This window comes from Adiantum capillus-veneris, chromosome 16 (assembly GCF_014529385.1).
Source record: "Adiantum capillus-veneris isolate H3 chromosome 16, ASM1452938v2, whole genome shotgun sequence".
Lineage (NCBI taxonomy): Eukaryota > Viridiplantae > Streptophyta > Polypodiopsida > Polypodiales > Pteridaceae > Adiantum > Adiantum capillus-veneris.
The window spans coordinates 44,513,620-44,585,708 of record NC_140946.1 but is presented as its reverse complement, the minus strand read 5'-3'; the positions used below and the strand labels follow the sequence as shown (position 1 = coordinate 44,585,708).

General features: G+C 41.3%; 2 protein-coding genes across 2 annotated transcripts; both read left to right on the top strand.

The window, feature by feature from the left end:
- The first annotated feature begins 27,259 nt into the window (after positions 1 to 27,259).
- On the top strand, positions 27,260 to 32,229 carry LOC147438948 (uncharacterized). The gene is made up of 7 exons (XM_086483947.1): positions 27,260 to 29,494; positions 29,775 to 29,797; positions 29,876 to 30,015; positions 30,096 to 30,197; positions 30,274 to 30,390; positions 31,974 to 32,075; positions 32,152 to 32,229. The coding sequence occupies exons 1-7, from the start codon at positions 29,361 to 29,363 to the stop codon at positions 32,227 to 32,229; spliced, it is 696 nt and encodes a 231-aa protein (XP_086340073.1). The 5' UTR covers positions 27,260 to 29,360.
- Positions 32,230 to 45,048: 12,819 nt separating this feature from the next.
- Positions 45,049 to 59,320, top strand: LOC147438947 (GDSL esterase/lipase WDL1-like). Its single transcript, XM_086484907.1, has 6 exons — positions 45,049 to 45,215; positions 45,341 to 45,418; positions 55,911 to 56,051; positions 56,536 to 56,612; positions 57,807 to 57,971; positions 58,971 to 59,320. The coding sequence occupies exons 1-6, from the start codon at positions 45,099 to 45,101 to the stop codon at positions 59,158 to 59,160; spliced, it is 768 nt and encodes a 255-aa protein (XP_086341033.1). The 5' UTR covers positions 45,049 to 45,098; the 3' UTR covers positions 59,161 to 59,320.
- The last annotated feature ends 12,769 nt before the right edge of the window (positions 59,321 to 72,089 follow it).

The window sequence follows — 72,089 nt, the reverse complement described above, 5'->3', positions numbered from 1 at the left end:
ACTCAATTTGGAAAGATTGGTCAACAAATTAATCAAGAAGCAACCGGGTCACAACAATCTTGAGCTCTAATCATGGCAAATAAGGGTAAATCCATGCTAGTTGATCTAGAATTAGAAGAGGATCCAGACTATTCTACTCTTGACGTCTTAGTGACTTAGTCTACAAGGGGAAAAGGCCCTTGAGATTCAAGATTTTCTCCATGATTATGTGCATACTCAAATCTCTAAGAGATTTCAAATGTTGTATGTTGGGGATAAAGGATGATTGATCAATGGAAGCTGATTAGCTACCATGAACAAGCCATCTGCAAGCTTCCCCCGCACCCCAATACCATCCAATTGTTAGCACGAATTCCAAAATATGTGCTCATTTTAGATTATGTACTTGTAAACCCTCAAGCAAAACAGTTCAAATTCAAAGTTTAGGATTGGAATTGGAAATGCTTCTTGGGAGTCATCCTTCATACCAATGTATGAAAGACATCTGAATGGAAAACACAAATTTCCAAAAAAATATTGCATCAAAAGGTAAGGATGTTGTTAGAGAACAATTCATCTAGTAGCAAAGGACCAAAAATAAGGATGAGCCTTCAAGAATAGAAGATGGTTTTAAAAAAATTGCTTCACCTGGTTCAAGTATTGCAAAATATGATGATGCTGGGAATCAAATAGTGTTGAACTTCATAGATCTAGTTTTTGATTTGCTAATCCTCATGTATGCCTTACCTATGAAAGATGATGAATTGTGTTGAGCATACCAACAAAGGTACCAAATACAATGAGCCAACATACCAACAAAGGTACCTTAAAATTGTAGATCATTTCAAGGAATGGTATGAACAAAGTAAGATGTTGGGTTGCTTGGAAGAATGTTCTTAATGAGACTAAATAGAAGAACATTTCAAGGAATGGTATGAACAAAGTAAGCTGTTTGGGTTGCTTGGAAGAATGTTCTTAATGAGACTAAATAGAAGAACATTTCAAGGAATGGTATGAACAAAGTAAGTTGTTTGGGTTGCTTGGAAGAATGTTCTTAATGAGACTAAATAGAAGACAACAATTTCAAAGCTGAAGGATGACTTGACAATCTTCAGAGGTATAATGACACAGTGGAGGAACCAAATCTGCACATGGATTCGGTGCACCAATGAGCTACTTCAATTTCCTATTGAAGCATCTAGATTATGTAAAATGAGTCGAACAACAAAGCAGCATATGAACCTCAATTCAGACAAACAAATGAAATTTTATTTCACTCTCGGATCAAGTCTAACCAACCACATTTAGATGGCTGGATTCACAGCACATTAATCTGTCATAAGCTAGAGAGAGCAAGACTCACCAGGGGAAAGAGGACTCTCTATGACACTACAAAAAATATTGGGAATTCTTTGACATCATTCAAAGTTGATATGATGACTGATTGTAGGGAGCGGCTAGAGTAGGAATCCATCTATCGGCTCATCTAGAAGGAGAGCTTGAACCATTGCTCAAGGAACAAGTCAACTTGAGACACTTCATGCCCCACCTTGTACAATTCAAACGACAACACAGAAGAAGGCTCTAGGTAAGAGGAAGTAGTGACATTTTAGAGAAGCCTAGGATGAGTTGTAGAAGAGCAAGATCGTAGGAAAGTGGGTGGATGAAGGGCCATCTCCATGGATATCAGTTACTATCACATGCATATTTGTAATTTTGGAATATGCCAAAATTCAAAGAAAGGGAAGGAGGAATGTAGATAGTGGGAATAAGTCTAAGTTGGGCGCTAGTGCATAGACAGATCACTTAGTCAAATTTGGCAATTATCGGATGTAATTACCACCATAATTGTATAGTGCACAATCAATCAGAGTCTAGTCTAGGTACCTATAAATAGGACACACGACTCCATTTTGTGGGTTGTCATTCCATGGTCTAGAGTCAACCATTGTAATTTCTAAGCAGTTATTTTAGCAATCATTGCGCTCTCTTGTAGCTTCATTTGATACTAGTAGTTAAACTACTTCCAACATATGAATATATTAGTTCCATTATCTTTTTTAGTCTCTATCTTTGCATTTATCAAATTCTTGTGCTATCTAAAGCCTAATCTAAACTGATAATTAACTCAAGTATTCAACATGGAATGGTTGTCAAAAGTGACCAATTGCAATGGCTCAACTTTGAGGGTTTTCGAAGAGTGCTTTAGAAGAAAGAAGAAGGGAAAAGGTCCTTCTATGATCACAGAACCAATAGTACTAAACAAACAAAGAGGGGGTTCTATTCTTAGCATATCACGATTGATGGAACTTTTTAGTAAAAGGTCCTATTATTAATGCTTAGGATATCATCCATGTATTGGTAGGTATATGAAAAGAGGTTTAACTTGTGAAGAGATTCTTTGTCATCCATGGTTTTTAAGAACTTTTTGTATTCAAAATATGCAAGGTATATTTTGTACATTATAGGTGAGCAAGCAGAGCCCATTAGGATGCCTTGACATTGTTTAGGTCTTTTATAGATCTTTTGACCAGTTTGGGACTATGAGGCAATGAGATTTTTGAGAACCCTTGTAACATAGCATTTTCAAAAGCCATTTTGACTATTTCAAGTAAGATATCAATAAGGCTTCCTTGATAAGAAGAATTTTTTTGTAGCATTGATTGATATCCACACAAAAAATCTAGTGTGGAAGGTTTAGAGTTACTTTTGTGAAGTACTTGCTAAGCCAAAACGGGTTTTAGTTAATTTTTAGGAAGTCTTTGCAGACTTTTTGTTTTTTTCCACAAATGAGTTCAAACTCTAAGAGAACAAGACCAAGACAAGAAGTGGTCTTTTGGGATATTAGTGTATATGCCATTAGAAGCATCAATAATCCATCTAAACTTATGTTTGTGAATTTTACAAGTAGGAAACAAAACATGCAGTTTACTTAAATACCTAGCGTAGTCAATATTGTTGTAATGGTCAAGGATAAAAGAAAAGGTAGCATTGGGGGTTAATATATGCCAGAGACAAACTCAACCACTATAATTCTATTGTGGTCTGCAGCCCAAGAAATCCTTTTACACATAGTCGTACAACTATTGGAAGCTTTATCCAATCCAACAATCAACCATTTTTGTGAGAAAGTTTGAAAATAGCAACTTATTTTTGGGGTAATGCAAGAGTTCTTGTGACAAAAATCCATTTGTGATGGTAGAAGAGAATTTTTTTGTAAAAAGCACTTCTTTACAAGATTTTCTAAGTCCATTTGGAATTTCAACTCCAGTCGGTTTGTATTTGGAATGTCAACTCCAAGTGTGTTGACAATTTCAGTCAAGTAGTCAAGCAAGGCTAAAAGGGCTATGATGGATTATTTGGAAACAAAGGAATGTGATTTTACCAATTAGAACTAATCTTCCTAGTCTTGAGATTGTCTATAATCTTTAAATCACAAGTGCAAACATGTTTACCAAGCCCTTGAAAGTTCCTACATAAGACTTATCATACTATGAGCAACAACATTCTAAACATAACTCATTTTGTAGGAAATCAGTGTTGTAAATCAGATTTTTCATAGAATGATGATAAGTGCATCCAATTGTGACATTGCTTAACATATCATGGTGATATAAAATCATCAAAAAATTCACAAAATATGTATTTAAAAGAAAACAAATGGAAGTTGGGTAGATAGTCTGTGAGGATTTGCATTTTGTTTCATGATTGGCTATGAGCATTAGTGTTCCTTGGCTTAATAAAGTCCCTTGCTTGGAGGTATTACACCTATTCTTGACTAAGGATTACTAGAGGATGAAGCGATATTCTCATTGTGATATGGCTCCATAACCACTGGTGGGTTAGGATCGTATGCATGGGAATACCCATAGATTTCCTCTTTGTAATACGTGTGTATGGGCACTATGGAATTCTTTTCTGGGTATTGGTCTGGATAAACATACCTCACAATTTTCTGGTCTTCACCTAGCACTGGTGGTTGGTGTCCAACCACTTGTCTCAGTCTTTCAACTCCTAGTCGTTGATTCATTGGTCCAAAAGCATATATTGGTTGTGGTGGTGCTGACCCATTATGTTGATATTGAGAATTCACTGGTGGGCTAGGATGGTACTGTAGGTTAGTCTAATAAGGCCTTTCCTTCACTTGGCCTCTATTGTAGTAACATTCCTCAGTGGCAAGGTTAGTCCACTTATGATCAATGGCACACCACTTCTGTCTAGGATATTATTGTGGAAACATGGGACACTGATGGATCGTTGGATGATCTCCTCCACATGTCAAGAAACATTTCAACAGTGGTATTCTCTGGTGTTTGATTCTCAAGGTCTGATCCATTCTTTTCATAATTTCATTTGCAAGATGATCCATGTTCATTGGTGTCTACTTTAGTGGTGTTGTTTTTGTCGTATTTGATCCGCTAGCTGTAGATCGAGAATTTGTTGAGAGAGCATCCACATCCTATGATACTTTTCCATGGATCTGGTAGTTGTCTACTAAATAGATAGCTTCTCTTGTGACCTCATATAAAGTCACTATTTGCCTATCTTCTTGGGGTTTCTCACGTGGAGGACATCTTTCAATATACTGCTTGAATTGCAATGCACCCTTTTGTACTCTCTCATTGTCTTTATGCTTGAAAGAATGGATTCGCGACACTGTGTTCTCAGGGGGTGCATCTTTAAGAAACTATTTATATAACGTGCGTTCAAAGGGTACCTTTACTTACATGCTTAAGGTAATAAAGTGAATGCTTGATCCCTTTTTTCTTAAAAAACTTATGGTTTTTTCCTTTAAATCAATTAAATAACCCCTTCTGTTAATATAATCCTATTTAAAATTTCAAAGTTTGGTAATTAAAAGACCCATTCATTTAAACTCACGTGGTAACTTACATGTCTAAAAGGTGAACCCCCGAGAGTGTGTTGTGCTTAGTCCCTTGCATGGAAAACTCCTCCACAAAGTCTTACAATAGCGCTTCTATGTTTTCATAGTCTTCCTTTTTCAAAGGCTAGAACCATGTAAGGGTGGTGCCTTCCAAAGTCAATCCAAAACAGGTCCAAAACCTTCAAACTAAATGTGGAAATTTGTGATTTGTCAACTCTCAAAACCTGCTTAAACAGTGCAAAATGTGCATGGGGATCCCTCAATCCGATATACTTTGATGCCATGCATTTTGCGACCTGAGACGGATGCATATGCCTTGGCTCAATGACATATCTCTTCACTCTCGGAGCTCTTGAAAAATATTCCTCATACACTATAGATGTTGGTGCTCTAGGTACTATTCTCGATACTTCTCTTGTAGTTACATCTAACACTCCTCGCTTGATATGTGAGGCATAGATGGCCTTGGAATTCCCATAAATCCACCTCTATCTGTTGTTCTCTCTTGATGAGTATCCTCCACTACGGTTGTTCTTGTGGTAGAATATTCTCTTCTAATGCTTGGTTCTTCTCTCAGTCTTGTTAGTGTTTCAACAATTCCAAGTATGGCTATTAATGTTCCTGGCTCTAGGCTTACACTCGGAACACTAGGCATGGTCAATTGGTCAATCACTGGAATCCCACGATAAGTGAAGTGAACAAAGATCTAATTGGTTTTTGATGAGAAAATTGCAATCACTTTCTATTTACAAGGGTTTAAAAGATCTCTCTAGCATCTCCTTCCAAGCTAACATATTCTGAAGCTCCACACATCCACAAATGAGCTTTATAGTTCAACCATGCAAGTACTTTAGACTTTATAGCAGCTACCACATCAAAATCCTCTACAGGAGTCCTCTGTATGTCTCTATAGCCATGGTCTCTTAAATTGATGCAAGTAGTGGTTTCCACATGGCACAAGTGGATGTAATCATAGCCCAGTCTTAAACCACCTTTAGCTGGCGCATGAATAGTCTTCCTAGAATAACATCATAGTTATTCTTAGATCAAAATCTACGACTACAAATGTATGCTCATACTCAATTCCACAAGAATTCATCACCACCTGCTCCAAAACTCTAATAGGATTTGTGGTGTAGCAATCAACTAACTGTAATTTCATTCATGTTTGTCTAAGGACATGTTTTCACCATTTCTCCCAAATCACTTCAGTGGCAATGACAACTCCTACACCATTGTCTAGAATAATATTTGTTTCTATTCTTGGATCCTCTATGGGCAATGTGGTGTCCCCTTCTTCCCCTTCGCACTAATCACCAACTTTGTTTATAGGAACTAGATTTGCATCCATTTTGGGATGGCTCCAATCCTCCATTTCTTGACCTATTGTCTCAATAGGATCTTTGATTCCCATTTTCTCAATACATCTACTGACATCCCTCCACATTTGAGGTCTAAATTTTAGTAGCTCAGCTACTGTTACTGTGCATGTTGTTAGTGTTTATATAAATTCTTACAATCCTTGAGAATCTATGATTGGATTATGAGATCTTCTCTAAGATGGAAAAACCATAACATCGTATCTTTCCTCATATGGTCCTAAGTAGGATGGAAGCTCCTTAAGGGTTTCCTCTCTATTATCCTCTGATATCTCTGTTCCTTGCTCACCATACATGGATTGCATATCAACATCCCTCATGCCGCCCTTGTGAATATCAACTTCTACAGTAGGTGTTGATTGCCACTGATGACTGCCATCTCTAGCCTTACTAACTATGTCCCAAAGTTCTTCTAATGCTTGTTTATGTGTGGCCACTCCATGGATGTACGTTGAGTGCGGATTTCCATTGTATGTGAGATTGTGGAGCCATTTTGGCATTTCTATTCATTGGCATTGAGTTGTGTTCTGGTTCATGGTTTGGAGTCCTCTTTCAGAGACTATAGAGGTTGAGGTTTACTCCCACTTTGCCATAACTTTTGTTGACAGATTTTGGTCAGTTTGTAGTGGTTGAGAGCTTCTCCCACTTTGGCATCTTGGATTCAGTTTTGATATTTGAGATTTGCAATGAGATTTTGCTCCAGTTGAAGAGGAGACTCTGCCGGTTTTTCACCAGGTTTTACATTTTGTGATAGGTGTTAGAAAGCTAGTTTAGCTAGGTTTTGGCTTGTGCCTATGCGGATGGTCATTTTGCTTGCGCTCTCATTGTGTATGGTCACTATTTATGTGTGATTGGTCCTTGGTTTTGGTAGAGGGGTATGTGATGTTTTCCATAGTTTCGGTGGCAGGTGTTTAATCAATTGGTTTTCTTTTGCATTGTGTTGAGCGGTTATGCTCTTGTAGACAGTGTATTTACATATTGTGTGGGTTGATCTATAGGCTTGTTTTGTGCTCAGTTATGGCATCTTGCAATGATAGTTAGTCAATAGATACCTAGATTGGTGTATTAGGTAGACCTCAGAGGCACAGACATGTGGTTTGTTGGCATTGTGGTAGACAAGGACACATGAGGAAACTTTGTTTCAAGCATTGGAGACAAAAAAGACTCCATTGGTTGCTACTGAGAGTATGAATGTGGTACACACTCCTACTTCTGTAGGTTCACCTAGACATACATGGACTTTGTCTCATGATTAGAAATTGGACATCAGTGCTTTACGCCATGTTACTCCTTGCAGGGAGTGGTTTATCACGTTTTCTTCTTTGAGAGGTGTTCATGGTGTGGGTGACATTCAATTGCATTTTTCCAGTGGGAGTATGGTTGTACTCCATGATGTTCATTATGTGTCTGATGCTCATAGGAGTTTGATCTCCATCTCGCAACTTAGAGATCATGGGTGTCATGTTCAGTTGATTAATGAGTGTTACTTTATGAGGAGAGGTTCTCTTGTGATAGGGCAAGGCCATCGTGGTGCTATCTCTTGGGCCTATCATCCACAAACGGATGACCAAAGTGAAATAACTAATCTAACGATTTTTGAATCTACTAAAAGCCTATGTCATGGAAGTAGATCAACGTTCTCAATGAGAGAAGTACCTACCTCTTATAGAGTATGCATACAATGACATTGTACATACTTCTGTGGGAAAAGCACCTTTCGAGGTTAAAGAGGGAAGATCCAAAAGTCCCTTACTACTTAAATTATATGGGAAGATATTCACCTACTGATGAAGATAACCGAGACTTACAAGAATCTTTTCCAAAGATTAAAAAGGTTATATCCATCTCACAGCAAAGGCAAAAAGGGATGCTGCTAATAAGCACAGAATAGCCTTAGCCTTTAAGAAAAATTATTGGGTCTTGCTAAAGTTTCTCAGGGTTCATCTAAGGCATACTACGGTCAAGAATCCTACGAGCCACCAAGAGTATTATGCTAAACTAGAAAAAAGATACTATGGTCCTTTCTTTTAAAATTATTAAGCCAATCAATGATATGGCTTATTAGTTAAAGTTGCCCAACCATTGGCTCATTCACAATGCTAACCATGTGAGCTTACTCAAGCCTTACAAAGGAGAGCCACCAAAAGAACCAAAAATGGAGGACCCGCCAGAGATTGAAGATCAAGAAGAGGTGTTGCAGCCCAAATCGATTCTTCGACACGAAGACAAGGTACTAAGAAACGGTAAAGTTATCCAAATGATATCTTGTTAAGTTTAAGAATTATACTTTTAAAGATGCTAGATGGATGCAAGGAACCTAGCTTAAGTATAATATGAACCTTCTCAATGCTTCCAATGCTAGACTAGAGTAAGCAAATGAAAATGCATTTTAAATGAACAATGTTTTTGTCTTATAAGACTCATTCTCTTTCTCTTATTGTGCACAAAATTTAAGAAGTATTCATGCTTAGGATCATGTTTGTGCTGACAACGTCTCCCAAACACCAAGTAGAACTTGTCACTCTACTTTGGAAGTATAATATGGACTAAAGAGCACACATGCTTGCGGCAGCTAAGTCTCTTGAGCAGCAAATGGATTAGTCATCCATTCTAGAATGATGTCGTAGGGTAAAAAGGGATCCTCTACCCGCTAAGAAACATGGACTAATGACTAGGCTTTATCTTCTCTACCTCATAGTCGAGGACAACTATGATTTCAAAAGAGAGGTAATGTCATAAAATATAACATCTAATTTTATTAAATGATTTTCTCATATTAAATTGATCATTTAATGTGTGAAGATAAAAGGGGAACAAGAGTTAGGATATAGATATGTGCTTTTAGACCTATCTCAACAGAGGACAAAAAGGAGAAATGGTTTCATCTTAATAGGGGTCCAAAAGGAGACGGTCTATCAAAGAGCAATGTGCAATAAGTGCTTCTAGATTTACCTCAGCAAGGGACCAAGAGGAGAGATGGTTACATCTCAATAGGGGTCCAAAAGGAGGTAGTCTATTAAAGAGCAACGTGCATCTAATGGATCTTAAAAGACCTTAGGCTTAGCTTCATTAAAGACCTCCAAAATTTAGTGTTAAAAAGTTATTTGACCTTAGTTAAGCTAGGGCTAACCTTGAGGTGGGAATCCTACCCAAGCATGAGGTGCTTGTTGGCTTGTTAACTAAAGTTTTTAAAGTGTTTGTGGGAACCTTGCCCAAGCTTGAGGTGATTCTCGTGCTTAAATGACTAAGATTCTTGAAGTGTTCAATTCAAAGATAAACTCTCAAGAGGCATAAAGGGTTTCCATGCTTAATTGACTAAGTGCTTGAAGTGTTCAATTCAAACCAAATGAATTAAGAAGCATAATAGACACATGTCAAAATCTTCCACATGTGGCCCTCATGATGTTCTTGAATCCTATTGGTTAGACTTTAAAGGGGTCCAATGAGAATTTAGATGCATAAAAATAAATAATTAAGTTCCTTCTCTCAAAGAAGAAAAAGAGGACACATGTCCAAATGATATAATTAAATAATGATAGAGAGAGGGGGGGGGGGACCAAGCTTGAGAGGAGGTATACTCTCCCACACACGTTCTCTCATTGTGTGGAGTGCAAAGTGCATGAGCTCCATCTCCTTCTCCAAGCTTGTTAAGAAGTGGAGAGCCTACACCAACACTCTTGGCTATGGAACGCAAATCCAACCAAGAGCCATGCTTCAACGCTTAAGCTTGCCATCTTCTTCATCTTCATTACTATGCTATTATGCTATGCTAAGCAAGAAGAGTGATGATAAGTGAGGAACTATTTCTTTCTCCTATGAGTGATTCTTCTTCCTCTTTCCTACCCTCATTCCCCGCTAGCTCTCTCCACCTTCGAAGGTGTTTGAGGCCTTGGGACTGAGGCATGGGATAGTTAATGCTTTTTGAAAACTTTATGTTATGCTCGTGATGCATGAATCTTTCCATCTTCATAGCATCACCAAGGTCACAAGGAACACAAAGATTGTATTGTACCAAGTCTCTCTTGATGGGAGAATCTATAATACAAACACCTTTTGGAGGGGGGACCGCCGGCTCCAAGTAAATCCGGTCCTCAACTATTGCCATCTTCTCTAATACTCTCTCTCTTGCAAAAGTATTGTTCATGCCAAGTTAATTAAGTACTATGTTCATGTTGCTACCATAAGTTCACCCTCTATGTTCTCAAAGTAATCTCAAAAAAATGCTACTTTAATTCTCTTAATTCTGCTATTCTCAAAGTTCATAGGCCATTTCCATTACATTTTCCACTTGCTATCCCCAAAGGTAGTGTGATAGCCATCAACATCTAGCTGTCCAGTGCTTATCATGCTCTTCTTGAGCTCGGGTACATGCCTTACATGATGCAATGTAAAATATGATCCATGCTGAAATTTCACTTCACACTGCTGATTCCCTCAATATCACATGCATGGTTGTCCCCCAATTGAACAACACCCTGTCTGCCATCATTGTAGATAGAGAGCCATTCATGATGTGGTGTCACATGGAATGAAGCACTTGAATCCAAAATCGAGGTGCGCATGTCATCATTAGAACCAAAACCCAAATATTGTGCACTAAAAGAAGAAGCAAAGAAAATATCATTGCCACTGTCCACATGACTGACTACATTGATTTCCTCTATCTTAACCATGTTCTTCTTTTCAGGTTGACCATCCTTCTTCTCATCCCTGCTATCATCAAAAATTTACCTTGCCTTTCTCTTTCTTCCACTTAAAGCAATCATGCTAAAGTGTTCTTTCTTGCCACAATGATGGCACTCAACATCTTTCTCACGAGATTTGTTGTTGCCTCTATTTTCCAATTTTTCCTTTTGCTGAAATCTACCTATGGTATGCAATGCATTGGAAGACTTATTATTTGCAATATTATGTGTGTTTAGCTCTTCCATTAGCAAAGATCTCCACATCAGAATACATCAGTATTGCATTGGAGTTGCTCATGGTTGTCATGAATGTATCCCAACTTTTAGGTAAAGTGCATAGTAGGAAAGTAGCTTTGAATTCATCAAGTGTTGAATTTTAGAGTAACCAACTGGTTGAAAATTGAGTTGAACTCATGAAGAAGTATAGTCATGGTTGTACCTTACTTCATCCAAAGGTCCATCAACTTCTTCAACTAGTAAACCTTTCTAAAAGCATTTTTCTGAGCATACAACTAGTCAAGTCTAGTCCACATAACATAGGCAGAATTCAACTTCTCTATGTTGAATAGCAAAGAGTTAGAAACTGAAAGCTCTATCGTAGATCATGCAAGCTCACCCAAATCTTCCCAATCTGATTGCTCTATATCTATTGGTCACACGCCCTTTCTCTTTATAGGCTTCACCTGTTTCTTCTGCACCAAGACATTGTAGCATTGTTTGTGCCATATGGGAAAATTGTGTGCACCCTCAAGCTTCTTGATGTGCAAAAGATTGCTGCTATCCCTGTTGCTTGCCATGACTTCAACCCAAAAAAGTAAATTGAAGCGTTTTTTTATTGGAATCTTAAACTCTGTCTATAGCACTAATAGATACTGACAAAGAAGCATTAGATTACTTGCACAAACTATTCTGAGCCAGTCTCAAAAATCTACAAAATTTAGATTATCCAGCAATCTGATTCAGCTGTAGCAATCTAATACACCTTCAAAATTTTGGATTAAGCTTTAGCAATTTGGATTTCAATCTTTTGCACTTTTGGTATAAAACTTTTGAGCAATTCTGAATATTTCAAAAATCAGGTCCAGCCAGCATTGAAAGAAGGTTCTAGCACACTCTAGGAAACCCTTGCTTGAAACACTTGCTACTTGCCTAACTCAAAATTGAGTTACCAAGCTTACATATTTGAGAGCTCGAAGCTCATAAGCACCTCGAGCTTGTGTACACCTTACACAGAACTGATGCTCCACCTGCAAGACCAAGATGACCTTGCTTTGAATTTCGCACACTATTGTAGTGACAAAGATTGCCTGCACACTCTGATGTTGAGCCAGATTTTTGATGATCAATCAAAACTCTGCTCCCAAAACACAGCTTTGATGATGATCCACCCTCACCGCACCAACTTGTGAAACCACAACTCTGATACCAGTTTGTAAGGATCGAGTGAAGCTCAAACTGTAGATTCAAACTCAGTAATTTGTTCAATGTGTGGATCCAGACTCAGAAGTCTATAGAATTTAGACACATTAGTGTGATTGTACTACACAATCAAACGTAGCAGTAAAGTGATGGAGATGCACGCACATTACATGAGCATAAGTTAGAGATGGAGAGGATAGCTTCGATACAATGTTTGTGGGTACAAAAGAGTTGTACCTCTTTAGGTTTTTTTTTAAAGATATAGTGTAGGATTATACAACCACTCGATAAGGGTGCAAATATAAAACCGTCAAATAAGGGTCTGGATGGGCACATGGCCCTTTATCCCAACAGTACTTTTGCAATATTGCTTTGCTGGCTTCATTTTAGACTACAACCAACTTTCAAAGAACATCTTCAAGTGGACATGAATAAGAGTAAAGAAGGGACAACCATGGCTATAAATAAGAGTGGATTGGACTAAGGCCACTTACAAATTGTTTAATTACAAAAACATTGTGAAGGCACACTAGTTTTGTGAGTCAAGTCTTGATCTCAAGTTCCCTACTCAACAAATAGCAAGAGGTCAATTCACATAGTAGAAACAAGAACATGGTAATTAAAAAAGGAAAAGATATGGACATACCTCTCTCTCTCTCTCTCTCTCTCTCTCTCTCTCTCTCTCTCTCTCTCTCTCTCTCTCTCTCTCTCTCTCTCTCTCTCTCTCTCTCTCTCGTCCTAACCATGATATCCTATCAAGAGCTTTGGATACCCCACTATGGTGCATTTTTTAGGGTACCACATGCTACACATTCACCAATGTGCTCTCGGACAAGCTCATTGGAAATTTTGTGTGCTTTTGTAACCACAACACTTTTGAAATGCATTTTGAACAAAGCATTTCCAAGCTCAACATGTGTCTACAATAGCCTTTGACTAGTGATCTCATCATGAATTCTCTCACCCATGTGAAGCTCTTGAATAAGGCCAAAAGCCCTCAAGGTTTAAGCATAGATGATAGCATTTGAAAAAAACAATTCCCTTTGCATTGATTGGGCAACCCAGAGCTTGCCTCCCATAGTCATGCTAGGCATATATCCAACCAATGCGCTCCACAACATCCTAGAGAGGATGCCCATCAAGAATTTCTTGTGGTGTCGTGAAGGCACCACATGTGGTTCACATTTTGATCAAAGCACCACCAAGAACAACATATTTCTCCAACATCCCATGATTAGGAATCTCATTAGGAATTTTTTTGGTCATGTGAAGGTCTTCCATAAGGCCACATGCCTTCAAGGTGCAAGAAAAGGTGAATTCATTTAACGAAAGGACTTCCCTTTGCATTTCATTAACTTCCTTGCAAAAACCATGTTGGTCATATCTTGTAGGCAACATATTCCAAGTGATGTCATTCCAAAGAGGGTGCCCAATAAGAATGTTTTGTGCTTCCATGATGGCACCACATTCGGCATACATATCAACCAAAGCCGATTCCCTCAATATCACATGCATGGTTGTCCCCCAAATAAACAACACCCTGTCTGCCAACACTATAGCTAGAGAACCATTCCCGATGTGGTGTCACATGGAATGAAGCATCTGAATCCAAAATCAGCAATTAAAGATTATCCACTAGAAGAAGAAGCAAAGAGAATATCATTGTCATTGTCCACATGACTGACTACATTGATTTCCTCTATCTTAATTGTGCTCTTCTTTTTGGGTTGACCATCCTTTTTATCATCCCTGCTATCATCAGACTTTTTACCCTTGCCTTTCTCTTTCTTCACTTAAATCAATCACACTTAAAGCGTCCTTTCTTACCACAATGATGGCACTCAACATCTTTCCCGTGAGATTTGTTAATGCCTCTTTTTTACAATTTCCCCCTTTGTTGAGATCTACCTCTGATATGCAATGCACTGGAAGACTTATTGGCTGCAATATTCTATGTATTCAGCTCTTCCATTAGCAAAGAGCTCTCGACATCAAAATACATCAATATTGGAGTTGCTCATGGCTGTCCTGGATGTATCCCAACTTTTAGGTAAAGTGCATAGTAGGAAAGTAGATTGGAATTCATCATCAATGTTGAATTTCAGAGTAACCTGGTGGCTGAAAACTAAGTTGAACTCATTAACATGTATAGTCATGGCTGTACCTTCCTTCATTCAAAGGTCCATCAACTTCTTCAACCAGTAAACCTTTCTAGCAACATTTTTTGAGCATACAACTCCTCAAGTCTAGTCCACATAGCACAGGTAGAATTCAAATTCTCTATGTTGAAAAGAAAACAGTCGAAAAGTGAAAGCTCTATCGTAGATCGTGCAAGCTCATCCACATCTTCCCAATCTGATTGCTCTATGTTTGTTGGTCGTACCCCTTTTGTCTTGATAGGCTTCACCTGTTTCTTTTGCACCAAGACATTGTAGCACTATTTTTGCCATATGGCAAAATTGTGTGCACCCTCAAGTTTCTTGATGTGCAAAAGATCGTTTCTGTCACTATTGCTTGCCATGACTTCAACCCAGAAGAAAAATAAATTGAAGCCTTTGTTGACCAAAATCTTACACTCGATTTATAGCATTGATAATCGCTCACAAAGAAGCACAAGATCACCTGTACAGACTGTTTAGAGACAGTCTCAAAACTTGAACTACAGATTCAGACTCAACAGTTTGTCCAATTTGCAGATTCAGACTCGGTAGATTGTAAAATTCAGATGATCCAGCAATCTAATTCAACTACAAAAATCCAATTCAGCTTTAGCAATTTGGATTTAGAACTTGTGCACTTTTGGAATCAAATCTTTGGAGCAATTCCAAATATTTCAAAAATTAGATCCAGCCAGCACCAAAAAAAGGTTTTGGCACACTTTCAAAAACCCTTGTTGGAAACCCTTGCTACTTGCCTAACTCAAAACTAAGTTATGAAGCTTACAGATCTGAGAGATTGAAGCTCATAAGCACCTCAAGCATGTGTACACTCTCCGTAGGTCTGCTGCTCCACCTAAATCTTGCGCACTATTGCATTGATAAAAACTGCTTGCACACTCTCATGCTGAACTAGAATTTTGCTATTGAAACACAACTACGATGTGTACACTCTCCGTAGATCTGCTGCTCCACCTAAATCTTGCGCACTATTGCATTGATAAAAACTGCTTGCACACTCTCATGCTGAACTAGAATTTTGCTATTGAAACACAACTACGATGTTAATCCACGCTCACTGTGCCAACTTGTGAAACCAACGCTCTGATACCAGTTTGTAAGGATAACGTGAAGCTCAAACTGCAGATTCAAACTTAGCAATCTAATCAATCTGCAAATTCAGACTCAATAGTCTGCAGATTTCAGACACAGTAGTCTGACTATAATGTAGAATCAAACTCAATAGTATAGTGATGGAGATGCAAACACAAAAGTTAGAGATGGAGAGGATAGATTCGACACAATTTTTGTGGTTACAAAAGAGTTGTACCTCTTTAGTTTTTTCATAGATATAGTGTAGGATTATACAACCACCCGATAAGGGTGCGAATATACAACCTCCCAATAAGGGTACGGATGGGCACGTGGCCCTTAATCCCAATAGAGGCAAATTTTACCCTACCCTCCCCATCTCAACCCCTCTAAAATCGATAAGAGTTATAACGTCAGATGCAAAGTTCATAGTTTGTAAGACGGGCCAATGCATGTGAATGCTCAACCAAGATAAGAGGTGTTAATCGTGCCTTTGAAGAGGGGGTTTGAGTTTACAGTAAGCCCTCGCTTGTGCGAAAGGCTTCTTACAAGATAACAATGATCTCTTCATTCACATAATTAAGGGAGGGCTTGTGAGTGGTCAACACATGTTCTATTTCAAATTTAGTTTGGACAAGAATCCTCCAAGATTCTACTACATACGAGATCTTTCTTAGGCCTACCTACACCAACCCACTGTGTGGGTGACCTAACTTTAGAACAAGTAGGGGTACTAGTAACAAGATTCTAGAGATTTGAGGTGGAACGCTTAAACTAGTTGAATCCTCCGAGGGTGGAGATTACTAATACTAGGATCTTTGCATGCAAGGAGAGAAGAGGTGAAAGATGCAATTTCTAGAGGAATCCCAAGCTCCGAACGAATTTTTTTGAGCGATGATAAAATCGAGCAAGTTGATGAGAGGGACTTTATCAAAACACACATAGTCAAGAGTGAGGGAGAAGTGAGACCTACATCAAGAGAGAGAAAGAGACAGAAAAATTTGAATTGTAGAAAATGGTGTCGCGTGTGTAGCTCTAGTAAAGAGAGCCCCCCCCCCCCCCCCCCCCCCCCCCCCCCACAACCTACCTTGCTCCTCCTCGCTCTCCCCGTCGTCTTTCCTAGCGTGATCCCTAGCCGGCTCCTTGTGTCCCTTCGATGGGCTAGCATGCCGGGCATGTGCCTCCTTTTGCCCCCCCTTTTCCTTTTCATTCCCCTTTTCACTAGCAAACCTTCCAAAGGACCTTTCTTGATTCCACTTGAACAATTGCTTTCAAAATTAAGCTCACATACGAAATTCCATCAAGAGTGCTTCGCCGCTTTCAATTCTGGAGTAAAAGTATCACTTGTTTGCTTGCCATCAAACTCACGTAGAGAGATTCTGCAATCAATCATTTCAGCTAACCACTCCACCCTCGTTACATCTGCGACAGCTGGGTGATCTCCTTTTTTTATAAAAATGTATGTCATCGCAAGTCCTTTTCCACCTATGGGCCTCAATGCCACCTGTTCCTTTGCCTCTAGTCTCTCTTTGTAAGACTCTATCATGTGCCTCCATGTCACTTCTAGCCTCATGACACACTACTCCTAGTTTTGCAAAAAGTTTCTCCTTATCATTCCAATTCATTCGCTTCCCAAGGAAGCCTTTTCTTTTTCATTTCATTTCCAAGGTATCTTGTGGTGATTCCCATTAAATCGAAATGGGTTCATCCCTAATTACTCGCTCAATTCCACTTGAATTAATAGGAATCTTTTGAGATTCTTTGGCTCTCCCTCCTTTTCCATTTGGAATAATGTTTTCGCTCATGGTGGTTCTCGTGCACCCCGCCCTCCGTTGGTCGAGACGCTACCGCCAAAGTGTGCCCCCATCCCTCCCTTCCACGGGAGTCATCTCTTCCCCTGCTACCATGATGGTGATGATTGCACCTCCGTTGGTCGAGACGCTACCGCCAAAGTGTGTCCCCCATCCTTCCATCCCTCCCACAGGGGTCATCTCTTCCCTACTGCTGTGATGGCGACGATTGCACCCCCCACAACTACTGATAAAGATCTATCACATGAGAGGGGGAGAAATAGATATTAAATTTTCCACTCGGGGATTTCTTGTAGCGAGAGAAGAAGAAGATGCAAGAAGCCTGAAACATCCTTGCATCGAGAGAGAGAGAGAGAGAGAGAGAGAGAGAGAGAGAGATACGCCGCTCGAGATCTGCAAGCACGCATGCGTGCACACACACACACATCGTCTCTCCATAGCCATCGTAACCGCCTCAGAAGCTTTGAGGGACAAAGACTGAATTTGAAGCATTCAATTGAGTTTCAACCCTCATCGGGCAACACAATGGGCCGTACACTGCTCATCAAGACATGCACAATGCACCCCCCTCATATTCGAGTCGACCTGAGAAAAATCTATCTCTCTCTCTCTCTCTCTCTCTCTCTCTCTCTCTCTCTCTCTCTCCATTGCATGCCCTATGGAGTTTTCTCACTCCACTGGCTTTTGCTTTTTTTTTAAAGGCATCCCCTTTGATTCACTTGAAAGAAAACCATCCAAAATCCTTTTAAAAAGAAAGCTAGACTGAGGTCTCCCCCCTTTTTCGCAGTAGTACGTATTTCATTTAAGAAAGAAAGCTAAACTGAAGTCTCCCAACTTTTTGCAGTAGTACGTGTTTCTTCGATCAGGTCGATCTTGCACGGAGGACATGGTGGATGGAGTGAATGGCTATCCAGCATGGTGGGATTCCCCTGGTAGGTTCTGCTCTTTGACTTTTTTTTTTCTATGTTTAGCTTTGTATAAGTGTTTAGCTGTGTGTATGGGTTTAAGGGCTCCCTATAAAAGCCAATCGCTAGTGTTGTTTGATGGTGATCTCTCTTATGCCCTGGCTTGGTCTGAGCAAGCTTGGTCTTGTAAATGATTTGGTTTACAATTTATTTCTCACTGTTTGTGTTTTTTGCAAAAAGAAAAAGAAAAAAAAAGCTCTTCAATGTGTTTTTAGAAAAATTCCTCCCTCAAAGGGTGTGCGCTGTCGCACATCCTTTGAGGGAGATTTCTTTTACTACATACACACACACACACACACACACACACAGAGAGAGAGAGAGAGAGGGGGGGGGGGGGGGGGGGGGGGGGGGGGGGGGGGGGGGGGGAGAGCACAACTAGGAAAACACATTTTTCCTACCCAATGAAAATAAGGGAAAACTTGAATTTCTCTCGATTTTTAAGTCAAAAATTGAAGCTTTTGCCGGTAATTACATTAAACTCGTATAAATTTCCAAGTTTTCTTAAAAGCAAGTTCAAAATCTAGCCCAAATTTTGCAATTTCAGTCGGTTAAAACACACTTGAGAGTTTCAAAAAAGAAGGTCCATTCACTTTCATATTTTAGAATGGCTTCTAAGTCTCTTGACACACCAAGGCGCCTACCCCACCCTTCTTTTGCAGATGGATGTTAACGTTGTTGCCACACTAGACTTGAAACAAAAGCTACATATTTTTCTCAATGAATGGGAGTAGCTCAGGTGGTTAAACCTCTGGCTTAAACGCTATCTGTCAGGGTTCGACGCCTTTAAAATGAACTCCCGCATGCACTTTTTGTAGCTGGTGGGTGCTTGGAGAATTTGGCTGAGGGTACGAGGCCATCCCTTTGACAAGGGGTGGAGGCCAACTTTTTCCTTTTCATTTGCAAATGACTGGCTCTTCCACCTCTGCATGGAAGAAAACTATAGACATGGTCCCTAGGTGGCCTACCCCCCTCTGCTTCATCCTTGATGTTGAGGATGGGTCTCAAAACCTCACCGCATAGGACAACATGGGCCTATACCATATAAATATTTGCTCGAATTTTGATTCGCTCGAAAAATGTCACTTGGTGTATGGTAAGACTCCAATTTCTACACGAGAGGAGAGAACAAGGAGAAGGGAAATTCTCTCTCTCTCTCTCTCTCTCTCTCTCTCTCTCTCTCTCTCTCTCTCTCTCTCTCTCTCTCTCTCTCTCTCTCTCTCTCTCTCTCTCTCTCTCGCGCGCGCGAGCCCTAGCCCTACTTTCTTCGTGTCTTCCCCCAGGCGTAAGGGCGGCCCTTTGGGGGGCGTTAGCTCCTAGAGATTTGTCCACCTCTCCCATCCAACCCGTCAGCATCCTCACATCCTTGCTTGATAGTCGTCTAGCTTGTCTCGCGGCGGCCTTTGCCCTACAATCAAAAGAGCATGCTCCGGCTCGCTTGCAACAGAGCCTAGCGAGTCGCCATTAAGAGGCTGCTTCGATTCGCTTGTAGCAAAGCCTGCCTCGACTCGTACTAAGAGACTGCTCCCACTCTCCAGTGCACTAGTGCTTCTTTCTACATGTCTGAGGTGCAGTCACGCGCTAACACTTGTTGTGTGTAGCTCTTGGGAAAACAGATCTCGTGCCTCCTATACGATGCGACGCTCATGCAACCAATTACACTCGACAAAGATTCCGAGCATTGGGTGGAGGACACTACAATGTTTTCACTTGGTACCCCAGCCCCATGCACAAGAGCTTCCTTGAGATGGCAGTTGCACCAAGAAAGGACCCCCTTGCCCGCCAAGCTGCAAGAGTTATAGCCCTAGAGGATACGCAAGAAGTAGAGAGCCAAGCTCTCCTTGCAAGATCACATGAAGTAGAAGTCTCCCCCAAGTCTCCATCACACAAAGGCGGCTCAGGAGAAAGTCCATGAGACAACACACCAAAAAATTGACACCAAGATCCAAGCGGGCTGACAAGAATGCCGAGCACAAGAATCTCTTGGCCTCAAGGTTAGGATTGGGGGGCTCCACTAGAGCTTTCGTGTGATGATTTTGTAAACTATCTCCAAAAAGTTTACGTTCCATTCTCATGTGGCCCAAAAGTAGGTAAACAAGGTGAAGTCTTCACAGTGGCCTTCCAAAGGCAAAGGGTGAGCATTGAAGGGTCAGAAAGACTTAGAGAGAGAGAGAGAGAGAGAGAGAGAGAGAGAGAGAGAGAGAGAGGGAGAGACGCTAATTAAGCGTGTGAGAGAGAGGGTTAAAAATCTATTACAAAAATGTGAAAACTCGCGTGACAAACAAGAGAGAGAGAGAGAGAGGGAGGGAGACACTAATCAAGCATATGAGAGAGGGTTAAAAATCTATTTCAAACAGGTGAAAGCTCTCGTGATGCATGAAAAGAGAGAGAGAGAGAGAGAGAGAGAGATGGTACTTCTATATAATAAAAAAAAGCTTTTCCTTAACCCCTTACTCTAAATGATAGATTTACAAAATTTAAGCTGGTAGGTATTAATTGCTATTTATGATTAAAATCACGCAAATTTGAGACTTACGAATTAATTAAGGTACAACAAAAAAAAGCCAAAACAACAATGGGTATCTATTATATTTTATTGAAAAAATTATGTACAAAGCTTTGAAATTCACATGTTAAAAAACATTAAGCTATTAATTGCTTGCCTATGCACTCTGGAAACCTCGATCGAAGGGTTCTAAAAGCATCCCCTCCTTACAATACATCTTGCTCTATCTTATATAAGATGCAAAGAGCCTTAAAGACTATGCATGTTACTAGATAACAATACTCTTTCAAAATGTAGGCATCCCGGACTTATATATTGCATTAAGACCTTGAGAATTGAGAAGATATAATTATGCAAGACAACTTTTCTCACCTTTTGTAACCAATGCACTATGTGAGTGATGTTGGCCATAGCCATCTCTCATGACCCATATGACATTAATTTTTGCTGTGTATGTCACCTACTGACTTTGCCTTTTTTGTACGATGTACAACCAACTCACTATGACACTCATCTTGGCCATGACCATGCCACTTTATAGTTAATGTATTTCAGGAGATAACTTGAGAGAGAGAGAGAGAGAGAGAGAGAGAGAGGGGTCAATAAAGTGAGAGAGATATATATATGTAAAATCTATTTCAAAAAGATACTTTTTCAAACAAAAAATTAATATTTGCAACATGAGATGAGAAGTTGACAATAACCCATTGTTTTTCACCCACTCTACTTTCCCTAAATAATATTTTAATGTCTTCATAATCAAAGATAGGTTTAATAAGTGTAAGAAATAAAAAAACAATTTCATGAAATGCTTTTTAGGAGGTACTTAATTAAAAAGATTTTTTTCACGAATGAAACTATTGCAACATTTCACATCATGGTATCAAACTTCCATGAATGCACTTCTTTTTTAAGCTATCCAAATAAACAAAGACAAAAAAAAAAAAAGATGTAAAGAGAGCTTTAAATGAAAGACCAAATTGCAATGATGAAAAGACCCACTTATAATTTAGAAAGAATATAGAATCTATAAAAATGGTTCCTTTTCAACCCAAATGGACACATCTCCATCACCAACAACCTCTGCATCAATGACTCAAAATTGCACCATTTCTCCACCACCCCCCTATGGCCTTCTTTAGACCAAAAAGAAAGTAAAACAAGGTAAAGATTTACGACGGCCTACAGAAGAGAGAGAGAGAGAGAGAGAGAGAGAGAGAGAGAACTACCTCGACTCCAACGAAGTGAGAGAATGGGGAAGCACTCCCATATCAAAATCCAAAAACATTCAAATGCCACTTGGAGAACATCCTACAATTCAATTCAATGGTAAAGGAATTGCATCAAAAATCTTCGTTTTTCCTTACGTCCTTACGTATGAGTGTTATATTAATTGACCTCATGAAAACATAAAGCATATAAAATATTAGTGAGAGTTTAGAAATTGATCTAATTCTTATCTAAATAAATAAATAAAACAAATTACACAATAAAATGATGCATGCTATTAAATGAAAGAAATCCATAATGTCTTTACGATAGAAATGAATACTGAAAATGTGTAAACCTAATCCCTAATAATAATACATGCACTAAAGTAAGTAACAAGGTGACATTTACGTATCAAAACAAAAAAAAAATTTAAAAAAATCTTAATTGTGGAAAAATTCTAAAGTTAATCCGTAATATTAATAAATACACTAAAGTAATAAGGAGACATTTGCATATCAAAACCAAAAGCTAAAAAAAATTCTTAGTGGTGAAAAAATTCTTTTATTTAAGGATAATTTATAATTTTTTAGTGAATGGCCATCCAGCATGGTGGGATTCCCCTGGTAGGTTCTGCTCTTCGACTTTATGTTTTTGTTTTTGCTATGTTTAGCTTTGTATAAGTGTTTAGCTGTGTGTATGGGTTCGAGGGCTCTCTATAAAACCCAATGGACTAGTGTCGTTTGATGGTGATCTCTCTGATGCCCTGGCTTAGTCTGAGCAAACATGGTCTTGTAAATGATTCAGTTTAAAATTTCTTACTCATTGTTTGTGTTTTTTGCAAAAAGAAAAAAAAAAGCTCTTCAATGTGTTTTAAAAAAAGATTCTCCCTCAAAGTGTGTGCACTGTCGTACATCCTTTGAGGGAGATTTTTTTTACTACAAAGAGAAAGAGAGAGAGAGAGAGAGAGAGAGAGAGAGAGAGAGAGCACAACTAGAAAAATACATTTTTCCTAACCAATGAAAATAAGGGCAAACTTGAATTTCTCTCTATTTTTAAGTCAAAATTGAAGCTTTTGCCGATAATTACATTAAACGCGTATGAATTTCCAAGTTTTCTTAAAAGCAAGCTCAAAATCTAGCCCAAATTTTGTAATTTTAGTCGGTTAAAACACAGTGGAGAGTTCCAAAAAAGAAGGTCCATTCACTTTCATATTTTAGAATGGACTCTAAGTCTCTTTACACATCAAGGCGCCTACCCCACCCTTCTTTTGCAGATGGCCGTTAACGTTGTTGCCACACTAACTTGAAAACAAAAGCTACATATTTTTCTCAGTGAATGGGAGTAGCTCAGGTGGTTAAACCTCTGGCTTAAACGCTATCTGTCAGGGTTCGACGCCTTTAAAATGAACTCCCGCATGCATCTTTTGTAGTTGGTGGGTGCTTGGAGAATTTGGCTGAGGGTATGAGGCCATCCCTTTGACAAGGGGTGGAGACTAACTTTTTCCTTTTCATTTGCAAATGACTGGCTCTATCACCTCTGCATGGAAGAAAACTATAGACATGGTCCCTAGGTGGCCTACCCCCCTCTGCTTCATCCTTGATGTTGAGGATGGGTCTCAAAATCGCACCGCATAGGACAACATGGGCCAATGCCGTATAAATATTCGCTCGGATTTTGATTCGCTCGAAAAATGTCGCTCGGTGTATGGTAAGACTCCAATTTCTACACGAGAGAAGAGAACAAGGAGAAGGGGAATTCTCTCTCTCTCTCTCTCTCTCTCTCTCTCCCTCTCTCTCTCTCTCTCTCTCTCTCTCTCTCTCTCTCTCTCTCTAGCGTGAGCCCTAGCCCTTCTTTCTTCGTGTCTCCCCCCAGGCGTAAGGGCGGCCCTTTGGGGGGCGTTAGCTCCCAGAAATTTGTCCCCCTCTCCCATCCAACCCGTCAGCAGCCTCACATCCTTGCTTGACAGTCATCTAGCTTGTCTCGCGGGCCTCGCCCTGCATTTAAAAGAGCATGCTCCGACTCGCTTGCAACAGAGCCTAGCGATTCGCCATTAAGAAGCTGCTTCGATTCGCTTGTAGCAAAGCCTGCCTCGACTCATCTCACTAAGAGACTGCTCCCACTCGCCAGTGCACTAGTGTTTCTTTCTACATGTCTGAGGTGCAGTCACACGCTAACACTTGTTGCGTGTAGCTCTTGGAAAAACGGATCTTGTGCCTCATACACGGTGCGATGCTCGTGCAACCAATTACATTCACTACAGTGACTTCACTACAACCAATTGAGCAGTGGGTGGAGGACACTACAATGACTTCACTTGGTACCATAACCCCATGCACAAGAGCTTCCTTGAGATGGCAGCTGCGCCAAGGAAGGACCCCCTTGCCCGCCAAGATGCAAGAATTATAGCCCTAGAGGATACGTAAGAAGTAGAGAGCCAATATCTCCTTGCAAGAGCACAAGAAGTTGAAGTCTCCATCACATGAAGGCAGTCCAGAAGAAAGTCCATGAGACAACACACCAGAAAATTGACACCAAGATCCAGGCGGGCTTAGAAGAATGTCGGGAACAAGAATCTCTTGGCCTCAAGGTTAGGATTGGGAGGCCCCACACACCATATAGGAGTTTGATCCCATGAACCATGATGTAAAGTATTGATAAAGGGTCCTTTCATTTAAGGAATTCATAAAGGTTTATTTCACTAATGTGTTTTATTATTTTCTATGTTTAATAAATTTATCTTCTCGCGTAGTAAAATATTTTTTGTTTTAAATTTTAAATTTTATTTTTTTATATTTTATTTCTTTCTTATTTTATTTTGTTTCAAATATTGATGTGAAATGTGTACCTTTCACACTATTTAAGTGGGACCCCTTGCAATATACAAACCATTTGTGATATATGTATAATAGATAATACAATTTTATATTAAAACATAGTAAAAATTCCATGTGATTGTAAGCACGTATTTAAAGTTACTCTCCCTCATCTTTCCTTAACTTAGTAGGCCTTCGTGCCTCCTCACATTGTTTATTTTGGGAGTAAGATAGGCCTTATAGAGGGGTAGATCTTTTATTGGTACACTTATCCTAACGTGTAACCAGCTTAAGTTGCATGGAATTTTCGCTTATAGAGCTTTCGTGCGATGATTTTGTAAACTATCCCCAAAAATTTGACATTGCATTCTCATGTGGCCCAAAAGTAGGTAAACAAGGTGAGGTCTTCACAGTGGCCTTCCAAAGTGAAAGGGTGAGCATTGAAGGGTCAGAAAGACTTAGAGAGAGAGAGAGAGAGAGAGAGAGAGAGAGGGAGAGATGCTAATTAAGTGTGTGAGAGAGGGTTAAAAATCTATTACAAAAATGTGAAAACTCGTGTGACAAACAAGAGAGAGAGAGAGAGAGAGAGAGAGAGAGAGAGAGAGAGAAGGAAGGAGGGAGGGAGACACTAATCAAGCATGTGAGAGAGGGTTAAAAAACTATTACAAACAGGTGAAAGCTCGCGTGACACATGAAAAAAGAGAGAGAGAGAGAGAGAGAGAGAGAGAGAGAGAGAGAGAGATATGGTACTTCTATATTAAAATAAAGCTTTTCCTTAACCCCTTACTCTAAATGATAGATTTACAAAATTTAAGGTGGTAAGTATTAATTGCTATTTATGATTAAAAGTGTGCAAATTTGAGTCTTCAGAATTAATTAAGGCACAACAAAAAAAAAACTAAAACAACAATGGGTATTTATACTTTTTTATTGAAAAAATTACGTACAAAGCTTTGAAATTCACATGCTAAAAAACATTAAGCCATTAATTGCTTGCCTATGCATTCTGAAAACCTCGATCAAAGGGTTCTAAAAGCATTCCTTCCTTACAATACATCTTGCTCTATCTTATATGAGATGCAAAGAGCCTTAAAGACTATGCATGTTATTAGATAACAATACTCTTTCAAAATGTAGGCATCCAGGAGCCATATATTGCATTAAGACCTTGAGAATTGAGAATCTAAAATTATGCAAGAGAGCTTTTCTCACTTTTTGTAACCAATGCACTATGTGAGTGATGTTGGCCATAGCCATATCTCATGACCCATATCACGTTAATTATTGCGGTGTTTGTCACCTGCTCACTTTGCCTTTTTTGTACGATGTACAACCAACTCAGTATGACACTCATCTTGGCCATGGTCATACCACTTTATAGTTAATGTATTTCAGGAGATAACTTGTGTGTGTGTGTGTGTGTGAGAGAGAGAGAGAGAGAGAGGTTAATAAAGTGTGAGAGATACATATGTAAAATCTATTTTAAAAAGATACTTGATTTAAACAAAAAATTAACGTTTGCAACATGAGATGAGAAGTTGACAATAACCCACTGTTTTTCACCCACTCTACTTTCCCTAAATAATATTTTAATGTCTTCATAATTAAAGATAGGTTTAATAAGTGTAAGAAATAAGAATTTCACATTATGGTATCAAACTTCCATGAATGCGCTTGTTTTTTAAGCGGTCCAAATAAACAAAGAAATAGAAGAAGTAAAGAGAGCTTTATAAGAAGGACCAAATTGCAATGATGAAAAGACCCACTTATATTTAGAAAGAAAATATAATCTATAAAAATGTATCCTTTTCAACCCAAATGGACACATCTCCATCATCAACAACCTTTGCATCAATGACTCAAAAATTGCACCATTTTTTCACCACCCCCCTAAGGCCTTCTTAAGACCAAAAAGGAAGTAAAACAAGTTAAAGAGAGAGAGAGAGAGAGAGAGAACTACCTCGACTCCAACGAAGTGAGAGAGTGGGGGAGCACTCCTATATGTACACATTAAAATCCAAAAACGTTCAAATGTCACTTGGAGAACATGCAACAATTCAATTCAATGGTAAATGAATTGCACCAAAATTTTTCGTTTTTCCTTACGCCCTTATGTATGAGTGTTATATTAATTGACCTCATGAAAACATAAAGCATATAAAATATCAGTGAGAGTTTAAGAATTGATCTAATTCTTATCTAAATAAATAAATAAAACAAATTACACAATAAAATGATGCATGCTATTAAATGAAAGAAATCCATAATGTCTTAGGATAGAAATGAATATTGAAAATGTGTAAACCTAATCCCTAATAATAATACATGGACTAAAGTAAGTAACAAGGTGACATTTACATATCAAAACAAAAAGTTTTTTTTTTGGCATGTGAAAGAAAGGCCTTAGTGTTGGGCTAGCTAAGGCATCCTTTCACGGATGGCGTCCACATGGACGGCCAACACTTTTTGAGGTAAGAAGGCATGCGAAAATATGCTTGGAGCCGTCTGCAATTGCAGCTGAAGAGAGTAAGCACTCCACGTGACTCACGATGGGAGACTGGAGTCGCGAGGTGGAACGCAGAAGACGGGCTGGTCAGCACCTGCAGATCCTCGATTGCCAGAGAGAGAGAGGGAGAGAGATCCTCCATTGCCTATGCGATATAGAGAGAGAGAGAGAGAGAGAGAGAGAGAGAGAAGTAAAAGGAGAACCGAAGCTGCCTTAGGTTCAGAGACCGGGAAGATTGTTATTGTTCATCTCAACAAAAAGATATCAAGAGGGGGGATCAGTGGTTGCACACAGAAAGCAAAAGCAGAAAGAAGAGAGAGAGCAAAAATCTGGAAAAGTTTCAGAGGAAGCAGGTGTAAGGGATGGGACAAAGTAGGCCCGCTCATGGTGCTCTAAAGAGGCAGCAAGTACTTCTACTGCTGCCGACTCTTCTTTGGAGCACCAGGGGGTTGATTTAGTGGAGAATTCTGGAGTCTCATTACAGCGTGCACACATGACAATGGCCTCCAATCTCAGTAAAGAATCAGACTTACCACTAGGCAGCCTATCAGAGGAAGGTGAGGCTAGAGAAAGAAGTTAGTGAAACGAGAAGTCATGTCGGGTCACAACATGCTGATGATCTTTTATTACAAAGGGTTGACCCCAATCTTGGCAAGGTTGCTTCTAAAATAGCTGTCCAGAACTTTGAAAAAACATCAAGAAGTGCCAGAGCAGGTAATAAACCAACATTGGCAGAGGTTATGGCGGTGGATACCGAACCACAGCCCTACATAAGTTCGAAGGAGCGGTGTTATTCGCTTGATTCGGGCATGTGCTGTCCTCAATTTAACAAGGAGGACCCATGTTCTTTAGCTATACTAGAGAACCATAATTCATCATGCAACCAGCAGATTGATAACTGCTCGCCACTCTCCAGGCTACTATCTTGTCCACGTAAGAGTTTTTCTGCAGAACTTAGTCATTCACGAGCACAGCCTCTTCCAGGTAATATGCTTTTCAGTAAGGAAGATAAAGCTACTTGTGATGATGAAGAACAGGCAAGCCAAAATGGGAGATGGAGAAAATTTGGACAGGTGCAACACAGTTTTCCACGTTCCTCTATTTTTAATGACAGGTCGAGATCATTTGTTGCGGCAAATAACAGTCACAGATATGGACCGTTGTCAAGGTGTGTTTCCAAGAAAAAACCTTTTTTTAGGCCAAATTATTCTCATCAAAGTCGGTACCATTCACAAATGGGTAGTGCCAGGGGTCCTCCTCCCTGTCAACGGCAAGAAAATATTCTCCATGGCAAAAAGGCACAAGATTTTCATACCCACAGTAAAGGAAATGATGATGCGAAGCATGAAGGAGAGTCTCAATCAGAGAAAGCTAGAACCAAAGGATAGTTTAACAGACTGGCGGTAGCAGATCAGCAAATTAGATCAGACTATTTGCAATCCTTTCTTCAGTATGGTTTTACTAAAATTGCCATCAGAGTTTCAATCTTTGACCCCGGAGGAGGACATGTTAATGTCTATAGTAGCTCATTGCTGTGATTCAAGCTTTAACACATCCTTGAAGATATACTGCCTGTACATTTATTACATCATTAGAACTAAAAGGCCCCACTAACCACAAAGTCGTAGCAGCTTGTGCAGGATTGGATAGAAGAGCTAATTGGGTCTAACCCTGTCCCACTTTGGTTAAAAGCAAGGATAAATGATTCTTTATACTGGGACCATTCTTGAGAGAAAAGAATTCTTTGTTTTTTTCGCAGTGCTCAACCACTTGTGTCTGGAATGAATCATGAATCGCATAAAATCAAAACCCAGAATGTATGTGTAAATGATCCCAAGTGACATCATGCCAGTGAAGATGACACCAGCCAATGGCAGGAGCATCAATGCTGTCAGCACTAGATGCTCCAGAAACGTACGAGTTCCAGCTGTGGATGGCTCTGGTCTTGCTGAAGCATGGTGGAGGTGATGATAACCATCATACCGATATACAACCTTGTGAAAAGCTCGATGAATGCAGTAGTACAGGAATTCACAAGGACCCATGTGAAGAACTGCAAGAATGAGGAGACCATTCCAATTCATAAAGGGTAACTCAAAGAAAGAACTAGGAGCCCATGCTTGAGCAACAGTGGCAACAAGAGCCAGGAGGATAACATAGTTGTCCCAATCGAACTCCCTGTCCACTTGTTCGAAGTTGATAAGATCATCTTGAACTCCTAGGTACTTGGAATAAAATATGACCTTGAGAGCAAACTAGGGGCGCTTGCGGGTGCAAAGAGAACTAACCTCACCCCCTGCCGCCTCTACCTAACACCCTCATGGCCACATGGCCACTCAGCATAGCTTGGCCCTGGTATGATTCAACAGATGCAGCATGTTTGTCCTGTCAGGTATGGTCTTCTCGGTTACGCCTTTTTCAAATTTCGAGGAAAAAGAATTGGACTGCTGACCAATATGTGTTGGTTCAGGTGAAACTATAAGTGCGAAGGACAAGTGTACTTGCAAAGGTGAAAAAATAGTACAGGACAAGAAAATGATGGAAGTGCATGTGGAGAAAGGCATGCAACATGGGCAGAAAATCACATTTCCAAGAGAAGCAGATGAGGCGGTAGGTGCCCTTATATGCAAGGTTATCAATCTACTTTGACGCGGTTGGAACTGAAACTCTATAACTGTTTTTTCTAGCAGCCCGATACTGTCAAATGTGATATTGTCTTTGTTCGGCAACTCAAGGAGAATGCCAAATTCAAAAGAATCATTTTTGGGGGCGACACATTGGAAGCCTGCAAGGTTGGTCTTCTGTGCTCATGTGGCTCATAGTGGATTCACCTTAAGTTATGATGATTAATTGATATTTTTCTTGCAGTTTTATAAGGATTTCTCCACTGCCCTAAAAAGGCATTGTTGGGACAAGCGAGGGGGAGGTGACCGAATCATCGGCATAGCAATTTTCTATAAATATGAGAGTTCCATTCGAGTTAATGTATAGCAAATGTAAATACGAGATTTCCAATTGGAATTCATCATGTATAGCAAATGTCAGCTTTTCACACAGATGGATAGAGGCTTATCCTCAAGTTTTATAGTGCTGCACTGCAAAGTTTGTAGGTGTTGTTCCCGAGGCTAACACTTTAGGTTCATTCAAACCATTACTTGTGCCTCATTGGACGATAATATGATGAAATTTGGTCGGTTTTGGACGAGCATTTGTCAAGAATAATGTGAAGAACACTCTCAACCTACCCCATTCTTTAGGAACATGAAGATGATATCTGCCATGGGTGTTTTGCAGCATATGCTCTCTTCCCTGTAATGTATAGTCGAAAGGATATAAAAACACATGCTTAGCAATCTATCAATGCTTTGTAATGAATCAAAGCCTCGTACTTCGGGCTCTTATCAATATATATATGCCTTCCATCCCTTCATTGTGAGAGAAATACACGTTTAAAAGTTCAATCAGAACAATGCCTTTGATGATGTGTTGTGCAAACTTTCTTTTGGCAGAGATTTTCCTTCTGAGAAATAGAAATTGCTGTGAAAACTCATTGAATTGTTGGGAACATGATGACGCCGACAGAAGTAAAGAAATATGCATTCCCCACGACTAAGGCGGGTGGTATATACCCATATCCAGTATATGTCCATCCCTGCCATGCTAATGAAGAAGAGTTGCAAATACATGGAAAAAAGCAGGCCCTCGTGATCCCTCACCTTGTTTAAATCTTAGTTGTGAAGAAATTCTAAAGCTAATCCGTAATGATAATAAATGCACTAAAGTAATAAGGTGACATTTGCATATCACAACCAAAAGTTGAAAAAAATTCTTAGTGGTGAATTTTTTTTATATTTAAGGATAATTTATAATTTTTTAGTTAGAAATTATTTGTAAATGAAAGAAGATTTACAAGGAAAAAAGTATGTTTTAAATCAAAAATTGACAAGAAAGTCATGAGACCTTAAATGAAGAGACCCGTTTATAAACTAAACAAAGATTAAACAAGTGAAAGAATCACGTTGGCTTTCTAAAATAATTAGAATGTGATAAAATCATTAGGTTGAGTTCAAATAGAATCTGTGTTCAAGAAAGAATTGCCTCAGCTTAGACTTGAACCGATTGAAAATAGAGACTACCTGGTTGAAAACCATGGTAAAGGGAAGAAAAACTGGTGAAATATGTTAGAAAATAGTTCAAAAATCCTACAAATTTTAAAGTTATGCTAGTATTTCCAGTTCGCTTCTTTGTGGGAAGAAAACTCAGTCGACGGCCGCTTAATAAAAGAGACTTTCCTGAATATTGACTAGAATTAAGTTATAGATGTAAGAAAAGTCAAGCCATGTGAGGCTGTGAAATGAAATATGAAATTAAAAAAACTCATCAATATATATGTGTGTGTGTGTGTGTGTGTGTGTGTGTGTGTGTGTATCCATAGAATTTACTAGAATTATGCAAAAAATCGCATTTCCAAGAGAAGCAGATGAGGCGGTAGGTGCCCTTATATGCAAGGTTATCAATCTACTTTGACACGGTTGGAACTGAAACTCTATAACTGTTTTTTCTGGCAGCCCGATACTGTCACAGGTGATATTGTCTTTGTTCTGCAACTCAAGGAGAATGCCAAATTCAAAAGAATCATTTTTGGGGGCGACACATTGGAAGCCTGCAAGGTTGGTCTTCTATGCTCATGTGGCTCATTGTGGATTCACCTTAAGTTATGATGATTAATTGATATTTTTCTTGCAGTTTTATAAGGATTTCTCCACTGCCCTAAAAGGCATTGTTGGGACATGCGAGGGGGAGGTGACCGAATCATCGGCGTAGCAATTTTCTATAAATATGAGAGTTCCATTCGAGTTAATGTATAGCAAATGTAAATACGAGAGTTCCAAATGGAATTCATCATGTATAGCAAATGTCAGCTTTTCACACAGATGGATAGAGGCTTATCCTCAAGTTTTATAGTGCTGCACTGCAAAGTTTGTAGGTGTTGTTCCCGAGGCTAACACATTAGGTTCATTCAAACCATTACTTGTGCCTCATTGGACGATAATATGATGAAATTTGGTCGGTTTTGGACGAGCATTTGCCAAGAATAATGTGAAGAACACTCTCAACCTATCCCATTCTTTAGGAACATGAAGATGATATCTGCCATGGGTGTTTTGCAGCATATGCTCTCTTCCCTGTAATGTATAGTCGAAAGGATATAAAAACACATGCTTAGCAATCTATCAATGCTTTGTAATGAATCAAAGCCTCGTACTTCGGGCTCTTATCAATATATATATGCCTTCCATCCCTTCATTGTGAGAGAAATACACGTTTAAAAGTTCAATCAGAACAATGCCTTTGATGATGTGTTGTGCAAACTTTCTTTTGGCAGAGATTTTCCTTCTGAGAAATAGAAATTGCTGTGAAAACTCATTGAATTGTTGGGAACATGATGACGCCGACAGAAGTAAAGAAATATGCATTCCCCACGACTAAGGCGGGTGGTATATACCCATATCCAATATATGTCCATCCCTGCCATGCTAATGAAGAAGAGTTGCAAATACATGGAAAAAAGCAGGCCCTCGTGATCCCTCACCTTGTTTAAATCTTAGTTGTGAAGAAATTTTTAAGCTAATCCATAATGATAATAAATGCACTAAAGTAATAAGGTGACATTTGTATATCAAAACCAAAAGTTGAAAAAAATTCTTAGTGGTGAATTTTTTTTTATATTTAAGGATAATTTATAATTTTTTAGTTAGAAATTATTTGTAAATGAAAGAAGATTTACAAGGAAAAAAGTATGTTTTAAATCAAAAATTGACAAGAAAGTCATGAGACCTTAAATGAAGAGACCCGTTTATAAACTAAACAAAGATTAAACAAGTGAAAGAATCACGGTGGCTTTCTAAAATAATTAGAACGTGATAAAATCATTAGGTTGAGTTCAAATAGAATTTGTGTTCAAGAAAGAATTGCCTCAGCTTACACTTGAGCCAATTGAGAATAGAGACTACCTGGTTGCAAACCATGGTAAATGGAAGAAAAACTGGTGAAATATGTTAGAAAATAGTTCAAAAATCCTGCAAATAATAAAGTTATGCTAGTATTTCCAGTTCGCTTCTTTGTGGGAAGAAAACTCAGTCGACGGCCGCTTAATAAAAGAGACTTTCCTGAATATTGACTAGAGTTAAGTTATAGAATGTAAGAAAAGTCAAGCCATGTGAGGCTGTGAAATGAAATGTGAAATTAAAAGAACTCATCAATATATATATATATATTTATATTTATATATATATGTGTGTGTGTGTGTGTGTGTGTGTGTGTGTGTGTGTGTGTGTGTGTGTGTATCCATAGAATTTATTAGAATTATGCAAGTGAAGTTTCACTTTAACATTCTAAAACAATAAAATGCAAAAAAAGTCAAGACATGAAATGAAAGTGGAAATAAACATTTAAAGTAAGTCTCCATCATGGCACATTAAACAATGAAAGTCTCCCTAACCCAACACAACACTAAGGTTTCTTTTAGGAAGCAAAAACAAGTGAAAGAGTCATGATGACGTTCAAAAACAATAAGAAAGTGATAAAATTGTTTAAACTGGTATCAGTGTTTGGGAAAGAATTGAATCAGCTTAGTCTTGAGCTGATTGAAAATCAAGACTAGCTAACTGCAAACCATGGTAAATGGATGAAATATGTGAGAAAGTCGTCCAAACATTTTGCAAATCTCAAAAATTTTTGCTAGTATTTTTGTTTTTTTTTTTAATAGGAGGAAACTCGATCAGTAGTGCTTAATAAAAGAGACTTTTTTGAATGTTAACATTAATTGGAATCAAGCTATAAAATGCAAGAAATGTAAAGCCATGTGAAGTTGTGAGATGAAAAGAACTAATTAATATAGGTGTGTGTGTAGAATTTATTAGAATTATGCAAGGTGAAGCTTCACTTTAGCGTTCTAAAATAATAGAATGCAAAAAAAACATGTATGTGTGTGTAAAATTTACTAAAATTATGTAAGATGAAACTTCACTTTAGCATTTTAAAACAATAGAATGCAAAAGTAAAGACATGATGTGAAATGAAAGATAAGTCTCCATCATGTGATGAAAACTATGAAAGTCTCCCTAATCGAGCCCAACACTAACGGTTTCTTTTAGAAAGCCAAAAAGTCAAATGAGCATTAAATAAAGGGACCAAATTACAATGATGAGAAGAGATACTTACATTATAAAAAATATATATAACCTTTATAAAACTTATAAACTAAACAAAGATTTATGAGCATCAAATAAAATGACCAAATTATAATGATGGAAAGATCCATTTACATTATAATACATATATATAACCTTTATAAAACAAGGAAGTCAATTGAGCATTAAAAGAAGGGACCAAGTTACAATGATGGAAAGACCCATATACATTATAAAAGAAGCTCACATGACATTTGTCGTCAATCCATGATTCTTAATCAATGATCCAGGAAGTGCACCAATTCTCCACCCACTTTCCTATAGCCTTTTGAAGGCCAAAAAGTTTAGTTTGTGTAAGTGGCCCATGGAAAAGCCCCAAACTTTTTCAAAAATGCAAAAGTTTATGAAATGTGTCCTCTCCTCCTTTACTGGCACTGCCTTTTCGACAAAAAGGAAAAGTGTATGCCGAGAGAGTTTCTGTGTACATTGGAGCACCCTTCAAATTTTGAAAGGTATGTTTTATTCTTCTTCTCTTTAATTTATACTAGTACAACGGCGGCGCCTTCGGCAGTGCTATGTAGATTTTTTCTTACCTCCAACTGTGCATAATCGAGGCTTCGAGCTCTTGTACATTATGTTGCATGATCGAGTCCATGTATGTCCACATACTTATTGTACTTGTTGCCTCTCTCTCTCTCTATCTCTCTCTCTCTCTCTCTCTCTCACACACACACACACACACACACACCACCATCACCACCTGTTAAGCACTTGGCAATTGTTGACTATGGTTAGACATAATGCCTAAGCCTAGACACGAGGTCAGCCCCACTGGCACTCCATAGACAACATTGCGGATAAGAAGCTCGTGGAGGATTGCGTTACACTTGACATACATGTTGACTAAGTATGTGTTCTTTCAAGTAACCAACTATCTTGAATATCAGCATGCATCCTACTGCCTTGGAACAAATCCTTCTTCTTAGCAAAATCTTTAAGTGAGCTCATAAAAGAAAGACTTAATTATCTCTCTCTCTTACTGTAGTCTGTCTCCTATCTTATGATCTCTCTCTCTCTCTCTCTCTCTCTCTCTCTCTCTCTCTCTCTCTCTCTCTCTCTCTCTCCGGTGTTAACACCCGCATTACACCTAACAATAGTCTTGCTCGCACTCTAGACTCTCTCGCTCTCGAGTTTGTTCTCTCTCTCTCTCTCTCTCTCTCTCTCTCTCTCTCTCTCTCTCTCTCTCTCTCTCTCTCTCTCTCTCTCTCTCTCTCTCTTCCAGCTCATAGCACTTCTAGTTTCATTTTCTATGTTTTATATCCAAACATTGTATCAGATTCACCAGTTTGTCTCTCATAGGTCATTTTTGCCTCTTGAAGACGCTAATATATCTTTTTGACCTCAATCTTCAAGTTCATATATCATTTCATTTCTCTGCCATGGCCATCAACTTCAAAATACATTACCTAACAGTCTTGCTCGCTCTCTAGACTGTCTCACTCTCTAGTTCATTGTCTCTTTGTATCCTTCTCTCTCTCTCTCTCTCTCTCTCTCTCTCTCTCTCTCTCTCCATTGTAAATCACCCACAAGTGCCTCTATACTCTCTCTAATTAAGTACAACAATATCAGCATCTTCTACAATGCCACATGCCTTCAAGGTGCAAGTGTACGTGGTTGTATTTGGAGAAATGCCCTCTCTTTGCATCCACTAAAATCATATGAGACCTTCCTGTTCTGACCCTGACCCTGTTGGCCATATCTTGCAATCAATGCACTCCATTGGCAACATTGCGGATAGAAAGCTCGTTGAGGATTCCGCTACACTTGACATACATGTATACTCTCTCTAATTGAGTACAACAATATCAGCATCTTCTACAATGCCACATGCCTTCAAGGTGCAAGTGTACGTGGTTGTATTTGGAGAAATGCCCTCTCTTTGCATCCACTAAAATCATATGAGACCTTCCTGTTCTGACCCTGACCGTGTTGGCCATATCTTGCAATCAATGCACTCCATTGGCAACATTGTGGATAGAAAGCTCGTTGAGGATTCCGCTACACTTGACATACATGTTGACTAACGTGTTGCGTAAGTATGTGTTCTTTTCAAGTAACCAACTATCACGAATATCAACATGCATCCTACTGCCTAGGTAAAAAATCCTTCTTCTTAGCACAATCTTTAAGTTAGCTCACAAAAGAAAGACTTATTCTCTCTCATTTTGCATGATCTTTCTATCGCGAACTCTCTCTCTCTCTCTCTCTCTCTCTCTCTCTCTCTCTCTCTCTCTCTCTCTCTCTCTCTCTCTCTCTCTCTCTCTCCCAGCTAGTAGCACTTCTAGTTTCATTTTGTATGTTTTATATCCAAACATAGTATCAGATTCACCAGTTTGTCTCTCATAGGTCATTTGGCCTCTTGAAGATGCTAATATATCTTTTTGGCCTCAATCTTGAAGTTCATATATCATTTCATGTCTCTGTCGTGGCCATCAACTTCAAAATTCACTGCATTACCTAACAATAGTCTCGCTCGCTCTCCAATTCGAACTTCACTCTCTCTTTGCAGCTCGCTCTCTCTCTCTCTCTCTCTCTCTCTCTCTCTCTCTCTCTCTCTCTCTCTCTCTCTCTCTCCGCCAGAGTCAGTCTCTCTTTAGAGGGTATCTTGTATAAAGTTAAAATCAAAAGTGCCGTCGAAAGAGGGGAGGATTTGAGCATGCAAAGTAAGCGCCACGTGTCTCGGGCCAACGAAGGAGGGGGATGAACATCAGTAGGCAGAGGAAATCACTCAGCAAGAGCATGAGCGCAAGCTGCACAACAGAGCATATATCACTCCATGAAGAAGGCAAAGAAGCTGGGTCAGCTAGTGATCATGGATACCCTCTCTCTGCAAGCTGACACATGCTGAGAATAATGGCGATTCTGATTCGCGAGCTGCCGATGAGGTGAGCGTTAGAGCGAAGCAAGGAGGTGAGAGTCATGTAGGATGGGAGACGATACCTCTCCTGTAGATCTCTTTCTCTCTCTCTCTCTCTCTCTCTCTCTCTCTCTCTCTCTCTCTCTCTCTCTCTCTCTCTCTCCTCTCTCTCTCGGCACATCAATTTGTAGATGAGGCAAAGTATGGGGCGAAACATGTGGAGCAAAGAGAGGGAGAGAGAAGGAATGAGAAGATGTATGTTAGTATGAGTGCAAAGGCAGAGGTAGATAATCGAGGCTCCAAAGGTGCATAATTGAGGCTTCGAGCTCTTGTACATTATGCAACATGATCGAGCCCCTGTATGTCCACATACCTATTGTACCTGTTGCCTCTCTCTCTCTCTCTCTCTCTCTCTCTCTCTCTCTCTCTCTCTCACACACACACACACACACACACACACACACACCCCACCACCACTTGTTGAGAACTTGGCGATTGTTGACTATGGTTAGACATAATGCCTAAGCCTAGACACTAGGTCAGCCACTCGCACTCCATAGGCAACATTACGGATAGGAAGCTCGTGGAGGATTGCACTACACACTGACATACATGTTGCCTAAATATGTTTTCTTTCAAGTAACCAACTATCTTGAATATCAACATGCATTCTACTACCTTGGAACAAATCCTTCTTCTTAGTACAATCTTTAAGTGAGCTCACAAAAGAAATACTTAATTCTCTCTCTCTTACTGCAGTCTGTCTCCTATCTTGTGTGATCTCTCTCTCTCTCTCTCTCTCTCTCTCTCTCTCTCTCTCTCTCTCTCTCTCTCTCTCTCTCTTCCAGCTAGTAGCACTTCTAGTTTCATTTTCTATGTTTTATATCCAAACATGGTATCAGATTCACCAGTTTGTCTCTCATAGGTCATTTTCGCCTCTTGAAGACGCTAATATATCTTTTTGACCTCAATCTTGAAGTTCATATATCATTTCATTTCTTTGCCATGGCCATCAACTTCATAATTCACAGCATTACCTAACAGTCTTGCTCGCTCTCTAGTTCATTGTCTCTTTGTATCCTTCTCTCTCTCTCTCTCTCTCTCTCTCTCTCTCTCTCTCTCTCTGTGTGTGTGTGTGTGTGTGTGTGTGTGTGCAGTGTTAATCACCCGCAAGTGCCTCTATACTCTCTCTAATTAAGTACAACAATATCAACATCTTCTGGAATGCCACATGCCTTCAAGGTGCAAGTGTACATGGTTGTATTTGGAGAAATGCCCTCTCTTTCCATCCCCTAAAAACATATGAGACCTTCCTAACCTTGACCCTGTTGGCCATATCTTGCAATCAATGCACTCCATTGGCAACATTGCGGATAGAAATCTCATTGAGGATTCCGTTGCACTTGACATACATGTTGACTAACGTGTTGCGTAAGTATGTGTTCTTTTCAAGTAACCAACTATCACAAATATCAGCATGCATCCTACTCCCTTGGTAAAAAATCCTTCTTCTTAGCACAATCTTTAAGTTAGCTCACAAAAGAAAGACTTATTCTCTCTCTATTGCTACAGTGTGTCTCCTATCTTGCGTGATCTTTCTATCGCGAACACTCTCTCTCTTCCAGCTAGTAGCACTTCTAGTTTCATTTTCTATGTTTAATATCCAAACATAGTATTAGATTCACCAGTTTGTCGCTCATAGGTCATTTTGGCCTCTTGAAGACGCTAATATATCGTTTTGGCCTCAACCTTGAGGTTCATATATCATTTCAATTCTCTGCCATGGCCATCAACTTCAAAATTCATTTCATTACCTAACAATAGTCTCGCTCGCTCTCCAATTTGAACTTCGCTCTTTCTTTGCAGCTCTCTCTCTCTCTCTCTCTCTCTCTCTCTCTCTCTCTCTCTCTCTCTCTCTCTCTCTCTCTCTCTCCGTCAGAGTCGGTCTCTCTTTAGAGAGACCTTTGGTATGTATGATTTCCTGAATGATTAGAGCCAAGGCCTTCGTTCCACACGCGATTACCCGCGCGGAACTAGCTGCCCCTCTGATAGAAATTGAAGCTCTTACCATATCAGTGTCCTTTATACATGGTTTGTGGGATACAAATAATTGCCGATATACTAGACTGGCCCTCGAATCCTCCCGACAATTAGCAATGAAAGGGGATACATCGTGTTGGTATATGCAATTGTCCTCGTGGTTTCAGAGACACGGGTTCAGTATGGAAAGATTACCCCCCTTCCAATACTCTCTTGAGGCTCCATCACTGGCAATTACACGAACGGAGATTAATAAAATCATCCGACAGGATCTTATACAGTTGGATACTAAGAGGACATGGGTAGACCCTACACAGAATTGGGCACGAAGATGGCCGACTACAAAGAAAGCTTCCTACAACTATCTGAAGATGGATTTGTGATTCGCCCGAGCTACATGGATACCCACCTGTCTCATGGTTTGAGATGTGCTATTGGTCAGATTCGTACATCCTCACACGAGTTGGAAATTGAATTTGGCAGATTTAGGGGAATCCCACCTGAGAGCAGAATTTGCAAGTTATGCGGAATGGAGCCGGAGACAGAATTACACTACATATGCCACTACACCGTATACTATGAGATACGTGGGCGTTTCCATTGCCTATTTAAAGAAGGCTTTGGACCTCTAGATAGAATCATGCAATACCAAGATCAAAGATGCTTAGGCTTGTACCTACTGGAACTACATCGGCACAAGGATAATCTAATCATGAGAAGACAGAGCACTACAGCCTCAGAGGCAGATCACAGATTTCTTCGGATCGAGAGAAGCGGGAGTGGAAGGAGAAGCAAGAGGCTAGCAGCCAGCACAAAGGAGTACCCACATTCATACCAAAGGCACCCTAATTGACAGGGCGATTGAGCTTAGGAAATCGAGACGACCACGACCGAGATGCAGAAGCACACTTCACCGGAGGAGACTACAACAAAGGATTAGAATCATTCTAGCCAGACACCCAGAATGCTCCTAAGAAGTTTATTTAATACTTTGTATTTAGTTTTTCACATTTATTTTCACACTTTCACACTTTTCGCACTTAGTACTTTAGTACTAAGGTACCCAGACATTGTAACAGATTCACCACTTTTGTACCAGTTTGGTCTCATAGGTCATTCTGGCGTTTTGAAGACGTTAATATAACATTTCATTTCATATCATTTTCTCCCCCCCCCCCCCCCCCCCCCCACACTGTGTGTGTGTCTCCCTCCGTTAGAGTCCGACTCTCTCTCTCTCTCTCTCTCTCTCTCTCTCTCTCTCTCTCTCTCTCTCTCTCTCTCTCTCTCTCTCTCTCTCTCTCTCTCTCTCTCTCTCTCCGTCAGAGTCGGTCTCTCTTTAGAGGGTATCTTGTATAAAATTAAAATTAAAAGCCTCGTCAAATGAGGGGAGGATTTGAGCACGCAAAGTAAGCACCACGTGTCTCGGGCCAACGAAGGAGGGAGTATGAACGTCAGTAGGTAGAGAAAATCACTCAGCAAGAGCATGAGCGCAGGCTGCGCAACAGAGCAGATCTCACTCCATGAAGAAGGCAAAGAAGCTGGGTCAGCTAGTGATCATGGACGCCCTCTCTCTGTAGGCCGACACGTCTCTCTCTCTCTCTCTCTCTCTCTCTCTCTCTCTCTCTCTCTCTCTCTCTCTCTCTCTCTCTCGCTCTCGGGGCACATCAATTTGTAGATGAGGCAAAGTGTGGGGCGAAACATGTGGAGTAGAGAGAGGGAGAGAGAAGGAATGAGAAGATGTACGTCAGGATGAGTGAGAAGACAGAGGTAGATGTTCTGTGTGCCATGGGTTGCCCCCAACTATTCACTGTCTCCCTTGCAACCAATGCATCTATCGTCTTTTGGAGCCCACCTCTACTTTCGGGAAGGAAACAGAGATGAGAGTCACAATCGCAGGAAGGGCGAAGCAGTGGTTTGGGAGGCAGGTCGGGACTGGGTAGGCGTGTAGGAAAGGGGCAATATATGCAACGGGTTCGGAGGTAGGTTGCGAGACTCTCTCTCTCTCTCTCTCTCCCCCCCCCCCCCCCCCCCCCAGTGTTATTAATCAATCACCGGCACGCGCCTCTGTACCCTCTGTATGACTGAATAGAAGTCCACACACACACACACACACACACACACACATACACACACACACACTCACAACTTCACTCTCGCTCGATGTGTCGCTGTTCGGACAGGGCACACTTGCCTGATGTGGCCGGAGCAAGCACATTCTGCCACATGTAGGGGGGGGGGGGGGGGGGGAACCGGAATCCCTCCCCCTTTTATTATAGTATAGATATAGATTCTCTCTTCTTCTTCTTCTTCTCTCTCTCTCTTCAATCGGAGTGAAAGGCAGTGGAAAGTGCCAATGTCTGTCTTGAGATGCCTTGTTTTCTCATTCCTCTTTTATATACTATATATTAAGGAGATTGGTTTTCCAGTGCCACGTGTCAAAGTTTGATGCATCCAATGAGTTCTGGTTTATATGAGTGAGGGAGAGAGAGAGGCCGCCGAAGGCGGCCGGCCGTACTAGTTCCTCCTTTAAATGGACAATATAAGTTTTATAACCTACTATGTGGAGGCACTCTTAGGCTGGATTCAGATCAGACGATGGAAAACCTGCGCACAGGGGCGTTGGTATCTCTTCCTCTAGGCCCGCCAAAGTTCTCTCCCCCGCAGAAGGGCTGCTGTGTCTCTCAACGCCTCTCATTTTATCACTCTTCCACCCGCAACGTTGTTCAGACAAGGAAGAGGCAACCTCGAACCATACTTTTCTTCCTCGGGGCTAGTTTTGACGTGGAATTCCCCCCTCTCTCTCTCTCTCTCTCTAGGTTGTCAACTTGTCACGTGTTATTTCAAGAATCCCACAAGGCAATACCCCCTCGGTACGACTTTAAAGTTTACAACTGCTCTTCCTCTTCTCCTTCTTCTTCTTCTCTCTCTCTCTCTCTCTCTCTCTACACCATGGCATCCACTCGCCATGAAAGGCCTCTGTTTGTGCTCTATGGAGCTTCTATGACCGAATATTCATTCCAAGTAGGGGGCTGGGGAGCCTCTCTCACGGACTTGTATGCTCGCAAGGTCTCTCTCTCTCTCTCTCTCTCTCTCTCTCTCACACACACACACACACACACACACACACACACACACACACACACACACACAATCGTTCAAGCAACGAGATTTAATTGAGTTAGGGAGTTCAAGCAACGAGATTTAATTGAGTTAGGGAGCCCAAAAAATATGTATTTTCTTGGTTTAAACATATAAAGTCATTTGTAGTTGTCAAATTGCACTAGAATGGTACCAATTTCATGAAGGGGACCTTTGGAAGACCAAAATTATGCTCTTATTTAGCACTTGCTCAAGTATGAAATTATGTCTATAGCTTGCATGTGACTTGAAAACTTATCTTTGAAGTGTATTCCATTATTTTGCAACATTAAGCGCTAACACTTGGCTTTTATAAACATAAAAATGGCCATCTCTACAAAAAGATATAATGATTTTATGATTTTTTTGGCAAAACAGCTTGAAATTTTACTAAAATTTATGTCTTAGAACTTACGAGAATTCTCTCCATATAGATTGTATTTTGATATGGAGAAAAATCCAGTGCTTTTTTTTCCCTCATACCCAATCTATGGTAGAAGCAAGGAGTAAAATATGTCTTTTTAAATTGACAAATAAATTGCCAAAACTTGGTAGAAAAACAAGACACTTTAGTGTCTCAAGACACTTAAGTGTCCTAGTGTTAGGTTGGGTTCAGAACAGACGATGGAAAACCTGCGCACAGAGGCATTAGTATCTCTTCCTCCAGGCCCGCCAAAGTTCTCTTCCTCCCCAGAAGAGCTGCTGTGTCTCTCAACGCCTCTCACTTTATCACTCTTCCACCTGCAACATTGTTCAGACAAGGCAGAGGCAAGCTCGAACCATACTTTTCTTCCTCAGGGCTAGTCTGAAATCAGCCTTAGTTTTGACGTGGAATTCCTCTCTCTCTCTCTCTCTCTAGGTTGTCAACTTGTCACGTGTTACTTCAAGAATCCCACGAGGCAAAACCCCCTCGGTACGACTTTAAAGTTCACAACTGCTCTCCTTCTTCTTCTCTCTCTCTCTCTCTCTCTCTCTACACCATGGCATCCACTCGCCATGAAAGGCCTCTGTTTGTGCTCTATGGAGCTTCTATGACCGAATATTCATTCCAAGTAGGGGGCTGGGGAGCCTCTCTCACGGACTTGTATGCTCGCAAGGTCTCTCTCTCTCTCTCTCTCTCTCTCTCTCTCTCTCTCTCTCTCTCTCTCAGGACTCTAGGGATTGTTCCTACTTTGCTTCTTCTTCTCTCCAACTAGCTAAGTGTAATGTCGGGTCCTTTCGTTATTGAATTCGCCTCTCAGCCTCATGGTTCAGGCTGATGTTCTACTTCGAGGATACAGGGGCTGGAACACTCGACGAGCTCTTGCGGCTTTGAAGGATATATTTCCAAAGGTAGTACCTGCACGCACATTCTCTCTCTCTCTCTCTCTCTCACACACACACACACACACACACACACACACACACACACACACACAATCGTTCAAGCAACGAGATTTAATTGAGCTAGGGAGTTCAAGCAACGAGATTTAATTGAGTTAGAGAGCCCAAAAAATATGTATTTTCTTGGTTTAAACATATAAAGTCATTTGTAGTTGTCAAATTGTACTAGAATGGTACCAATTTCATGAAGGGGACCTTTGGAAGACCAAAATTATGCTCTTATTTAGCACGTGCTCAAGTATGAAATTATGTCTATAGCTTGCATGTGACTTGAAAACTTATCTTTGAAGTGCATTCCATTATTTTGCAACATTAAGCGCTAACACTTGGCTTTTATAAACATAAAAATGGCCATCTCTACAAAAAGATATAATGATTTTATGATTTTTTTGGCAAAACAGCTTGAAATTTTACTAAAATTTATGTCTTAGAACTTACGAGAATTCTCTCCATATAGATTGTATTTTGATATGGAGAAAAATCCAGTGTTTTTTTTTCCCTCATACCCAATCTATGGTAGAAGCAAGGAGTAAAATATGTCTTTTTAAATTGACAAATAAATTGCCAAAACTTGGTAGAAAAACAAGACACTTTAGTGTCTCAAAACACTTAAGTGTCCTAGTGTTAGGTTGGGTTCAGAACAGACGATGGAAAACCTGCGCACAGAGGCGTTAGTATCTCTTCCTCCAGGCCCGCCAAAGTTCTCTTCCTCCCCAGAAGAGCTGCTGTGTCTCTCAACGCCTCTCACTTTATCACTCTTCCACCTGCAACATTGTTCAGACAAGCTCGAACCATACTTTTCTTCCTCAGGGCTAGTCTGAAATCAGCCTTAGTTTTGACGTGGAATTCCTCTCTCTCTCTCTCTCTCTCTCTCTCTCTCTCTCTCTAGGTTGTCAACTTGTCACGTGTTACTTCAAGAATCCCACGAGGCAAAACCCCCTCGGTACGACTTTAAAGTTCACAACTGCTCTCCTTCTTCTTCTTTCTCTCTCTCTCTCTCTCTCTCTCTCTCTCTCTACACCATGGCATCCACTCGCCATGAAAGGCCTCTGTTTGTGCTCTATGGAGCTTCTATGACCGAATATTCATTCCAAGTAGGGGGCTGGGGAGCCTCTCTCACGGACTTGTATGCTCGCAAGGTCTCTCTCTCTCTCTCTCAGGACTCTAGGGATTGTTCCTACTTTTCTTCTTCTTCTCTCCAGCTAGCTAAGTGTAATGTCGGGTCCTTTCGTTATTGAATTCGCCTCTCGGCCTCATGGTTCAGGCTGATGTTCTACTTCGGGGATACAGGGGCTGGAACACTCGACGAGCTCTTGCGGCTTTGAAGGATATATTTCCAAAGGTAGTACCTGCACGCACATACTCTCTCTCTCTCTCTCTCTCTCTCTCACACACACACACACACACACACACACACAATCTTTATTTAATGTATGAGCGTTACGCTAGTCATTTTCCCAAGCACAAAGGAAACTTTGTCTATGGCGCCAATACTCTCTCATCTTTTCTGCAAGGGGAGCGGCAGATGTTGCATAAGTCTACTGACCGTGCCTGGACAACACGTCTTTGGACCCAAAGGTTAAGAATGTTGCAAACTGCAGCAAGCTGGTGCTGAGATATTTCTCAAGGGCCATTCTCAAGGGAAGTGATGGGCAAGGTATGCTTCAGAAGTGTTGTGTTAGTACCTTGCTCTCTCCCTTTTATGAGTTGAAGCTGGTGGGCTTCATGTCATTGCCTGAAATTGTGAAGAAAAGGGCTGTCATGCCAGATAATGATATTCATATCAATGTTTTATGGCATCGGCAAACTATACGAATAAAGGTAACTTGTCAAAATACAAAATCAAATGAAGTGCCAACTAAGTTGGAGATACAAAAATATACGTAGATGCCTCAGAAGCCGAGACATCTTTCAAATTAGTACTCGTCGAGATGTTGATGGAGAAAATCTAGATCAGTTGTAATTTTTCTTCCCATTATTTACATTGCATTTTTTGAGATATCAAGTTAAGCACATGGTTTGCTTGGATGACTTCTTGTCTACATTTATTAGTGGCAGGAGTAGTGACACAAGGATTATCGTTGGTGATACTACAATGGAGAGTTAATTGGAGCAATCTCAAGCTTGGCTTTGTCAATCTCCTGCGTGTATGTGCGCGCGCGCTGATGCGAGCGTGTCGCATCTACACTTCTGTATTGTGCTAGTATGACATGGTATTAAACTTTTGATCATGAATGACGACAGACAAAGAGGTGGATCTTGCAAGACGAAGAAGACGAACAGAGCACAGGCTGATCCGAATTAGCTATTACTTGCGACGGAAGATTGACATTCGAGTTCCTTAGTGCACACGATGGTGACTGTGTTGCCATGTATATGGTATCGATGTGTGTGAATACACCTAGAACCGTCGGGGCACTTTTTTTCCCACTAGGAGGTTTTTTTCCGCGCTTTGTATGAACGCCCATCTCTTTAGGCCTATTCTATCCTGTATTTGGACACTAAGTAATACACTCTCTGTTGTTTGCCTTGAGCTTTCTCTGCATCTCCAAGCTGTGTGTGCATTCTTGCAAAATTGATATGAGAGTAGGTTGTGTCTTCCCGGGCATAGTCGTCAACACCCTCTTGCTCACTTTCTCCGATTTGGGTGAGCTTTTGTGAGCGTCAACATATAGCACATGCAGTTTCTCTTTAGTTTCTACTCAATTTGGACATTTTCTACATTGGGTCAAGTCTTTCACTATGGGTGAGAGCAATGATGTTTTCAAGATGTTGTTTGCTGATGACACCTCGATGGAGATATTTTCCGGGCTGAATCTGTTAACATTGTGGAATCTGACCGTGCGGCGAGGATCTGTTGTGGGAAGGTGAGATCTGTGAGGTTCGGGAGTTCTATTGCGATGTCTGACTGTTGAAATATGAAAACAGTGAGGCTTCTTGGTGTTCCGTCGCGGTGAATCTGCAAAACGCCGAGGCTGATCTACAAACCAAAAACGCTAGGGCTGAATTCTACTGTCTTGTGAAATCTGCTATGGATCTACTAACGCTAGGGGATCTGCTGTCTTGTGGTCGTTGAGGCTGCTCTCAATGCAAAAACGCCAAGGCTGATCTGGAACTGAAAACGCTAGGGTCTCCTGCTGATGCTGAAAACGCTAGTCTGTTGGGGGTCCCGCTGAGAAGGTGCCTGTTGAACTGAGTTCTTGCTGTCTCTTCTGCCAGAAAGTGCTAGGGCTAGGTTTTTATTTATACAAACTTAGCAAAATTGCCTTACCTACTTTCCAACAAAAGTCACTTAAAAATAATAAGTGAAAAATGTCAAAAATAGGAAAAATAGATTTAATGCATTGGAAAATGCTCTTGATGGATTCTATTGGATTCCGATGGTAATGCTGATGATCATGCTGTGTGCAACGAGAGGATATGAATCTACTCTAAGTGACTGGTCATGTACGGTCTGCGAACAGACTCACAAAAGTGCCTGATCACTTCCTATTCTAGACTGACTTGACTGAACTGAACCCTGATTATGTTGTAGCTTTTCCACGGACACATAGGGTTGGATGTATCACGTGACATCCCCTCCTTTTCAAAGTGAGGTACTGGTACCGAATTGTATGGCGTCGAGGGAGATCGCCAATAGCATCCGGAATTCTGGAAGGGACTCTTCGCCGGCCCACTCTGATGTGTGGGTTGTGCGGTACTTGAACTTTATAAAGGTCTGCAACGCTTGCTTCTTTGGGCCGTGCCAAAAGCGACACAAAGTCTTCTGTGGCTCCTTTGATGCTTCAACTTCGTCTAGAGTCATGCTTCTTTCTTCTTCAAGAATCTCCATGGCTGAAAATTCTTGAAACCACTTCCAACACAAAACCATGAACATACCTATTCTATGTAAAGTGATTGGAAAAAATCTTGTCTTCTTCAAAGACTGTGCATGCAATGTAGAGGAACAAAGAGACGAAGTGTCAAACCGTTCACCACACACGCAAACGATGAGATCGAATCTTGACGTGTTGATCTAAATCAATCAACTGTGGCAAAACACAATGGAAATGCCCATGCTTACTGCTCATACTTTCATGTGCTCTGTTTACAACTATGTTGTGCCAAGGAAGAGACATGGAATGTGACTTCCTTGAATGCATACTTTTCAGCTTTTCATGAACAATCCGCATACATTCGTGCTCATTCATGAGTGAAACGTGCTCAACGTACAATGTCATGCCTAGGAAAAGGGATCACATAAAGATGCTGACGGAAATACAGGAAACGATCACAAATGAAACACTCGAACAATGCGTGCTGACGAATCATTCGAACACGTAGTACTTCCTGTAAGGGTTCTTTGGACCTAGGCTCGAGAGCCAAGATCGGTTCACCGTGTTTGATCGAATCTTCCTGTGGACCTCGACTCAAGAGCCAAGATCGATTCTTCGTGAGTGATCGAATTTGCAACGAGGTTAGCTTCGCTAGAAAAAGCATCAACTAAACCATCATCCTTGAACAATCACGTCTTGGTCATACAAATCATCATGCTTGTGAGAAATCACATCTTGATCATGCAAATCATCATGCTTGTCATTGTCATCCAAATCATCATGCTTGTCATTATCATTCAAATCATCATGTAAATCTTGTGTATGATGCTTTGGAGAAGAAGAGACTCAGAGAGTCTCCTTCTCTTGAATCCGTTCAATCTTCGCCTACACATTAGAAATGAGAGATGGAGAATGAACAACTTGCTCTCCATGAATGACAATGGGAGAGTCACTTTTGGCATTGAAAGTGAACGTATTTTTTGCCCAATCAATGAGAGGGTTATGCTCACGAAACCATCGAATGCCCAAAATCATATCACATCCTGAGAGAGGAGAGACAAAATTTTCTACGGAAAGCAGTTTGTTGAACTGTAAACAACACATCAAGGCACTCTTTCGTGATGAGAGAGTCCATACCGGGAGCGAAGCCAGAGACCTCAAGAGGAGATTACGGACTAACCTCTAGGCGGGCTCTCTCAACAAGAGAGGGACTGATCACATCATGGATACTGCTTAGGTCAAACAATATGACAAAACGTTGCCCTCTCATATGACCATAACATTTAATGAGAAAGACTCATCAATGGGAGGGTCATGAGAAACTTGGGGCACACTCGTGTTGTCATTTATTGCATTGACAGAGGAAGTGGGTTCTGTGGATTCTTTAGATTCATTCGCTTCAAGCTTAGGACATGTTCTTTTTATGTGACCCTTAATGTGACAATGAAAACAACCACCTTTCTTAGAATAAGTGCTTTGCTCTTCCGATGTGATGTATCCTCCTAAAATTCCTTGTGCTACCTTTTCATATGGAGTGAGCTTAGGTTTAGCAATTGTGTTAGCTTTACCCTTAGGTTCATTGGAAGAGTTCTTTTCTGAGAGACTGTTGGAAGATTCGTTAGAAGAGTTACCGTTCTTACCCCTTTTGAGGGTTCTGAGAAGTCTGAGAGGTACTTGTGGAAGTCTTGTTCTCCTTAGGCTTTCCCTTGTTGTGCTTCATCTCCTGTGCGAGAGTCATCGCTACCGCCTTGTTGAGATCGGTTGGATCGAGCACCTCGACATCATACTTGATATACTCGTCCAATCCATAAAGGAATGCCTCTTTGCGCTCATCATCCGACTTGCGTAATTGGGTACCTAGCTGCAAACCATGATTAGAAAAAGACAACTGGCATACCATTTTGCTTGAGAGCGCGCCAATTATCCTTCAATCGTGCGAGGTACTGAGGTGGCATAAACCGTGCCTTGAGCTTGTCTTGGAAATCAGCCCAATTGAAGGAAAGGGACGTGAATTCGTCGGCTTCCTCTAGGTGCACGGCTAACTGTGCCTCTTGCCATGCGTGGTACCAATTGATGGCATCATCGGCAAGGTACATAGCTGCTATCAAAACCTTGCTATTTCCTGTCTTCTTAGTTGTCGCAAAATAAGCATTAAATTGATGCAACCAAGAATGAATAACCGTAGCATCCATCTTACCATCATACTTACTGAAAGTCAACTTCTCTGTGACTGGGTTGTTGGAGTCCGCATCTCGGCTTGCGGCACTTGAGGAACCACCAACCTCTTTGGCTGGTTCAGACTTCGAGGCAAGAGCCTGTCGAACCAATTCTTGAGTGCGTAGGTCTCTTTGAACCTCACGATCGGCCTCCAAGGCTGCTCGTCTTGCTTCGGCTTCCTCCTTTCTTTGTGCTTTTCTTTCTTTTCGTGCATCGCGCTCGCGTTCCAAAGCAATGCGAGTCGCTTCTTGTTGTTCTGCTTTTCTTTCTAGTTGTGCTATCGTAACGCGAGTCGTTTCTTGTTGTTGTGCCATCATCTCCAACATCGACTTGACCATCGCCTCCAAAGGATTTGGTACAACTCGTGGCGTAGATGGGGAGGGGCGAGGGTCGGAAAAACCTCCTGGTAGGGAAAATTCTTCGTCGCCTCTCTCATGCTCATTACCTCCAAGCGAAGTATTCATTCCGCTTCGATTGATGACCATACACTGTGATCTTGGGTTCTTAAGTTCACATGGAACTTATGTTCTTGTGGGTCTTGGGTTCTTGAGGGTCTTGAGTTCTTGAGGTTCTTCTTTCGCTTGCAATCTGTGTTCGAGAAGGATCTTCTCTTCACCCGAGTTCTGCTCTTTTCCGTGGGCGCACCCCTTGGCGGCCTTGCGCTCACACCAAGGTTGCTTTTTCCCACCTCGCGTCGATTGGCCGGCCGCTAAGTGCACGGTTCGCTCTCAATGAGTGAAAAGAGGCACAAGGGGAGGTTGGACAAGCCCTTCTTTCTTGGGTTTCCTTTCACTCTTCAAAAACACAATTAGGAATCGACACGCCCAAGTGAACTTGGGTTCGTGCGACCTCAACAAGCAAAAAAAATTTCTATGGTTCTTGTGGTTCTTTCCTTGAGTGATACAGAACAGTGCCAAAGCTCTGATACCAATGTAAGGTGCAACGGAATGAATGTTTGAACTTTGCTCAAGATGAGTGCTCCGAACTGTGCTCAAGGGTTCCTTTTACTTACGGAAGGGAGAGCCTTCTTGTCACGTGACACATCCCAAACCTATGTGTCCATGGACAAGCTACACCATAGTAGGGTTCAATCAGTTCAGTCAAGTCTAGATTAACAATGATCTGGCACTTTTGTGAGTCTATTCGTAGACCGTGTATGCCCAGTCACTTAGCATAGATGCATATTCTCCGGTTGCACACAGCATGATCATCGGAATTCCCATTAGAATCCATTAGCATCAGTTAGGGGAATTTTCCAGTACATTTAGCCTATTTTCCTATTTATTGGGTTTTTCACTTATTATTCTTTAAGTGACTTTTCAACAAAAGTAGGTAGGGCAATTTTGCTAAGTTAATATATAAGCAAACCAAAGTTCACACTTTCTGGTAGAAGAGGCAGCAGGAGCTTCCCGCTCAACAGGCAACTTCTCAGCAGTAACCCCCCCAGCACCTCCCAGCGTTTTTGGACCTCCTACTTCGCGGGGATTCCCAGCAGATTCCCATCGCCAGCATCTCCCTCACCAGGGCGTTTTCCTCCCATAGCGTTTCAAGAGCCGTTGTTGTAGTTTACTAACGCTAGGCCTCTGCCATCATCAGTGTTTTCAGCCAAAAACGCCAGCTACTCCAGCAGATCATCAGCGTTTTCAACCTCAGCATAACCCTAGCGACATCAACCAAAAAACGCCAGCAGATCTCAGATTCTGGTAGCGTTTTTGCAGCAGCAAATCAGCCTTGAAGAAACGCAGGTTTTTAGTAGCAGAACATTAGCAGACCAACCCCCATTCAGTTGCAGAAGTACCCCCAAGTTTAGCCCAACAAAACGCAGACAAAACAGTCATTTTCAGCCACCGAAACAGTCCCCGAATTCAGCGATTAGAAGATCCCAGATTTCAGCCATCAAGTCGTCGTCGTCACCACCGTCGTCGTCATCGGCATAGTCCCATTGCATCAGTCCATTGCATTCGCATTGTACACCTTTGTGCAATCAAGTTAGACCACTCTCGCCGACGAGAGTGGGGCCTTCGGAGGAGGGTTTTACAACCTCTCGGTGTCGTATCTCTTCTCTCTCCTTCTCTCAGTCTCATTCACTTGCACGCACAATATCCACTCACTTTGTTTGTGACCACAGCACTCTACAAGACGGAAAGCTCTCCCTTTCCCTAAAGAACTAAAAGGAACCTTGAGCAATAAAGATCACTAATCTTGAGAAAATACAACATTCATTCCGCTGCACCTAACACTTCTGTTCTTAATGAGAGAGTGCAATGGACACAAAGAAAGTGAATGGACACTGTGAATGGAAGTGCACGAGATTGAGAGATAGAGAAGAGAATACGACACCAGAGACGTAAAACCCTCCTCCGAAGGCCCCACTCTCTATGGCGAGAGCGGTCTACTTATGATTGCACAAATCTCTACAATGCTTGGACTTGCCGACGATGTCGACGACGATGAGACGGGCTGAAATCTGAGAACGCTAAGGGCTGAAATCTGCAAATCTTTATCTACTGAATTTTGACTCTATGTCGATGACGATGTCGATGGCGACGATGCGGTGACGACGTGCTGAAAACGTAGATGCTGAAATCTATGTTTTCCGGGCTGAATCTGTAAACCTTGCGGATTCTGACCGTGCGGCGAGGATCTGCTGCGGGGTGAGATCCGCGAGGTTCGGGGGTTCTATTGTGATGTCTGACTGCTGAAATATGAAAACGTTGAGGCTTCTTGGTGTTCCGTCGCGGTGAATCTGCAAAACGCAGGGGCTGATCTGCAAACCAAAAACGCTAGGGCTGAATTTTGTTGTCTTGTGAAATCTAATATGGATCTGTTGGTGCAACTGCTAACGCTAGGGGATCTGCTGACTAGTGGTCGCTGAGGCTGCCCTTAATGCAAAAATGCCAAGGCTGATCTGGAACTGAAAACGCTAGGGTCTCCTGTTGATGCTGAAAACGCTAGCCTGTTGGGGGTCCAGTTGAGAAGGTGCCTGTTGAACTGAGTTACTGCTGCCTGTTCTGCCAGAAAGTGCTAGCGCTACGTTTTTATTTATACAAACTTAGCAAAATTGCCCTACCTACTTTTCAACTAAAGTCACTTAAAAAGAATAAGTGAAAAATGTCAAAAATAGGGAAAATAGGTCAATGCACTGAAAAATGCTCCTGATGGATTCTGATGATCATGCTGTGTGCAACCAGAGGATATGCATCTACTCTAAGTGACTGGTCATGCACGGTCTGCGAACAGACTCACAAAAGTGCCAGATCACTTCCTATTGTAGACTGACTTGACTGAATTGAACCCTAATCATGCTGTAGCTTGTCCACGGACACATAGGGTTGGATGTGTCACGTGACATGCAGTTTGCTCGAGCCAAAATCTCTTGGCAGGTCATCACCTTGCTTTGCTCTCAGGGGGGGCTGGTTATCATCGATCAAGCACTGCTGAGTAGAGCCCTCCTTGGGAAGCTCATTGTCTGGGGTCTTCTAGCGGAGGAGCCTTGGAAAGAGTTGCTGCTACATCGGATCAGAGGTCGAGTTCCACAGATGGGGTGGCCCTTGGAGCCCCTCCACTCATTGGATTTTCACAGAGATTTGCAGAGTGGGCCTGAGCAGGAAATGGGAGGACCGTTTCGTGTTGAGCCTACTTCGGTATTGGGAGCAACTGAGGGGGGGACTTGAGCAGCACCAGCCCACATGCATTGAGGAGCGCTTGAGGTAGCCTCTTACATGGAACCCATTCGTCAGTACACAGTGAGGTCACATGGTAGAGGGTCCATCCCACACCCTGAGAGACTGGTTGCAATTTACATTACTTCTTGAGGAGAGTCAGAGCATCTAACTGTGCGGGATGAGGAGGGTACAGAGCATGTGTCAGGACATCGTCGAGGCTATACCAACAGAGTGGCACACACCTCTCGAGCCGGTGGCTCTCAGTTGAATGGGGGCCTTTACCCGCTTTGAGGTCCTCATCACAGTTCGGGCCTGCTTTGACTCGAGCCTTTGCTTGTTCTTTGAGGTTCAGCGAGAGGGTCGCCTCCACAGAGGTGCTGCTGAGGCACTAGAGTGTTGCTTTCAGCGGATTCGAGTTGTGGGCAGCTTGCCGGCAGATCTTGCGACTGGACATTGGAGGCTCTGGGTTTGGGAGAGTAGCTATGTGTCGCGAGTGCGGGGAGTGGTTTTGACGTGATCCTTTTGCTTCAGCTGATCACCCAGGGATCCCTTTTTTCAGTACACAGCACGACTGGGGCGCCACATACTGGCTGCTCGGAGAGAGACCCACCCTGCTGCAGCAGGTCATTGTCAGGAGGGTTGTCTCATAGCTGAGTTCCCGACAGACTTTTTGAGCGCTTGTGGGACAGTAGACAACCGAGATACACAAGGGTCGGCCTACACTTCAGCCTGTCACAGAGCTTACGCCCCAAGAGTGTAGCAATGATAGAGAGCTTTATTGGGAGCTTATCTGCAGCGTGACTCTCTGGTTTGTATGGAGAGCCCGTTGCTTCCGCATCTTTGAGGCCCGCCCCATTCCACCGGTGGAGACCGTACGAGATATATGGCTGGAGCTGATCCATACACTTCGAGGTCAGTTTGAGAGGCTGTAGGGCAGCTTTGCCATATGCGGCAGCGCCGTGAGGCATTCCTACAACTTTGGCGTCCAGGGCCTTTCTACACCATGGTCCATGGGGCTCCTACTTGGCACTACTGGCTACCTGTCTGGTTTCCTGCTCCCAAATCCTGATATAGCTGTCATTGTACATATCTCACTTTTCATTGGGAGAGTCTCCCCTCATGCTGATGTAGCCCCCTCTTGTCGGGGCAGTTTGTAGCCCAACGGGCAGCTTTATTAACTAATAGAAGGATCTTTTTCTTGGAAAAAGGAAGAAGTTTGAAAGCGAGTTCAACCTTAGAGAGGATACAAAGAGCGAGGCGACATAGCTTTGGAAGACTAATCCTTCCATGAACCTGCGACCATGTCAAAGGAAGCTGGAAGCTTGCAAGCCTCCTCACTCAATGATATAGCTCTCATAAATGACGGACCAAGATTGTTCGTGTAGCTCACGAACTCGTAATCAATGATGAGCTGCTCATGCTGCGAGAACATTTTGTTGATGTAGTGCGTCTGCAAGGTGGTATTATGGAATAACTAGGCTTCATGTAGAGAGGGTGAAGTAATGCAGCCATCCCATGAAATCCCATCTACTTTCTTTATCTTAGATGTAAGGCTGCAATGCTTGCACAAGATGCAGAGTGATTGCTGATATAGACATTTGGAGCAAACATATCGGGCATGTAAACCTGCAAAGGCTAGGAACAAGGAAAACTAAGGAGATTTTGACACACAGCATAGATTTGTGGTCGATGTTATATAGAAATTTGTGACGCATGTCAATTTGGGGAGCAGTCAAAAGAACCTTGTTTGCATGGAACAAATGCAAGCAAGAATGCATTTGAGGTTGTGCACTTGAATTTTTGGAGTCCTGCGAAGACTTTATCAATGATTGGCTGCGAATATTGCATGACATTCATTGAGGACCATCTAAGGAAGGCGTGGTGGTCCGAAGTATTTACTCCTTTGTGGAATTCAAAAGCTTTGGTCAAGAAACAAACAGCTTACCTGTATGAAAGTAATGCTGAGCAGAAAAGACAGGCATATTGTAGAGATTACATGGCATTGATATTGTTATATTTTACAAAAAATGGTGGATATTTATAATGATTAATCCTTTGTAACTCTTATGACATCTTTCTTTGAAAAAGGATTAATGTTTTTGCCAATGAGCTTACTGTTTTTTCATTTTCCATGTAGGATGCTTTATCTCAGCCAGCCTTGGTAGTGGTCTTTTTCGGTGCTAATGATGCATCATTTCCTATGCCAAGTGGTAAAGGTCAGCATGTGCCTGTGGAAGAGTTCAAGCAAAATCTTCGATCCATTGCCTTATACTTACTGGTATGATTGATAAGATCAGGGACAGGATAAATCTAGAAAGAGAAGTACACCAGCACTGCTTCTTTTGTCGTAGCTGTCCTGCTACCAAAGGTTATCTTTGCACATTGGGGTTCTGAAGATTCTCTGATGAAGGAAAACACATTACAATTATGTACTTGTACTAGCCAAAAAGGAAATGACTAGCCAACCTTAGGAACACTTCGCAATTTTTGGTTTGGATCATCATAGTGGGGCACTTCTTGAAGGGGGATATATGACACAAGAATGGGAGCAGTTCAGTGTTGGATTTGGGGTTGCGGAAGCAGAAGAGGCATGCTCTGTTTCATGCACGTGGCCACCAATTTCTGATATTCTATGTAGCATATGAAACATCTCCGTTAACATACCTCTGTTTAGCTGGCCAATTGTCTTAGCATAGTGTTACTTTGTGGCTTTTCAAGGATCTATATGACTAGCTTTCTAATGTCTTGCTGGTGCTATTTAGAGCCTTTCAAAAACAACCCGGGTGATTCTGGTAACTGCTCCACCTGTTCATGAAGAGGGACGAAAGGAGTTTGCCAGGTATGAGTTGTGGAATGTAAACAGTTTTTATTTAAAACTCTGGCTCTTACCCATTAAGTTTTGTTCACTGCACAACACCTACAAAGTATAGATGTGGATTTGCAAACCCCCCCGCCCCCCCCCCCCCCCCCCCCCCCCCCCCCCCTTCCCGCGCAAAAAAAAAAAGAGACGAAAGGAGAAATACAGCAGACTTGATAAATAGAAAATGAAAATTACTCAGACTATCAACGCCGCTATTAATATACCAAAGTTAGCAGGCACCATGGTGATCGTCACCTGGGTGCTCCTGCTTGCACTTACCCATCTTCCAAAACAAACAATGCACTAAAGTACCTTTTTCTTCATGGGGCCTTCTTTCTCCACCCTTGTGGAGGACTCTTGCTCTTTTGCAAAATATATACAGTAGTTGATCTAGAGGATTCAGAGGAACAACAAAAATAGGCATCATGAAGTGCCAGAGGCAGGAAAAGGTAGGAGATTCGAAACTTTAGGAGGTGCTAGGTTACCAAATGGACGCTTAAAGTTTAAAGTCTTTATAATGAATGAGGTTTTTTTACAAACAATCATGCTATTTGATCATACATTCCATCCTTTACAGATTGCAAGTAATGTGTCATTGATTAGTGGTGTTTAGAGGTAGGTGACAGCACATCTATAGAGCAATTTCTTTTATTTGTTAGAGGTTAAATACGAGGCAATTCGAAGGCATGGTAGTTTTTGATTCTTTAAGGCTTCCCTTATGTCTCAAAAGATTCATTTCCAAGGTGCCCTTACATTTCCAGCAAAGTTTTGTTTTGTCTATTTTGGGAGAGATTTTGTTCCTTGTTAAAGTAAACATTGATTGGCCATCTAGCCCCCTCCTTTCGAGCACATGTACTTTTAGCTAATAGCAAGCTTTACAAGATGTCAGAGGTATGCCTTTCCCACCTTTTACTGGCTCAAAATCAGTGAAGCAAATTCCGGATTACTCTGTTTTTAGAATACTGGTTCCTTGCTCTCCACAGATTCCAGATGTAACTTTAATAATTGCCTTCTGCAATAGTAAAGTTTCATCTCTCTATACGGGTTTGACCCATGCTTTTGTGACAATTTTAGGTTTCCGCTATCCTTTCTCACTACATTTACATGACATACTCTGGGTGTATTTATCACGATTTTAATACTGGTGGTGCTAATACATTTACATACTTGCAGGGGCAAACATGGGGAGAAAGCTGCTAGATTTACTGATCGGACAAATGAGCGCGCTAAAGGGTATGCGCAAGCTTGCATTGAAGTCTCAAAAGAGGTGAATGTGGGCGTTGTTGACCTATGGAGCGCCATACAAAGGGAAAAGAATTGGGAGATGGAATGCCTCAGGTTAGGTCTGAAGTCTAATCGAGTTGATTTAATTATCTAAATTGCTGCAGCCTGCCTTTTGACATGAAGACGTTTTAGTATCTTTTTGAGTAGTTATTCCTATGTGTGCAAGGTGATGTTTGTGTTGATGTCACAATTTTTGTGTAAACACGACTTATTTTGTGGTTTGAGTGTCTTCAACTAAAAAAGTACAAGCATCTAGTGGAATTTCTTTTTTGGCACAAAATAGATTCTTCTATCAGCTGAAAAATTGCCTAGCGGCCAAGTCTACATCAACCCCTTTTCTCATTTACATCAACCCCCATTGAGGAACATGTACAAAGAGGGGAGATTCTCCCAAGAAAGAACCAGAAATACAAAGTCTAAATCTCAAAATGGGAGGGGGGAAGAGCTAGATAGGTGGCTTGTCTTGCTAGGGGGGGCGTGTGCTCCACCAAAGAAAATGTCCTGGTCAGTGTAACAGGGAACAGGTGGAACGCAGCCCAAATGTTCTGAAACGGCGTTTTGGACGAGTCCTGTTCCCGAAACGGAGTCGGGAATGGAACGCCGTTCCGGAATGGGGTGTAACTGGAACGGTGTTCCGGAACGGGGGGGAATGGGACAGAACGTGAGGCGGAACGGCGGGATGCAGGGTGGAACAGGTAAAAGTAGGCATTTGGGGTCAAAAAAGTAGGCATTTGGGGTGAGATTTGGGGGGCATATTTGGGGTAGTTTGAGAGCAGGTTTGGGGGCAGTTTTGGGGTTTCTTAGAAGTTGATTTGGGACTAGACTGAATGGAGGTAATTCTGGTGTTTGCATGTATTGCTTTTCATTGGAGACTTGCAAATAGACCCTCTCCCCTGATATCATCAATTCTTTATAATCTATATCAACTGGCTTGACACTAACTAGTCTACAACTTATGGAACTTACACTGTTATTATCCTAAATAGAGTTGCTGAAAGACTGCTGCTAGTTGTTATCCCGACAAGATGTAACTCATGTGCTATGTTGTTTCAGTGATGGTTTGCATTTGACAGCTGAAGGAGATAGAGTTCTATTCAGTGAACTAATCAAGGTTATAGAAGAGGCTGATTGGTCTCCAAGCTTAAGCAGTAATTCAATGGTTGAGGATTACAACGAGCCTTCAGTTTACGATAATGTGCACCCTTTTTTTGAGTATTCAGATGATTCATACTTACGATTGTAAATATTATCAACATTTAAATGCTCAAATCCTTCTATAAAGGAAAGTCGTTTGTTTGTAACCGTCAGCATGGACAGGGCTCGGGAAAATCATACTTAGCACAGGCCCTTTTTGGTAATTGTTTTACACCTGAGAATAAATGGTATATACAAAGACTTGGTAAGGTTGGTTTTGCATATATCTGGAGCCTTCATGAGGCCTTAGTAAAAACCATGGAATTCTTGGGAGCAATTCTAGACCCTTGGATAAAGCTTGTCAATTAATGCGTCATGGCAAGCTAATGATGGCAAACCTGTTTTCTTCTTTTTTCTTGTAGGAGGGGCATTAATAAGCTGTCTTACATTTGTTTACCTAGTAGGCCACCAGCACTCTTTCTTATCCACTATTGTTGTTTTTCACCTTATTGAATTCGTGTCAACTCTAGGGCGGTGTCCAATGCCATGCTTGAGCGAATTGTCTCTTATTATATTCACAAATAACCCACAAATGTGTGCTTAATTGTGAAATTTGATTGTTGAACTTGTTGACTCTTTTTGTAACAATCAACACAATCTATACTTGATTCTGCGAAGCAGATGTCTTGTTATCAAAGTTTGCCAAAGGTTTTAAGGGGTAGGGAAAGGACCTCCACTGTCCTTTCCTCCGTAATTAGTGCTCCCACCATGGCTCCCGGCGGCATCTGCGAAGCAGATCTTGTTATCAAAGTTTGCCAAAGGTTATGGGGTAGGGAAAGGACCTCAACTGTCCTTTCCCTGTAATTAGTGCGACCACATGGCGACCGGCGGAGGCCAGGAGCCATGATGGGAGCACTAATTACGGAGGAAAGGAAAGTGGAGGTCCTTTCCCGGCCTTCAAAGCCAGGGGGAGGGGGCCCAAGAAGCTCTGACAGTGTGGCCAGCTCTAGGCGGCAGGGATCAGAACAACACTACCTCTCCACAATGCCTACAGTGCTAGCTGTGCATATTGCTTCTCTGTCCACTCGTCATCAGCCATCAGTGCGACCTGTGTTTGCATCAGGCGAAGTATTGCAGCACGTGACCTGTGCATTCCTATGCTTACGTGTCAGCAGGGAACTGCATTCCGAATGCTCGCGTGTCAACTGGAGAAGAACGGTAGCAGAAGAAATTCCGCATGCTGATCTGTCGTAGATCCAACAGCTACTGGTAGAGATTACTGCAGGGAATTGACAGTAGATGGAGGGTTGAGATGCTCAGCCCCCCGACCCCTGGCTTTGAAGGTTGATGAACATTTTTGGTTTGGTCCTGAAAGAACAGGTATATCGGTTTGTTTTTTTCTTTTTCTCTTCAAACTCTTCTTGTTTTGTTCGTTGGAGCTACTGCAACTACTCTCTCTCTCTTCTTCCCCCCCCCCCCCCCCCCCCCCCCCCTAAAGGGCACGGGGCATTAAAGGAAGCTCAAGAGGTGGGATCTACGGTTGAGAAGCCCGGGCACAAAAGCAGAGGCGTGTAGGGCCGTAGGATGCCCAAAAGTAAACTTGGACATGGGCACACCCTATCGACGTTTACTTATCATGCATTTGTTGCCCACCATGGCCAACGTATGCGCATAGGGGGGTTGGATAAGTCATACGCCTTGCTTGGCACCCACTAGGGTTCAAACTCGCGTGCAACACCCCAAGCCTCATTATTGAGCCCTCAAATCTCCTTGAGATTCGTACCCGGGCTTCTTAGCCGTCGATCCCACCTCCCGAGCTTCATTTAATACCCGTGCCCTTTAGTGCCGAGGCCCCCCCCCCGCCCCCCCCACAAAAAAAAGAACAAAAAAGGGAGAATTTTAATGTTTTAGGAATCTGTCCCAAGAGACCTCAAAGATTTATCTGACGAGTAGAGTTGAATTCAAGACCTGTTATTCAGGAAGAAAATGGCATAACCAATCTACCACACTTGGGTGATAGAAATGTTATACCATTTTCCTTTTCTTACGAGCACGCGTGCGCGTGCGCGCACACACGTCAGAAGAAGAAGAGAATTTCGACATTGTAGGAAACTATCCCAAGAGACCTTAAAGATATATCCGACGAGGAGATGATCTTGTTGAGGTTCTCATTGTTGCACGGGTTTTTGCAAGCATTGCATTCGCTCCGTGTCCTGTCGCTTTGTTTTATAGTTATTATGCGTGCTTGCGATAGAAGCGTGCATGTAAGGAATCTCCATCACACGGGGCCTCATCAATGCCAAGGTTACGAGCCCTCATCGGTGGGGAGCCGGGCTTGTTATCATCCATGGCTTTCAGCTCAGCCCCACCCCTCAAGTGCTCGTGATGGTCTTTGCCCTCAAAGAAAATCTGCCTCTTTCGCCCTTGCACACAAATGAAGGAGAGAGAGATTGTGCAGGTCGCGCGGCCCCCGAAAGAGAGAGAGAGAGAGAGAGAGAGAGAGAGAGAGAGAGATTGTGCAGGTCGTGTGGCCTTGGACCCCTTATGAAGCCAACACAATGAGACTTGCACTCTTCATCACAAAACAAAGAGAGAGAGAGAGAGAGAGAGAGAGAGAGAGAGACGTCCCTCCCATGCACGATCATGATGGACTCCTCCCACCATGGCACCCTTCGTCATCATTCTTGCACTACAATATCCGTGCAGCATCCCGCGCCCATCGCAAGGTCTAACTACTCCAACTAAAGATCGATAGAGTGAAGCTTCATTCTCGAGAAGTATTACTGGGAGAACACAGTTGCCGCACTAGCATTGTGGCTCCACTGCATCCTTACACGCCTCCTATGCCTACACCCTTACCACCCCCTCCCCCCATCGTCCCCTAGGGCGCCTCCCTTGCATACAAATGAGAGAGAGAGAGAGAGAGAGAAAGAGAGGCGGGTCGGTCTTTTTCTCTTTCCCTAGCGATGGTACATTTGCCACACTTATGAAAATTTAGTGGGAGCTTGAAATTTGGTGAGGTTCCACTTATAAAAGTAAGTAAGAATAGAATAGAGCCAAAATTGCTTCAAGTTTCTAGCCAGCTCTCTCAACTTTCTTACCACTTGCCTCAACACTTAGATCAAGGGAATTGGAGGGTCGACTCACAGCTTTAATTCAAGCTTGTGAATGCACTACCACTTTGTATAATAATTATGATGAGTAGGGATTTCATTGACATGATCACGATTGTGTGATTAGGTTAATAACTCTAGTTACACAAGAAAAACACGTGATCACATTAATTGTTAACACGTCTTTGATGATGACCTACAAAAACCCATAAAGCCGGTTAGCTGGTCGGGTAAAAGGATATTCCTTGCGGGACCTGCCGAGTTTCTTTATTTTCTTGGTGGGCCCACGAAAAAAAATCAATATCCAACGGGTCCGCCAAGAAAATAAAAAAATCCGACGAGCGTAATTATATATAGTAAACAACGTGCTTGCCGTTGTGCTTTGACTAAACAAATCCCTAGGTAGTGTATCCGAGTGCCGGGTATTGTCATCTCCTTGTGAATTGACTTAAGGTTACAGAGTCACAGGTCCTTTTTTCTGGGCTGAACATGATTCTTAATTCAGTAACCACTTCTAAAAATATTTAATTCTTTTACCGAACATAAAGGTACGAAACCAAAACAATTGAAAAATGAAAAATTAAAAAGTCAGCGATGAAGCCATTGGTCCAAAGGACTGTAATTGGTTTTAGAAGATGAGCATATGTAAATGTTGAGTTGATAGTCAAGAGTTGGATGCCCTGTATTAGTGTACTGGGCATATAAAGATCCTTGAAGTTTTGCATTTTTGACCATCATAGATTTGAGTTGATATATATTGTCACTGCACAATATAAGAGCTATAATCCTTAATTGGGTGAAAATAGCTTTTATATATTGAATTGGTTTCATAAGGGGGCTACAATCCTTGACTGAGTGTAAATAGTCCTTGATTGTGTGATTATATTGAAGATTTATTTGCGCTATTTCATGCATTGGTTTATATAGAGAGTGCATTATGTATTATGAAAGATTATTAGTATATGACATGACCAATCATAGATTTTATTGCTTTCGTGCGTTTTTTGCAAGTAACTGACATCGTTCAGTTTAGAAGTTGATTATTATTTTGTAGCATTTGAAATTAAATATATTTTTTTGTTTGCAAATAAAAAAGGACATATAAATAATCATCACAATAATAATTGCATTGAGAAATTCATAACATTGTTGTGTGTATTATGCCGTGTAGAGAGTGCATTACAATGTGTACGTTTGCTCACAACATAGGTGATCGATATGTGGATTGACTAGCGTGCATTGCAAATCTCATATTGTGCAGATTTGATTACTTTTCTAGTGAATGAAAAATTTAATATATATTGAAAAGAAAAAAATTGTATTAAAAATTGAACATCTAGTTCTTTTGTCTTCAGTTTTTATTTAAAAGCAATGGAGCAAAATGTCGGCACAAGTGGTACGAAGAAGCCAAAGAATAAAAAAGCTCCTGACAAAGAGTGGGATTATGTCCGCAACATATGCGGTCGATATATGGAGTGGCAATGTAAATTTTGTCTCACAATAAAATCAGTTATTTCACCTCGTATCAGGGACCATTTTTTTAATAACGTTAAACATAGTTATAAGAAATGTGAACATCCTCAGGTACTTGCAATTGCAAAGCGTTTGAGAGAAGAGCTCGCCAAAAAAGGTGGCAAGAGACAACAGATATATAGCTCTATTATGGATGTAAGTCAAGTGCAGTCAGAGCCAAATATTAACTCTGTTGATCCTATGGTGACACCAACTAACCTTGGAGAACAGCCTTCGAAGGGAGAGGAAATGTCAAGCAACATTCCTTTTAAGCGTCACAATGAAGGTGGACTTGGTCAAATGCGTCAAAAATCATTGCATTAAAGCTTTCGGATGCAGTCTCTAGAAGAAGTATAAACTGCACTCGCCAAAGCAATATTCTTCACTATAAGTGCTCTGGTTATGATAGACAACAATCACATTCAAAGGCCGCTTGAAAGAAAATCGGTGAATTTGGCCCAGGATTTTCAGCTCCCTCTTATTACACAATACAAAATGTTCTTTTGGGCAAATGTTACATTGAAGTCAAAGAGCGTGTTGGCAAAATAATACTTGAAATATTTCGCTTTCAGGATGCACAATTGTGAGTGATGGTTAGTCAAATGTTCAAAGAAGACCACTGATCAATGTAATGTTGGTTTGTCCAAGGAGAAAAACGTTCATAAAGGTGATTGACAATTCTGGTGCAATTAAAAGTGGAAAATATATATTTGAGGTTTTGATTATGTAATTAAAGAATTTGGTGCTGAACATGTCATTCAAGTAGTCATGGACAATGCAAAGAATTGTAAAAACGCTAGTAAATCAATAAAGAAGTGCTTTTCACACATTTTCACCAACGGTTGTAATACGCACAGTTTAAACTTGGTGCTGAAGGATTGGTACACTAGTGAAGAAATCACATGGCTCGCCAAAATAATTGACATAGCACGTTAGGTTGTGAAATTTATCTTGAAACGACAGAGTGTTCGATTTGTACAGAATACGCATGTCATTGATGTTAAAACTTCCTGCTGAAACTCAGTTTTGTACGCATTTTTATACATTGGAATCACTTCTCCGCAATAAGTGTGTTGTGATTGACACTTTCAGTTGCATGGCCTTTGATGAATGGCAGCTTGAGCAGAAAGAAAAAAGTGATCGAGAAAATTACATGTCTACGTGGCAACCTAAACAAAGCTGCTTGGGTGGAGGAGTGTAATGGATGCATACTATGTAATGATGTCCGTTATGTTCGCAATTCGCAACCTTGATTAAAAGGTGCCAAATATGGTCAAAGTGTGGATGACATGGTGGTCAGTCCAACAGAGTCTTGAAAATTTCGAGGAGCTGAAAGAGTCTGTAGTAGAGAAGGAGTGGCGACTACCATTCTCTGGAAAACAACAAAGAATTTTGGCCAAGACTTTTTATGCAAGACCGGTGTATTAGAATTTAGATCTGATGTCCAATACATAGGTGATTAGCGATTTTTATCATGTGTCAATACGTTCTACTTCAACGTTCATGACCGAATTGATTGTATAAAAGAAATGAGTGCATTTAGATTAAAAGAGGATCCTTTTGCGAATGATTTTGTACAGTCAATGGCAAAAGAGCAACCTGCATGGAAGTGGTGGATGATGAATGGTAGAGAGCATTACTCGACCTTACGTCCCCTTGCAATGAAAGTATTGGCACAATGTGCAACAAACTCAAGTTCAAAGAGAAATTGGAGTATGTATAAGTATGTTTATAGCACTATTCGCAACAAACTATTAGCAGACAGAGGGGAAAAATTAATGTGTATGTTTTGCAACGAAAAGATAATGCATCACATTGAAAGTGCTTGCTATGGAGGAAATGCCAACCTGGTTGTATGATTGTCAAAACGAAGACAAAGAAGAGTTCAATGTAGGTATATCTCAATGCACTATAGACAAAATAGATGAGAACTTGGTAATAGATGTGGAAACAGACTTATAAGAAGACCCACAACACTCAGACTTAGAACTAGATAACAACTTCACAGATTCAATATAGCTTGAGAGTAAACTGAAGATTGTGTCAAAAACCATTATGAAAGAGCTTGTATTCAATGTGTTTTGATCATATGCAATGCTTCATATTCGCGATTATACAAAGTTTATCAATCTTAATTGTTATGCTCAGAACCAGCATCTTGATCACCAAACAGATTTCTCATTGTGCTAGGGATATCTTGGCGGGCTGGCAAATGAGTACAAATTCGCGATTATACATAGTTTGTCGATCTTAATTCTCATGCTCAGAACCAATATCTTGATTACCAAATAGATTTCTAATTGTCCTAGGGATATCTTGGCGAGCTTGCCTGAAGTTATGCTCATTTTTCATGCCAAACATAATATATATTCCTTGTGAAATCTGTTGAACAGATGGCGCATCGGCTACTATTTTGCATCAAATGAATAAAACAGACAAAATGATAATAATGACCACATGTCAATTTATAGTATCCACGCCATCCATCAAAATTCTTGTAGCAAACTAGAAATTGGGATTATGAAGATGCATTTGAAGTAGACGAGGGGAACAAATCTGGATGCAGGACAAGGTGACTAATGTGTATCCCTTATACAGGCGGAGGATTTCACTCGTTGTGTCAGATTCTGAACTTCTTGGCTTAAGTGGTGAATACTTTTCTCCATTCGGACTTGTGAGGGTTGGGGTGTTTGGGTGGCTATGGAAAGCTGTGTTATTTTTGCATCTTTCTTTGCCAATTGTTTTGTGTAAATATCTTTCTCTCTTTAATTGTAGGTCGACGCCTGCAACTATCAATGCCAGCTCATCTCCGGTGAAAGTGACACAACTTTCCCTGATATCATGAGTGGTAACAGTTGTCTCCTTCTATGAAAAGTCTACGGGTTGCTGTTGCACAAAACGAACACATAACATTTTTGCAAAATATAACGCACAACATTGTGCAGTGGATGGCCATAAACTTCCAAGTAGACCCTTTCAACGTTTTCTTTGATTGCTTCGTGGAGGTACTTCGATACCTTCCACCTTCCTTTCTTTATCTCCGCATCCTCGCATGGCTATATTGTTTTGATCATGTCCTCGGTCACTTCTTTATTGATCTTTTTCCATTGCATGTGGTTTGGATTTGTCCATTTTCAAAATCGTCAAGTAGTGCGAGTCGCTTGCTCTGCCGACATATCGTGCGCTAGAGACTTCATGCGCTGAAATGCATTAACAACCACTTGCTGCTGATCATCAAGCACTAATTGGGTGCCACAAACTTGTTCTTCATCGACCATTAATATATTCTCACAATTCAGCAGTTTCACAAATACACAAAGTAGATCCGTCTCGTCCACTACTGCTGCAACTAAACAAAACCACAATTGATGAACCCAATTGAACCACAAGACAAATTTGAAATGACTAAAGATAATTGATCCGATAAAAATACACGACAATCGATCCGATTGAAATACAAGACATGACTCAATGAGGTGAACCACCCCAAACCAGATAATACACATCAATACAAATGAAATACCCCGGACAAGACAATGTATATCACAAAAATGCTTAGGTCGGGTAAAAAGATGACGCAAGTTCAACAAGCGATCGTTGGACAGGATTATGGTCTGTCTTTAAATGTTCTTTGAAAAATATCAGAACATCATATGCATTTCTTCTATTTTTCCACTCTCTTAACTTCATCCAAGAGTCCACTTTAATCTGAATGGCCTTGATAACATCTTGGTTGGGGTGGTAAAATACTTCTTCAGGAAAGTAAACTTTCCTGGCTGCACTCCAAAAATCTATCAGCATGTCAAATAGATAACCCAATGTATAAATATCGCTCGATTTTGTATATGCATCTGTGCACCATGGATCGTAAAGTTCTTGAGCAATCCACGGTTGCTTTGCAATCTCTGCTTTCCCTGCTTGTTGTGCCCCTAAACTGCAGGGTCCGATTGTCCGCTTGGATGCAGATAATTAATTGACACGCGCTTAGCTGGCGTTTTGAGCATCATTCCCTAGTCAATGATGCCAATACGGGGTTTATTTGCACGAGTAAAGTCCAACATTATGTTGAACGGGGTAGGTCACTGTGCACTATACCAGCCGAGTGAGCAGCCGCAACGCCATCAATTAAGGCATGACAGATTGCTGACATCTGCTCAATCACTGCTTTGATCCACGTTGGCTCTATCTTTGGTAAGTGCTGATTTGTTGGTGGCAATGACCTCTAGCCGTGTTGTAGCCTGTGTATGTGTCGTCTGAACGCTCCGTGGACGAATGACAAGCGACACATCATGTCCCCCAAGGGGCCCCCATTGTAGTATGAAAATATTATGATCCAGGGGGCTTTAGTGGTAAAGCCAATGCATCTTACAATGGAGGGGTGAAGCGTTTGCATTCCTTGCTCTGTTTAGAAGCTATCAAATTTCACCTCACTCTCTCCCTTGTAGCATTTTCCCACATATGCAATGTGGTCTGGAAAGAAAGAGATGTCTTTGATGGTGGTACAATGTGCACACACCAAAAGAGCCTGCTCCAACCCTTGGACCTTCTACCAAGGCCTCATGGGGAATGCCAATTAGATGCGCACACTTGGCATTCAAAGCTGTGTACATGATTGTGCCAGTGTCGCTGGCATCTGATCGGCCACCCATAGCTGCTTGCACATCTTGGGCCATCTTCAATCTCTTGGATAAAGAGGCTTGGTCTTGAGCTTTCACACGATTCATCTTCACCTTCTGTTCCGTCCATAATTTGTCCCAGAGCTCTAATTTTATCATATCACAGGCAGGAGGGATATCTTCCTTTAAATCTTTACAATAGACTTTCAAATTGCCCAATACTGTCCTAACCTTGTGGTAGGGGTCAAATTCTTGAATTCCTACTGGAATTAGCAACTCATATTGTCCTTCACCTCGCAACCTCCGCTTTGTGTTCTCCCATATAGCACTAGCGAGGTCTTTAAAGAAGACGTCACTTTCACTAATCTGCTGTATGCGGCCATCTGCACATGATGATATTGCCAAAATACATTCTTTTCGAATGGCACACATCATAATTTTCTGTTGATTTGATGTCATTTTAGCATTGGACAATAAAAAACAACATATCAAATACAACTTCATGGCTGCACACTGCACTAACACTCTCACACTAGATCAGACAAACCATAACCATGACTTGAAGACTTTAAGAAATGTGTACGAATATATTGATAAACATTGGAAATAATTTTCACTTTAAAATGTAATGTTTACACGTGTAAAATGCAGAGCAAACAAGTAGTTTATAAGAACTTCATCTAGGACAAACGATACATGTTAAAAATCTAACGCACAATAGCATTTTATATTTCATCGAAGAATTTTTAACTTATATTTTTCAATGTGCACTCTTAGACTAGTTCAAACATAGCATACACTGACTTAAAGACTTCAAAAAATTATGCAAGATTATATTTATTGAGATTGATAATCATTTTGACTTAAAAATGATATGTTTACTTGTGTAAAATGCAATAAAAATAAATCACTCCTAATAAAATTATCCAGATCTAACATAACATGTTAAAAATCCAAAACAATTCAAAAATTTTCGATTCTCTTAAAAAATAAAGCCTCTTGGAAGATACATGCATCGTGATGTACATATTGTCACTTTTATTTTAGCTCATTTAAAACATTGAATGTTTTTTTGGAAAGGGAAAGGGAAGTTGACTCAACATTAAGATACTAGATTCGCTGCGTTACTGATGTTGTACCTAGACAGTAAGCCAATACTTACCACAAGGACACCATCTTTCCCGCGTCCCACCGAGGTGATGCCCCTGTGGTAAGCACTGTTTTGTAGAACAGCTTACGTACACACTCCCATTGTGTGGTAAGGTATCTTATGACTGCCACGCAATACGACAAAAGGCAAGCTATCACACAACGCATACACACATACACAACACATACCCGGGTCGTGTGGTCAAGTACTCCGCTACTGCCGCGCACTGCAACGCAGAGCACGCTTCGATATGACCCCCTCTCTCTCCCCCCCCCCCCCCCTCTCTCTCTCTCTCTCCTCTTGACGTACCTGCAAAGGCAATCGTCTCTCTCTCTCTCTCTCTCTCTCTCACACACACACACACACACACACATACACACACACACACACACAAAAGATGGCTGAAGAAAAAACACCCAGTGGGCCCGATCGAGGCCCTATATATATAATTCTACGGCGCCGTTGGGCTTCTTGGTTTTCTCGGCCGGCCCGCAGGGAAAAATAAAAAACCCGACGGGCTCGCAGGGAAAACCAAAAAGCCCGACGAGCTTTTGGTGGGTTTTCAGGTTACCCTAAACAAGCTTCTTTGTAATCATGTTAACTGTAATTATGTAAATGTGTCAATAAGACCTTGTGATCATACAAAATTTGTGGTAATTACGTAAATATTAAATCCTTGGTGATGAGAGCCTAGCTTGAAGCTAGCTTGAAGCTAGCTTGAAGCAACAAATAGAACTGAGTTGGAATGTGCCCACAATTTAGGACATTTATTTGCTCTACATACTTTCATAATATAGATTTGTTAATGAGATTTCGTTTCTCTCCCAACCCCTTCGCCATCATTGTCACCTTCTTCATCACGCCATTGCATCATCCTCTTGTCCGCTTGTCGTCGCTTGTGATTATCTGACTGTTCCCATCATCATCTGCCCCTCAACATTGAAGTGAAGCTCATACTATACTATACTTGCTCCTTTCCATACCTACTCTCGTTGCGCTTCTTCCTTGCTTGCAACTTTGTGTCCGCAACTCGTCCCATGCACTCCTCACGATCATGGCCTGCTCCAATCGTGGGAGCCAACTCCCCAACATTCTTCACCCTGCCAATTCATCTCAACATGTTGCTCCGCTTCTTGTCTCGCCTTGTAGTCCACCTTGCATCCATCACCTTCACATTGCAAGTCAACAAACAATGCGGCCGCGCACTGTGTGCACACACCCACACACCCACCCACCCACCATTCCTATGGCAACACCACTTGTGACCACCCACCCCTTTGAGCCTCCCTCTTGCTCCACTGGTTTTTCTTCACCTGGTCTATGTCTCCTCCTTCCCCAAACCATGTGCATGTAGACACACAATCTTTTGTGGCATCATCGCCTCCCACAAGTGCTCATAGCTAACCAAACCGCCTCCTGTGTGAAATACGTAAAATTGTTTCACGCGTGGAAAAAAGACCAAAAATATATCCCTCCCCTATTCTTTTCCACTTCCACATCAAATTCTATCTCCCTTCACATGTCGACTCCCTCCCTTTACCCCCTCAAAGCATAGGAGCATTTCCCTTGATTCCCGTAATTAAGCTACTTCCAATAATCGTAGCCACATACCAACTAGCAACATATTACTCGGTCTACTCTCAAAGTACAATCAATTAGTCTTGGAGATACCAAAGAAATTCCCGAATCCAAAGGCAAAAAAGCAAGGACGACTTGTCGCAATCACTCGCTCTACGCAGTCCCCCTCCCCACCCCATCCCCCAAATAAACAACTCATGCAGATGATCTCTCTGAGTCTCTCTCTCTCTCTCTCTCTCTCTCTCTCTCTCTCTCTTTGGCCTCAAACATGACATCTTTGTCTTTATCTTTCCCTCTCTCTGTCTGGAGCACACGAGATCTAATGCTTGCATGGCAACCTGCACACCCTCCGAAAGGTCAAGGTTGCCCATGCTCATCACATAGGCATCTAAGCTGTTACCATTCATGGCTTTCTCCTGGACCTTGCCCCATAAGACCTCTCGATCATCTCTGTCCTGAGAAGTAGAGAGAAGCCTGCATGCAAGGAATCTCCATCACAGTCGCCCTTCGCAATGCCAAGGCTAGGAGTCCTCATCAAAGGGGAGTCGGACTTGTTACCATCCATGTCTTTCAGCTCAGCCTCACCCCCAAGTGCTCGCGATGGTCTCTGCCCTCAAAGAAAATTTGTCTCTTTTGCCCTTGCACACAAACGAAGGAGAGAGAGAGAGAGAGAGAGAGAGAGAGAGAGAGAGAGAGAGAGAGATTGTGCAGGTCGTATGGCCCTAGATCCCTTATGAAGCCAACACAATGAGACTTGCACTCTTCATCACACAACACACACACACACACACACACACACACACACAGAGAGAGAGAGAGAGAGAGAGAGAGAGAGAGAGAGAGAGAGAGAGAGAGAGAGACGTCCCTCCCATGTACGATCATGATGGACACCCCCACCATGGTACCCTTTGTCATCATTCTTGCACTACAATATCCGTGCAGCATCCCGCGTCCACTCCGAGGTCTAATTACTCCAGTTAAAGATTGATAGAGTGCAACTTCATTCTCGAGATGTATTATTGGGATAAAAAAACTGTGCATCCTTACACGCCTATAATGCGTGCACCCT

Excerpts from the sequence above, each read along its gene's own strand:
- LOC147438948 (XM_086483947.1), top strand. The coding sequence starts at position 29,361 with ATGGTGGAGGTGATGATAACCATCATACCGATATACAACCTTGTGAAA. Across the intron at positions 29,798-29,875 it reads CAGCATGTTTGTCCTGTCAG|GTGAAACTATAAGTGCGAAG; the intron begins GTATGGTCTTCT and ends GTGTTGGTTCAG. Across the intron at positions 32,076-32,151 it reads ACACATTGGAAGCCTGCAAG|TTTTATAAGGATTTCTCCAC; the intron begins GTTGGTCTTCTA and ends TTTTTCTTGCAG.
- LOC147438947 (XM_086484907.1), top strand. The coding sequence starts at position 45,099 with ATGGCATCCACTCGCCATGAAAGGCCTCTGTTTGTGCTCTATGGAGCT. Across the intron at positions 45,216-45,340 it reads CGGACTTGTATGCTCGCAAG|GCTGATGTTCTACTTCGGGG; the intron begins GTCTCTCTCTCT and ends CTCATGGTTCAG. Across the intron at positions 56,613-57,806 it reads GGACGAAAGGAGTTTGCCAG|GGGCAAACATGGGGAGAAAG; the intron begins GTATGAGTTGTG and ends ACATACTTGCAG.